At 37.7% G+C, this 65,880-nt stretch overlaps 4 protein-coding genes across 4 annotated transcripts; 1 reads left to right on the forward strand and 3 right to left on the reverse strand.

Annotated features, from left to right (window-relative positions):
- Window positions 1–35,434: 35,434 nt before the first annotated feature.
- Window positions 35,435–36,846, reverse strand: LOC108598079 (odorant receptor 67d). Its single transcript, XM_017984693.1, has 3 exons — window positions 36,056–36,846; window positions 35,812–36,001; window positions 35,435–35,761 (listed from the first exon to the last, which is right to left on the reverse strand). Exons 1-3 carry the CDS (start codon window positions 36,844–36,846, stop codon window positions 35,555–35,557), a joined length of 1,188 nt encoding a protein of 395 aa, XP_017840182.1. The 3' UTR covers window positions 35,435–35,554.
- Window positions 36,847–37,185: 339 nt separating this feature from the next.
- On the reverse strand, window positions 37,186–38,878 carry LOC108598080 (odorant receptor 67d-like). Its single transcript, XM_017984694.1, has 3 exons — window positions 38,115–38,878; window positions 37,449–37,638; window positions 37,186–37,392 (listed from the first exon to the last, which is right to left on the reverse strand). The coding sequence occupies exons 1-3, from the start codon at window positions 38,876–38,878 to the stop codon at window positions 37,186–37,188; spliced, it is 1,161 nt and encodes a 386-aa protein (XP_017840183.1).
- Window positions 38,879–38,988: 110 nt separating this feature from the next.
- LOC108598081 (odorant receptor 67d-like) lies at window positions 38,989–40,576 on the reverse strand. The gene is made up of 4 exons (XM_017984695.1): window positions 39,786–40,576; window positions 39,599–39,645; window positions 39,309–39,535; window positions 38,989–39,249 (listed from the first exon to the last, which is right to left on the reverse strand). Exons 1-4 carry the CDS (start codon window positions 40,574–40,576, stop codon window positions 39,043–39,045), a joined length of 1,272 nt encoding a protein of 423 aa, XP_017840184.1. The 3' UTR covers window positions 38,989–39,042.
- Window positions 40,577–46,564: 5,988 nt separating this feature from the next.
- Window positions 46,565–51,361, forward strand: LOC108598082. The gene is made up of 5 exons (XM_033293450.1): window positions 46,565–46,633; window positions 46,692–47,356; window positions 47,414–47,523; window positions 47,574–50,075; window positions 50,552–51,361. Exons 1-5 carry the CDS (start codon window positions 46,565–46,567, stop codon window positions 51,319–51,321), a joined length of 4,116 nt encoding a protein of 1,371 aa, XP_033149341.1. The 3' UTR covers window positions 51,322–51,361.
- The last annotated feature ends 14,519 nt before the right edge of the window (window positions 51,362–65,880 follow it).

Here is a 65,880-nt window from a genome sequence, read left to right on the forward strand (position 1 = left end):
AAAAATCCAAACAGCAACTACAAAAATTTATGTAAATTAGCTAACGATTTGCAATTAAAGTAACAGCTGCGCCTGGCGGCAATGAAAATGAAATGAAAATCATAGACAGACCCGCAGCCTCACTCAGGTAGTGCTCATAGCCAAAAGCTCATTTGCATAAGGATATGGGCATAAAAAACGAGAGTGTGTGGCGCATAAAAAGTGAAAGGGGTGACCCCTGACAAGCAGCTCATTAACATAAGAATTAAAAGCAAAAAAAAATCAGCACTGAGGCGAAATGCTGATGCTCTGGGCTGGGCTGGCAGCTGGCAGCCTGATGAGTTCAACGAACTGCCTGGTGCGTTGTCTCACTAACCCAAATTAAAATTATGTTAATGAACGTCGTGCGAGCGAGCGAATGAAAGAGAGAGAGAGCGAAAGAGAGAGAGTCGAGAGTCTCGTCTAAATCACGGCCAAGGACGCTTATTTCTTTTATTTCCTTTGCTGCCGCTGCTGCTGCTTAATGAGCGTCGGCAACGACTGCGACGTCGTTGTCCTGCTGCCTGAGCCTCTGCGCTGCTTTGCTCCTGTTACCGTTTGCCGCTCATTAATTTTGCCGTTTTCATTTTGATTCTTTTTTTGCGTTCATTTCCGCAACAAAATTTCTCCTCTTGTTTAATTTGCTCGTGCCGCCGCGTGTTTCATTTTTCATTCTGTACCGCGTGGTGACGTCACAACCAGCCGCTCTCAGCATTTCTCACTCTCAGCGCGAGCGAGCGAAACTCTCAGTATGACTTCGCATAATTAAGTTTTTAATTTATGCAATTATTTTGCCGGCTGCGAGTCGAGTCGAGTCGAGTCGAGTCCTTTTCGCTGCCGCTCTCGCTGCTCTCAAATGTAGGCCAGACAAAAGACCGGCTAACGGCATCTCATCCGCATCTCTTCTTGTTTTGGTTTTTAATTTTATCGCCATGTAAAGTTATTTGCGTGCGTTGATTCGTTGGCTGCGGTTGTGTTTCTATTTAATTGTTAATGAAATGGCTGCTAAAAATATTATTAAGTGTCTGAAAGCAAAGTTGAGCCAACTAATAGTTCAAGTTAAATATGTTAAACGAGTGTTGCAAATACAATTGCAAAATGACAATTATTTGAACAGTTATTGTTTATTGAAAAACACTTGATTTTTATTTAAATAAATATTTATGTTCATGTTTGTGTTTGTGTCGCAGTGCAATGGGAAAATTGTACGCACTTTAATTACTCTAACTTAGAGTTGCGCTTCGTTTGGCAGCCCAAATTAACATGATAAAAAAATAAATTCTCTTTTTCCAAATAAATATTGACCATTCAAAAATCTCTTTTCAAAATTAAAGTATGAAATGAAATAATTCTGCTTTTTCATGATAATTATGAAATAAATCAAATGATGATGATATGTAATATTGCTTAACAATTTTTGCTGTGCAAATTAATTTTCTCAAACATTCTCAGACTTCACATCAATATACTCGTAGATTACTACATCGACTAACATGATTGCCAAGTTTGCAAAAATTGATTTGATGAACTCTTCATTAGCGATATTAAAAATAATATTCTCAAATTATGTTGCTTGAATATGGCAATGAATTATTTGAAATAGTTATTCCAACTTAACAAAGAATATTTTATGTGATATTTAAGTAATTTCAATAAAGTTTTTCGACAAATCACTAAGAACACAAATAATATATATCCTGCTCAAGTAATCTGCACAGAAATATCTTGACATTTTCTTAATAATAAAAGATGACTAAATTTAAAATTTCTAAACTGCGTTAATACTTTATGTGAAATATTTCAATTCACATATTTAATAAATATTCTTTGCAGTCAAAAATATATAAAAATATATTTAAAAATTTTTGTATGCACTTGATGTAAAAACAAAATCTTGAAACTGCCTTAAGTCAACACATTTTTTCATTCAACACATTTTATTTTGAATAACTTTAATGAATTTAAAATAAAGTTAGAAGCACAGCAAAACTTATTTTTATTTTCACTTGTAATTAATTATATTTATTTGAGTGTTAACTCACCTGATTAAAATCACATAATTTTTAAAAAGTTTTCAAGTCTAAAATATTGCACATACAGCTTCAATCTTTTGTACATAGCACTTGATTTTGCTTGATTTTGTTTAGTTAATCGCACACAACCGCACGGATACGCGTCGCGTTAAGCAATGAATTTGAATTTGACTCCAAAATATGCTTTGGCGCTCAGCTCGTCGTCGCTTCGGCTGAGCTTGTGAGTTGAGAGACGCGTTTCGCTTTCTTATCAAACAGACGCGCGAGATTTTGGAATTTGGCGTCGCGTGTGCGGGCAGCGCTGCCAAAGCGAAGACGCAGACTTCGATACAAAAGTGGCCAAGCCAAGGCAATGAATGTCTTGAGAGAGTCTGAGGCATAGAACGCACCAGACGGGCGCAAGGCCCAACTGCTACTGCTACCCACAAAATGTTTTAGAGCCGTCGCTGCTGCTGCTGCTGTTGCTGCCACTGGAATTGCTGCCACCCCCGTTGTGTTGAGTCGTCAAGTGTCGGCCATGAAGTTCAAGTTATGCGCCGGCGCACTTGCTGCTGCTCTCTCTCGCTCTGTCTCGCTCTCTGACTCAGTTTGGGCGTGCTGCAACCCCCGCAGTGTAAATTTCTCCGCCGTCGTCGCTGCTGCTGCGGCAATAACAAAACTGCAGCACGCTTCCAGGCGCTGGCGCTTGGAAAACGCAACGAACCCACCACAAATACATTTGGCTGGCGACTAGTCGTTGTTGGGCAGCGCTTTAAAGCGCAGCAGCGCAGACTTTAACTGCGGGCCCATCAATAGTTGAGGCTGCTGCTGCTGCTGCTGCTGCTGCTTTAGCTTGGGCGTCTTATCAGGAGCTGCCAGGCCACGCATTTTGTCATTTTTTGGTTTTGCGCACGCAACAAAGGCAAACATGCCTCAGCCTCAGTCAGTTGTAGAGCAGGGGGGGGGTGGGGAGTCGGCTGGGGTATGAGACGGCGCTAAACTGAGCAGCTGAAGTAGAAATGCTTATACGCTGGGGATTTGAGCTTTACAAGCGTAACAAAATATGTAAAAAGAAATAAAGAAAAGCCCTGCCAAGCACACACACACACACACAGCAGCTATATGTGTGTGTGTCTGTCTGTGTGTGTGTTAGCGTATCTATGAAGTTCCTTCCGTTTGCCGCAGACATTTGCGCCAAGTGCTTGTTGGCTGCCGTTGACGAATGATAGATGGATTATGATTTTGTTTGGCGTAAATTGAATTTCGCTCTCGCTCTGCCGCTTCTTCTTTTTATTGTGCTCAAGCCAAGCGGCTGTCCAACAAATATTTAGACAACATGCATATTTAAAAAGGAAACTAAATTTACAAGCTGTCAAACGTCAAGTTAACGACGTACGATGCAAAACAAAAAGAGTTGCAGCTACTCAATATTTCATATAGAGCAGTTAAGGATACATTCAAATGTTCAATGCAGCAAAAGTTTCAAACAAACCTAAGACTTAACTCTTATGTATATTAAATCACAATAAATATTGTTATAAAATATTTGAAAACAATTTTAACTATGAAATTTATTTGCATTATTTTCATAATTTCGAATAATGCGATAAAGCAAAATAAATGCATATTAAAAATTTATATCTTTTAAATTACTTTGCAACCTTTATATAGAAAAGTTGAATATGGCATTAAATATTGTTTATAGTCTTCAATATGTCAATTTTTTATATTTTCATTATATATCTATGTTCATGATTTTATATTTCATAGTTATCATTTAAGACTTGAAGCTTCCATAAATATTTTAAATAATTTCTGTACTAAATTTTCTAGACGTAATTTCGTTCAAAAATATTATTTTATTTTTCATATCGAAAGAGTTTGATTTTTCAATATATTTTGTAAACCTATTCTTCAACTCCTTGCTTGCCATAAACTTTTATGCTGTTGCTGCCAAATATTTGCATAAAATATTTCATATAGTGTTTTAAATCTGATTTATATGTAAATATTTGCCATATATTATTAGAAAGTTTAAATTCATGCCGCTTTATATAAAGATGAGTGAAATCCTTAATATATATTAATTCATATTTCTTCTAGAAAAGTTGTTTGTCTTCCAATACTTAATTTTAATATTTTTTTAATATCATATGAAGAGTTTAGTTCATTATATATATTTTAAATATTGATAGACTATATTTATTTAGCAAAATATTTTTAATATTCTCCACATTTTACTTTCGATTGATCTTCATATGATATTTTAATATTTGCAAACTTTATAGAAATGTTGAATCTTCATTAAATCTTAAAACATAAATATAAACTATATATTTTTATATTTTTTTATAGAAGTTGTGTGTTATATATATTAATATTGTTATATTTCATTATGGAAAAGTTTATATCGTTTATATATTTTTAAATATTTTATTTGCATATTTTTGTAACATTTTAGTGAATGGATATTTATTTTTGTAAATATTTTCAGCTTTTATAATTTTATATATTTTGTTTAATTTTCAGTAGAAGAGCTGACATCTTCATAAAATATTTTTTTAATATGGCTTAATCTGATATAGAAGAGTTTAAATCTTTAATGGCAACTTCAATATATACATTTAAATATAATATTTCATAAATTTATATGCTACACGTCAATTTATATATTTATATAAATAACACATATATGCATTGACTTGTCGTTTATTTAAATTTATGCATTTAATTTTAATTTTTATGTTGTTTGATTCTTAGTGCCTTAAACAGCTTAGAGCGACTGCCTGCCACAATTTGTTGTATGCGCTACGCTTTATGAGCCACTCGAGCGTTGCTTTTGTGTTGCATGCAACATACTTTTATGGATCAGCTGCAGCAGCAGCAGCGAATGCAAAGCTAGCCAAGGGGTAGGACTTAACTTTGAGTTTTGATTTGCCCAACGAACATTTGTGCAGCCAAAGCTTTTGTTATAACACACACACACACACATACACATACATATGCAGCAAGAATTTATAACTAGCAGCAAATTTTTATGGTACATAGTTCTCATACTTTTGCTTACAATTCGCATGCGTCATAACTCAATAAGCAGCCAACAACAACAACAACAACTCGACAGCCAACTATAAGCTAACTGTAATCCTAATGAAACTACAACACACACACATGTGTGTCTGTGTGTGTGTGTGGCTCTACCCTGGCAACATTTGCATGCAACAATTTGGCAGCAGAGCAAAGAAAAAAAAATATATAATACCAAATGCGAATAAAATGAAAAGGAACTAAGAACTTGAGGCAACTGAGAAGCTGCTGCCTGCTCATCAGAGTTTCAAGTTGCACACACACACACACACACACACACTCGTGCATATGTGAGGCAGGCAGCCTTTCAGCTTGTTGCCTGTAGTGGAATTTATTATAAGATCCTTTTTACTTTTGCTGCTGCTGCTGCTGCTGCTTTAGCAAAAGACTCGACTTGTTGTTGCTTTTGCATTAAAAAGGCATTTACAGTTATTTGGCTTACAACATATTTTTATTATTATTACTGCATAGTTAGCTAACGTTGCTGACCAAGTAGTTGAACTTTGGCATTTCAATAAGTCCCAAATTCCAGTCTAATGAGCGTAAAGCTAATCAACAACACATAATGTGTGTGTGTGTGTGTAAATTGCGTTTTTAGTATCATTAATCTGCCACAGCCGACGTCAGCAGCAGGCAGCAACATCAATGACTTTGCCACAAAAGGGGGCACATTAATTTCCACCTAAGCAGCGATTTGCTAAACGCGATAGCTTTAGCTGAATGCAGCCCCAAACAACAAAATTTAAATACAGTAAAGCATAAAAAATAAATAATCGATTAGCTTGTAGTATATTACGCATACGCAGCGTTTAACACATTGAGGCAAGTCTGCAAACCTTTAAATTTTAGCTGCGTCTAGTTAATTGATTTATAATATTTAATAAGCATAAACTAGCAGCTTAAGCTGCAATTATTTTGTAGCTGCGCTTCAATCAATTTGGCACCACTGTGTCTACGCCTACTCATCAGCATAACTCGTCATGCATAACTTCGTGGACTGACTGACTGACTGACTGACTTGAGCTGTCATTAGTAAGACACGCCTTTAATACATGGAAAGCTGGCACGCCATTTTGCCCAAGTTTATGGCAAATGGCTTAACAGGAAATTAAGCAAAAACAGCAGGCAGCTGAACAGACGGACGGACAGACAGCTGATCTGTATCTAAATCTAAATGTATATCTAAGTTGTGCGCATCTTAAAGGGAAATTAGCTGCGAAAATGCTTAACGAATGCTAAATCAAAATGTGCGCACACACACACACACACTAGCGTAGACTGCTGTAATGTTTATTGTAATTCGGCAAGTATTTGTGGAATATGAATTGCGAGTATTTGCATAAATGAAATGTGTATGTAAATGGCAACTCGTAATGCCAATCAATCACCCCAAAAAGCGAACACACACACACACACACACACACATGCATGTGTGAGTTTGAGCTCCTCCCACAGTTGCACACACAAAACCAATAAACTAAATTCGCTTGAAAAAAAATATTGGACAAGCAAAAAAAAAAAAAGCAGAAATCGTCAACAACAACAGCAGCGCATATGTGAGTTTAGCAGCGTGTGTGTGTGTGTGTGTGTGTGTGTATGGGGCGTATGCCAACCCTTATCCTTGGCAGGATATTACATGCTTCAACAATGTTGTAGCATTCCCAATAACAGCAACAACAACAACAACAACAACAACAACAGCAACGGAGCTCTCAAGCATTCCTGCCGAAAATGAAATTCTGTTTTGCATTTTATGTCGACGTCGACTTCGAAGCATAAAGCAGCGCTGCTTGGACAAGAGAGCGGGCAAAGCAGCAGCAGCAGCAGCCGAAAAACATCAGCAGAACTTGTAGAAAGAACGACCGACAAAAAGAAGCAGCGCAAAGAAAAAAATGAAATCTAAACAAAATGCGTTCGAGCGTGTGTGTTCAATTACAATGTGTGTGTGATTGCTGGCGACGCAAGAGGGCAGCAGCGACGCTGGTGGTGTGTACGCCCACACACACACTGACATAAAAATTTACAATGCGAAATAAGCGAGCGTAACGCTTTTTGTTGAACTTCGAGCTAAAAACTGAGCGCTGAGGCCATCCTTATGCAAATAGCAGCAGCAGCAGCCAGGGCTGCGCACATAAAAATAAAATAATAACAATACAATATTTTTTGATGACAGCCGACGCCAACACAACGACGACCCAACGGCCAGCTACACTTAAAAAAAAAGACAGCACATAAAAGAAAGGTTTAATCGACGCGCATTCGGGGGGGGGCGTGGCACTTTAAAATGTGTTTTTATTTTTTTTGCTGCTTATGGGCGCCATCATGATGCGTCATCAATTTGAGTTTTTTATGTCGCCAGCTATAAACAGCTAAAAGTAAAACGTGGCTCAGATTTGTTTAAAGCGTATCCGATCAAGCCAACGCGCTTTAGGCTTCATTTGAGGCACATGCAACTCAAACTCGTCTAAATAATTATTTTTGCATACGAAATGTTGAACAAACAACTCAAAGGATATAGCAGCAGCCTTGACAGAGGAAATGAAAATAAATAACTGAACACAAAAATCACATTTGAATAACAATCAGAAAAAAAATACACAGAACGTACAATAAAAATACACACACATAGGTATAACACAAAGAATTCATAATAAGCGTCATTGTCATGCGAGAAATGAATAAAAATCAAACGACAACGACAACGACAACGACAAGAGGCAGCAACGACAACGAAGCTTGTTGTGTAAAAAAAAAAATTGAAAAGGGCTGCAAGTAGTTTGAAGTGGAGCTCTACAGGATGCGTGCCGCATATGTGAAAAGGAGTCGCAGTCGCCTGCGTGGGCTGCATGAATTTTTTAATGCCAGCCAACTAGCAATTGCTGCTCTCTCTCTCTCTCTTTTATTGAAATATTTTTGCAGCTTGCGCTACGCTTTAGTTCAAGCCCAGGATATGCTGCTTGACAAATTGTTGCTGCCTCTTCATTTAATTTTCATCAGCTGCTGCTGCTGCTGCTGCTGTCATAATTGATTTTGTTAAACGTGCCACACAGCGCAACAAGTGGCAAGCAAAAAGAAACTTTCGCTCGCTGCGGAAAGTAAAAACAAATTAAGCTGCAAATAAATGAGCTGGCGACGGCGGCAAAATAATTGGGGGAATACCCACAAGCTGTGCCAGACACTTTGACATAATTTCTCAGCCAGCCAGCCAGACGACAACAACAAGGACTGCGCCCACACACACAAGGACACACAGCCAACCATAACCAGCCCCAACAAAGTTTTAATTAATTGCGCTCAGCTCGACACACACAAAGACACACACACACACACACACACAGTGTGTGCGGCAAATGAAAATGAGCCAAAGTTAAGCAGCACACAAAATTTTCATTTCATTTTCACGTACGCGACGTTAGCGTTGTGAAAATTTTCAAGCCAGCGGCTGCTTTGGGTGGGTGGTTGAAAAAAAAAGCTGCGGTGTAAATTTTTGGCTGCATGCAACTTGTTGTTGTTTGTCTTGAGAATTGCTAAATATGTCAGAGCGCAGCAATTTGCTCAAGTAGCTGATAAATTAGCAATTCAATTTAAGTCCAAAGCTGCGTATTTTAAATAGAAGATGAAAACTAGACATATGTACCTCTGATCTAGATTTAAAATCAGGCAAAGTTTAAAGTTTAATCGCTAAATTAAGCAGTGACTACAAGATGGAACAAATTTTAAATAACGAACTATTTGTTTTACCTTTTATTCAATTGAAGCCGATTTATATTATATACAGCATTTAGCATTGTCTTAAGACTTGTACAATGTTTTTGAATTCCCGTAAAGAAATATTGCTATTTTATTGAAATTTTTTATTAATGATTCCTATAAAGTCTGTTCTGGAATCTATTCTTTCTATGCGACATGACCTAATGATAGCTTAGTAATATTTAATAAAATTGTTCTACAGTATTGGCCACATTTTTATCAAAATATTTTACACTTATAGCAATTAAATTATTCTGCAAATAAAAATATTTTATTATATGATATATGGTAAAAATGCCAGCATATACTTGAATTCGTTTACCTAGCAGTAATCATTTAAAAACAATGACATTTCACATATTTAATAATGCACAATTAGACATAATAATTAAAATTGGTACACGTTGTTCTTGTGTTTTTAATGTGTTAATAATTACAGCAAGAGAAGTGAAGTGAAGAGTTAAACATGCAAAGTCAAGTCGATCACGCCACCTGTTGCTGGTTTAGTCAAAGATCAACTGCCGTTATTTTGGGAGTTAGCCCTTGCTATGTAGCTCGCGCGGCTCTCTCTTCTCACTTTTTTTCGTTCATTCAGCTGCCGATGCTTAGCTTTCGTGGGTATGCGTGAGTTTCGGCTCAGTTAGGCTTGAAGCTGAAGCTGTTTATCTCGTTTTGTGTGATCGTGTCAGACTTCCTTTCCTTCTTCATGCTGCACTGGCTCATGCAAATGTGAACTCCATAACAAATCTTTTGATTGCGCAAAGCAAGTAACTGTGAATTGGATTTTTCAGCGTGCGTATAGTAAATGCCTCTTTCATTCTCTCGCTGACTTCTTACTCACTTATACTAATAAGTATAAATATGCCAGCACTTGACTTGAACATTGGCAAATCTAAATGTACAAGAGCCGATCGAAAAATAAAAATCATTAATAAGCATATTAGAGCTTCGTATTATTTTTTAAATATTAGCTTATATAAAAGGCATTTTATTTTGCATTCAAATAATATATTTGAATGATATTAATAATTACAATATCATCACCCCACATAGTTTTTGTTCTACACCTTTGAGCTTAGCCCTGCATGTGCTCGCGCTCTCTTTTTTCTTCGTTCGCAAGGGCAGCGACGCCCACGTAGCATCGTAGTATGTGTGAGCTTCGGCCCTAGCTAGGGTGAGCGCTTAGCGGCGCGGCTGAGTTCAGTAGCTAATTAGAGCTGAAGCTGTTCACACGTGATCTCGCTGACTGTCGAGATTTTCTTCTTCTTCTTTATTCTACTACGCTGCAAATGCACAATTCAAGCAAATGCTTATCATATTTTAAATCCTCTATTGATTTTCAACTTTATATATTTTATTATTAAATGGGATATAATAATGCCTCTCTTACTATTTTCATATTCAAACATTATTATTGATTTAAAATTGAAAATATTTCACTTGCGTGTTATGTATTTATTACAACTAATTACAAAAAATTATTTAATTGATTAGAAACAAAAACAAATTTGTATTATAGCTCAACAAATTGTTTAAGCAAAGGAAGCGCCAGAGGCCAGCAGCAATTTAAAAGCAAACTGATTGAAAGCTACGTCAGCCATATGCAGATAACGCAGGTCGGTTGCATATGCAAAACACTATCGAACCAACTGTCTGTCCAACCGTCTGTCGTATCTATTTGCGTGCTACCCACATCAGCAATTTAAGCATGAAATGTGCTCTGAAATTTCTGCTTGCTGTTTATGAAACTCTAATTAAGTAGAGAGAACCACAGACACTCAAGCCAAAGAGAGAGAGAGAGAGAGAGAGAGAGAGACGGAGCGATTCGGTTACCAGCATACTGAACTGGGAACCCTTGTGTGTACATTGTGTTAACCCTAAACCAACAAACATATCCTCAGCTCTTCTATCCATTGTTTTCTATTGTCTGTTTGCCCATCCGAAGGCGATTTATTGCCGATTTGTGCCGAAAATCGAAAGTGGTTTGTGCGCATTTAGATTTCAAACATCAAAGGGGTAAGAGGAGCGAAATTTGTTGCATGGCATTATTATAAATTTGCCTTTTAATTTACGTTACGCCGATTTTAAACAATACCCTTGGTATTAGAAATCAAAATCAAAAACTATGAATATTCATAATGTTTGATCTCTCCCTACCCCTAGCTACGCTCTTTTCAAACTGACAATTGTTAATGGGCGAGCATATGTTCAGCTCAGCAAGGGTTATCTTATCTATTCTATTCCAAAAAAATAGAAAAATGTAAAATTGTTGATTTATGTGCGTTGCGTTTGAATTTTATGCCTTGAATACAACATTTACATGCTGTTAACTTTGCTTTTGTTATGCTCTCAATAAAATATAAAAGGGTTTTTAAATATTTGCAAAGTTTGATTTTTTTCGCTGCGGTTGTGTTGACTAGAGACAAGCTGAGGGATCTGAATTTCATTACTGTGAAATTTCGAATACGATATTCCATTTATTGGGCGTTAAAATTGAAGTGGAGGTAGATATATGAGCTGCTTCTTATTAGAAAAAATACCCAATTATATTTGTAAATCTTAGAATTAGCTTAGCTATAATTTTTATAATTGAAAAATTAAACATTTTCATAAATTTGTGTAATTTAATAGAACTCAACTTCAATTATTATGGTATAAAAAAAATAAATAAAAATCTAAAAACGAATTTTTTCTTTCTCTCTTTTTCTTTTTTATATATTTTTTTATTTTATTAAATTTTTTTAAATTTTAAATTTTAATAGAACTCAACTTGAATTATTATGGTATAAAAAATATTTAAAATAAATAAAAATCTGAAAAGGAACCTTTTCTTACTCTCTTTTTTTTAGATATATATTTTTAATTATTAATTCTGATATTTTAAGCTGCTCTTCAATGAAAATTAATTAATTTTCAATAAATTTTATAAAGCTCAGCCATTGAACATTATTCGTGAGCAATAAAATATATAAATCAAGCATTATGCATTATAAAACTCAACTGTAAATTACGATTTCCATTATTGTATATTGCTGCAATATATTAATATTATTTTATTTATCTTTATCTATCGATTTATTTTTTATAGCTGCGCTATTGACTCGCAAACATTTGTAGCAAATTAAAACGATTTGCTTAGAAATTCGCAAGGCAACAACAAAATGTAAATTGCGTCAGCTTAAGTTACTAAAACTATTGCCGCAGTCGACGTATAAAACGCCTGCTCATCAATCAAATGTCAGTCGAGTTGGCCAAAAACGCACGCAAATTTGTCAGCTGATAAGCCGGCGAGCGCGCCACGCTGTGGCTCAAATGGCAAAAGGAGCGCTAGAGACGCAATTGGCCTTTAAAATTCGCTGTGCCTACGATTGATGTGGACTTTACGTGAGCTGCCAAAAGAGAGAAGCCGAAGGGGTGCCCCTAACCCCTAACCCCTGTTGGTGCCGCCTTGGCAACATTATTTATGCGTCTGCGTAAACGCCTCGATGAGGTGACACGGAAGCTGCCTGGCAGTTGGGCAACCCCTTTGGCCTGTCATAGACTGTTGCATAAATTACAATTTATGGCGATTTGCATGGCTTGACTTGGGCTTGGGCTTTGAGCTCAACGCAGCTGCCAAATCCTTAGTTCAGTTTGTGCGTGAGGCTCGGCGAGTGTTGGTCGCTACGCATGCGTAAACTTTACGGTCAAGTGGCATGTGTGTGTGTGTGTGTGGCAAGTCTTGGAGTCGAGTGGGGCGTGCACTTCAAGTCAAGTTAATAATATGAAAGAAATCACTTTGCGCGCCTTTGTGCATTGTTAAAAGTTTCTTAAGCTGCGCCTCAAACAAACGGGCGAGGCTCGAGTCTAGCATTTGACGTTGCATATGTTGCATGCCGCACTCGTATGTGGCAAGCAAAGTTGTTTACGTTAGCGCTCAGCGCTCGCCACCCCCCCCCACTAACAAACTTTGCTGTTTGCAAAAAGTTTTTCCAGCTCTTTGCTGCTCTCCGTTTTTTTCTCTTGGATTTCTTTGTTGGCCAAGCTGCAGCCGCTGCGTAAAACTTTTCACTTTGACTCCACTTTATTGTATTTCTAATACTTTTGCCTTGCCAAACTTAGCATGTGAACAATGTAAGCGGCCAACACCAACAGCAAAAGCAACTAACCAGCTCCAACTCCTGTGTAAGCAGCTATGAAAATGTGGCCTGACTATTGCTGGAGTGGGTGGCGCTGAGCTGCACAAATTGTAGACAATTGAAAATTTTTACATTTTATGACGCGCTGCGCAATTTGTGGCAGAGTTTTGAAGCTTTTTATGCTTAACTTGCTTACATTTCGGCAGCCAAAGCGAAAGACTTTGGCAAATTGGCAAGCAGCAGCGAGAGAAAGTGAGGAAAGCACAGCTAGCTGAGCTGTAAATAATATTATATTATTTTTAAATATTATTGAACTTGTTTTTTCATATATACGATGTAGCTATTTAGTATATAAGTAAATTCTAAGACTAGTAACTTATTTGCAGAATTTTTTAAAGTGTTAGCTAACACTACTTGGGTGGCCTAAGGTCAAGTGGGTGGTGTCTTTTCAGACGTATGTGGTTGGTTAGCCTATTCAGTCTCTACTGGTATTTCAGCATATGCCTCTTAGCTACTTTGGTTATGCTTAGTACTCTAAGGACCTTGTGGAACCCCTGATTTTTCACTAGTTTATTAAATTAGTATGGATTAGATTGTTGCTCTGACCATAAAATTTAATTCTATAAATAAAAAAAAAATAAAAAAAATTATGGATTAGTATGGATTAGTTCATTTACTAATGCTCAATACACTGCGCGAGCTTTTTCATATCAAAGTTATCTTAGAGTTGCTTAAACTTATAGAGTTTAGATACTACTATATGATTTATTAAATTATAAAACAAATTAAAATGAATTTCTTTTAAATTAATAGATATAAATGCGATATGGAAAAACAGTTATAAGAGCTAAATAACAGTTATAAAATAAAATAAATAGCTACATTTAATTAAAAAAATTACTATAAGCAGCTAAACACGAAATTAAAATTAGCTCAAATTCTTTTCATTGTCTATAAACAATATAATCCTTAAATTGAGAATAAATATTAGTAAATAAAACAATGATATTTATTTAATTATTGTAATATTTTGTTTTATTAAACTTAGAGAAGCTACAATAGTAATCCAATCACTGATAGCTTTTTCAGTTTAAAAACTACTAGATCTAGCTATAAAATAGCTAAAATGTTAACAGTGGCTGTAAGAACTATTTCTACTTATATAATTAACAAACTATGAAAAGTAATTAAATGTAGCTACAAAAATGTGCAACGAATTTCAATAGCGTAATCTAAATTATTAGCAGCTAAATATTTTATTCAATGCTTATATAAATATTATTCTAATTAAATTAATTAAATTTTTAAGCCACAATTAATCAGCTTGAAATATTAGCTTAGGTTATTGCAATTATTTTGTAAACAATGCATTGAGCTAAAAAAACTGACATAACATCAAATTGACAATTGTTAAAATCAAATTAAATTTTATATTGATTTTTGTTTATTTTATACGAATTACGCTGTTGTATGCACATTTTAAAAATATAACAAATTTAATGATTTTTATATTGCAAATAAAATTCAAATAAAATGCACAAAGGCTAAGAATTTAAATTAAATTAAATTTAAAAAATATACCAAATTTAACAGATTTGTTTATTTGGCATTTGAATGCAAATAAAATTTAAATAAAATGCTCAAAGGCTAACATATTTAAATTAAATAAAATGTCAAAGTAAAGCTGCTGAGCTTAAGTCCAGCAATAAAAGCTCTAAAAATGAAAACCCCTTTTTTGCTACAAATTTACTTGCAAACAAATTGAATTGTTTGCAAATAAAATTAACTTCAATTACCAAAAAGCCATTAAAAGAATTCAGCAGTCGATTTGAAAAACAAAAGAGCAACAGCCAAATAGAAATAGAAACAGTTGAAGGCGCAGCTTGAAGCGGGGGCAACATTTTTTTTTTTTTTTTGGTTTGTTGTTGGGTTTGACTGTTTGACGCGGTGTCGCGTCAAATGAAATGTGATGAATTGTGTAATTTGGACTGAGAAATGGCATTTGCATGCGAGGCATGCCAAAGTGAGCGAAATTTGTTTGGTCGCTGGCACTAAAAGCGCAAAAAAAGAAGAAGAGAAGAGAAAAAATAAAAATGTTGAAAATGGCAGCAACTGGCAACTGACAGTTGAAGATGGCAAAAGCTGTGGCACTCACATCTCATTAATTTGTGATTGATACGCGAAGCTACACATACGCGCGCTATGTGTGTGTGTGTGTGTGTGTGTTTGTGCGTAAAGCGTCACAAATGAAATTGAAGTGTGTTTGTGATCCCATTACAAATACCTAAGACTACCCCAGACCCAAGCCAAGAGTGTAACGCATTTGATGGATTTGCATGCGTTGTGACACACAAGTCACTAAAATATCTTATAACACACACGCACACATATGTATGACAGCCATTTTTATTTCAGGCCGCATAAACAAACACACACAGAGACACACACACACAAGCATCATCAGTTGTCTTTCATTTATTTTTTCAACTTCGATTTTTGCTCAACGCGCCGCTACTTTTATTTTTTTGCAAATTGACACCCTCAACACACACACACACGCACACACACACAAGCAGCAGAGCTTGTTAGCTGCTCTTGTTGTTGTTGTTGTTGTTGTTGTCATGTCTATCTGGCTGTCAAGCTGTGGCCGCGACAGCAGCAGCAGCTTCATCAATGTTGCTTGCCTCGCATGCCGGAAGCGTGAAAATCTACAGCGCTAAAGGGAAAAGTTCACAAATGGAAAATTACGGGTGCACACGTGCACACACGCACAGTCAATCCACCCACCCTTACCACCCACCACCAGCTCACTGACTCGTCTGTTCGTTTGTCATTTCAGGTTGTTTTATTCAATTTCGAGGCAAGCGAAATTTTTCGCAAAATAAAAAAAAAAAAGAAACTCTTTGAAAATACAACGCGCAAAATGTCATGTGATATGTCACACATGTAGCTACCACCACCCACCCAGCACCCCGCCCACTTTGCTTTATCGGCTGCCATATTAATGTACTGGAAATTTGCCATTTTCTTTGGCAGCAGCCAAAAGCTTTTCATTTAGTTTGGCAGTCGCTTTAATCTTATTTACAATAAAGAGCATGCGAAATAAAAACCCATTAGGCATAAATATCAGTTACTATATAACTCACATTAACTTCGATGGCAGCAGCAGCGTCCTTAAGCCATTCACTGTCGCTGATGCGTATCCTTTGCTGATTCTAATCACAAACATTGCCAAAAGTCAACCAGCCAGCAAAAAGGCAACCAGCAAATGAAAACTGTGACATTCTCAATGCTGCAAACGCCGCTGCACTTCACTGACTTTTCTTTGCTCTCTCTCTTGCCACACAATCAACGAATCGAACGGATCGTTGGGGTCAGAGGTCCTGGCTCGCCTTAACAATTGCTCTATGCGCCTTTTTGTGAGTTTTTCCTTTTGCTGCTGCTGCAGCGTGCGTCGAATCTTTTGAAAACTGTTTTCTTTGTTGGTGAGTCAGTGGGAGTTGCACGTAAATTGATTGCGGCATGTGCAGATTGATGGACAGACAAAGTTAATTTCTGTATATTGAATGCAGTGCGGCTAACATAAGCTGATTAAAGCTGCTGACAATCTAACAATCAATTAAGTGGCATATAATTGGCCTAAAAAATCAATTCAATAAAACTAATGCAAGCTAAAAATATGCAACATTTATTTTTTATTTTAAATTTGGCAATTAGCTAAGATTTATAACATTTTTATGATTTAAGTTGCAGCTTTAGTTGATTTAATCTGTTACAGTTTAATTGCTTAGCGATGCTGAAAATATAACAAACACTTAAAATAACATTTATAATTATCTATATATATTTAAAATTATTTTTCCATGGCTTATGCGGAGCTTTAGCTTAGAGTAGCTTATTGACTTGTCGATTGGTTAAATTAGAAAAGTTGCTAAGACCAATCAGACACTTGTTCTTGATGTCGTAAATAGCTTAAATTAATTTTGTAACAATTTTAAAAAAATATTTTAATTATTTTATTGGCCTCAAAACCTTTTGTCAATTATAATTTTATGAGTTTACTGACAAAAACTTAAACATTTCTTTGGACTAATTGCACAATTATAAATTTCAGCTCAAATTTATTGCTTTTTTATCGATATTTATATATTATTTATTTAATGTCAACTATAGTCGAAAATGATTACAACAAATATTTAAAAATCAAGCAAATAGCTATTTTTTTTTAATGATTTATATTTTATTTATTTAATGCCAACTATGCATAGTCGAAAATGATTGCAAAAAATATTTCAAATTCAAATTAAAAATCAAATAGTTATTTTTTTATTGATTTATATAATATTTTATTTATTTAATGTCAACTATGCATAGTCGAAAATTATTACAAAAATTATTTCAAATTCAAATTAAAAAAAGCAAATAGCTATTTTTTTTTTATATATTTATAAAATATTTTATTTATTTAATGTCAACTATAAATAATATAAAATGATTACAAAAAATATTTAAAATTCAAATTAAAAGAAAAGCAAATAGTTTTTTAGTCGAAAATGATTACAAAAATTATTTCAACTTAAGTTTAAAAGCTTTTAAAAATTAAGTTATTTGTTTGCTTTAAATTTGTTTATCAGTTAATCATATACGCACTATATTCAATATTATATGTCTATATTCTTTATTGTTGGCCAGCAATAAATGTGTCAAAGCTATTTTTAATTTGTTTTACAACAAAATGAATTTGCATATGCCCACATGTTGAACAATGTCCAAGTCCTAGCCAACAAAATATTCTCAACCCACACGTTTATGCTTTTAATTTATTTTGGCCATTTTAATGCCGCTTTCGATTTCATTTGCGTTGCACTTCAATGAGCGAACGTGGGCGGCAATGAGTGCGCCAAAAAACTGTTGCATTTAAATGGGGGCAACAACAACAGTAAAAACAACAACAACAGTTGCCGGCAGTGGAGCAACATGATGCGAAAATGAGCCAAGTTCGTTGCGAACGTAGTTAGTGAGCTTGGGAGCATCGGTCGACGTTGGCGCTGGCGTCGACGCTTGTTTCATTTCATTTATTTCAGACTAGCAGCAACAGCTGCTGTTGCCGCTGCTGCTGGCTTTGATAATTTCGTGCAGCCATTAAAAATTTACTTTGCAACCCACTCGTTGGTGCTGCTGCCGTCGGCTGCCGCTGCCGCTGCTGCTGTTGTCCTTGCCGTTTTAGTTTGTTTTGGCGCAAGCCACAAGAGAGCGCCGCCAGTCGGGCCCAACGCCAAATGAATGGGGAATGAATGAAACGAAAATGAATAAATGATAATGAGAGCATTCGCAGCTGATGAGCAGGCAGCGAGACTGAGACTGAGACTGAGGGTGGATGCTGCTGCTGCTGCCGACGCTGCGCTCATTTTCATTTTCGTTGATGAGATAATGGCTGTGTCTCTGTTTTTACTTTGGCTGCTGCTGCTGCTGATGATGAAGTTGTTGTTGTTTTTGTTGGCAGCAGCGCTAACGAGTGAATTATTTTAAATGTGGGTTTCAAGGTCAAGGTGACGCCGCAGCCGCCGCCGCAGCCGCAGCATTTATTGTTTTGCATTCCGCTTTGCGCTGCGCATTCATTAAGCGGCGCACATTTGTTGATTAGGAAGTTGAATAAACTGGCAGCGTCAGTGCTTCTTCTTCTTATTATTGTTGACAAATAGCGCGGAATTTTTATAATTGATTTAAGCTGCGTTTTGTTGTGACAGACAAAAGCTGAAAGCTTCGTTGCCTGCTTCAAGGCGCAGGCAGCAGCAGCAGCAAATTGAACATTTTATAACAATTTTATATAAAATGCAAAAAACTGCGAACGCGCTGGCAAAACGACTGTCAGGCAGTCTGTCTGTCTAACTGTCCGTTGGTACGTCTGTCTGGCATTGTTGGCAGTGCCGAACGAACGACAACGACGCACATCAAAATATGCAAATTGGAATTTCAAAAATACAGCAATATTGTTCAAACGATGTTGCTGCCTCATGCTAAAGCTACAGAGGGCTACGCTACCCCAAACTCTGTATCGCTTACTCGCTTTGCGCTATTGCTGCCTCGCTTGCACACACACACACACACATGTAAGTTAACCCGATTTTGGGCGCTTGCGAATTTTTCGTATATATCGTTGTACGCCCCTGCAGCGCTAACGTCGCTTCGCTGCTGCAGTCAACGCAGCGCTCACAGCAGCGACGTCGGCAGACTGAGACTGAGACCCACCATTATTTGCCTTTAGCTCTTTGCACGCTGTTTCGTCGTAGTAAAAATATTTGCAGGGGAAAGCTGCAACGTCCAGTGCGCACACGTCCTGTTCATTCTGCTTCTCTCTCTCTTTCTCTCGTTCTCGCTCTCACTTGCACTCAGCGCACTACGCATCTATCGCTCTCGCTTTGCTGCTATTTTCGTAGCGTGAGCGCCGCCACCACCACCATCATTGCGCTGTTCCATTCCATGCCGTTTCACTTGCAGTGTAATTGCTACGCTTTGGCATTTGGCACATGAAAATTAACGCTACGCCCCGCACTCGGCACGTAATGAATGAAAATGAAAATGAGAAACAAAGACTAACGAAAATTACCCAAAATGAAGTTTCAACAACAACAACAACAACAACAGCCAGAGTTGAAGCGCAACAGGAGCGAGCAGCAAGCAAAAATTTAATGACAATGACGCAAGCGTTGCGTTGGCGTCGGCGTCGCTGTCAGCAATTAAGCAACAGTTAAATTAAACGGGTTTCTAGTTCAAGGACACGAGTCAACAACAACAACAACAACAAGGACGTGCCGGCAGTTTGTCTGCCGAACTCTGTTGTGGGCGGGCGTAACTGAATTTTGTGCTTTGGCTGCTTTTTTGTTGTGCGGCGTTTTAATTGTGAAGCTGAGACAGCTAGAGAGAGATAGCAATAGACTGTGTGTGTGCTAGCAATTGAGCTTGTGTCTTGTTTGTTCCATAATATTATTGAAATTGAATTTGCATAATGTGTGCATTGGTTGCTTAGATAGATTATATAGCAATATACAGCGCTGTAGATTATTTCGCTTGTTTTTCTTTAATTAAAGCAGCAACTGCGTCTGACTACAAAATGCGATTTAATGTTAACTAGACACAAAAAAAAAAACCAATTTAAATTGCTTCAGGCTATCAAAAACAAATAATGTTAATATAAGTTGAGCTAAATTTAGCTTAAAATATTGAAGAATAGAAGTTGATAGATAGACAGACAGGCAGATAGATAGAGAGATAGATAGATAGATTGATATATAGATTGATAGTTAGAAGTAATCAATACCAAATCGAATAAAAGAAGAACTAAAGACAAATAGAACGAATAAATTGCAAATATAGCTCATATTAACATTAAATATAATATGTTAATTAAAATATAATAATAAAAACATTGGAGTAGCTAAGAATTTGTTAAACTAACAAAGCTTTCAATAACAAAGTGTATCAAATTTAGCATAGAAAATAGTTAAGTAGCGTAAAAAATGCACATTAAATAAACAATTTATTGTTGTACTTCATAATAGTATTATAATAAATATTTTAAAACAGTTTGTAGCTAATAATTTTTTTATATAAATACAAAAATTAAAGATTTGATTAGTAATTTATTTCTCTATAACGTAAATGATTATACATAATAAATATTTAAAAACAGTACGTAGCTAATAATATGTAAATACATAAATTAAAGCTATTTGATTAGTAATTTGTTTTAAAAAAATTATCTTAACTAAATGTTTATTAAAATGTATAATATATATTATAATAAATATTTAATAACAGTTTATAGCTATGATATAATAAATATTTAAAAACAGTTTGTAGCTAATCATTTTTATATGTAAATACAAAAATTAAAGATTTTCATTACTAAGAATTTCTATAATAAATATTTCTAATAAGTTCGTACAAAAATTAAAGGTGTAATTAGTAATTTATTTAAAAAAAAAACCTAAAATAAATATTAAAATGTATGATAAATATTTAATAACAGTTTGTAGCTAAAATTTGTTTTATATGAATACGAAATTTTAAGGTGTGATTAGTAATTTATTTCAAAAAAATAAACTTAAGTAAATATCTAATAAAATGTATGATTTATGCATAATACTTAAGTCATAACTATTATTTTCATAGCACACATTACATATAATAATATAAAATATATAACTGGCAATTAGTTGCGTCCAGCAACTGTCAACATTAGTTGCTCACTCGCTGCTGCTCTCGCGCTGCCTCCAACTCTCTCATTTTGCCAGCGACTCTCTGTTTGGCAGTGTGGCAAAGCCGGCAACACGTGCTTGAGCGCTCATTTTCATTTGCGCGCTTTTCATTTTCATTCATTTCACCCACAGGCGCACAGGCGGCGGCTGCTGCTGCTGCGACTCGCTAATGACGACGCAGCGCAGTTAGCAGCAGCAGCAGCAGCAGCAGCGGGAACAGCTGATGATGTTGTCGTTCATTCATTTTCTTTTGCTTATTTTAATTTTTACGCGACTTTGTTTTTGTGCGCGTGCTTTATTTTTATCGGCGCTTTCGCGTGCTCAGCAGCTGTTCATTAAAAAGTGAAGCAAATTAAAAGAGTTGCAGCGCCTAGAGTTAGGCAATGGCAAAGCTTGTGCCTAATTGTGCGCATAAGAATTATCGATTGTTAGCAACGACCAAAAAAAAGCAAAAAGCAACAAAGCGAGGACACACAAAGGACACACAAACGGCTTGAGAGAGGGAGAGAGCGAGTCACAGCAACATAAATATATGCAGGATATATGTAAATTTGTACAAGTATTTTATGTTGCCTGTACAGTCTACATTTATATATAGAGCTACATACATATATTTTTATGAGATAAAATAGAAAATGTTGTTATCAGGCAGCAGCGGCGAAAGGATATAAAGCACATGCGAGTGTGTGTGTGTGTGTAGCACTTGAAATGGCAATGGCAGCTACCCTCGCATACACACACACACACACACACACACACGTACGTACAGTTAACGTTGCCAGTGCCAACGGAAAATGTCTTTGGGTTGAGTGCTTTTCCGGCGAAAATGTAATTTTCTCATGGCAGTCGCGCTGGCTGCTGCTGCTGCTGCTGCTGCTTGTCGAACGTTGCACGATTGAAGTGTCGGTCTGTTGCCTTAGCTTAGGCGAAGAGAAAACTTAAAGAACGACGCCCCTTGCCAACTTCCTGTCTTGCCAGCGCCTTGCAAATTGCTTGCGCTCTTCTGTGTGTGTGTTTGTTTGTTTGTGTGTGTGTGTGCGTATGTGGCATTGTCGTGGCTGCTGCTGCTGTCTTTGTCATTATCCTTTTGCCTGTATTTGCGACGTGTCAAAGCAACAACGCCACACTTGTCTGTCTGTCTGTCTCTCTGTCTGTCTCACTCGCGCTCTCTCGCTCTGGCGCTGTATGCAGTAGCATCCATCAATTTGATGGATAAATATATGCAAATTGTGTATTAGCTGTCCTTGTTGTTGTTATCCTTTAGTACATTTGGGGTGGCCTGGGTGGGGGGTTATGAATTCAGCGCTATTTTGGCCTGGCCGTAAATCATTTGCACATAACCAAAAATACCAAAACGCTCGTCGCACTACTTAATTGAATTAGAAATCTAAATTCACACGCCTCACCCTTCAACGCATGCAAATTCCTTTGCTCAGGGTTGCGCACAAGATTTGATTTATTTTCTTCTAGCGCTTACAAAGGATCGAGCCAGCGAGCGATCAAATGTCGCTGCTGTCATTGTTGCCTCATTTGCATTTGCATTTGAATGCGTCACACAGGACACACCAGGACACGTCAAACTGTGAAAATTAATATTTATGCTCGCTACGGTTTTTTAGGCTGCGCAAAATTTATGCAAATTTATTTGTTATTATTTTTTTTTGCCAACCGCCCATAGCACAAAAGAAGTTGTAACAGTTTCTAGCGTGTAAGGTGTGAAAGGATTTTCTTTTGTTTAATTAGCAGACAATGCCATGGGCCATAGGGTTGGCTGCACTGCAAAAAATTGGCAGGCATATAATTTGAAAACTTGTGCGTTGGTTTTTAGTATTTTATGAAAAGGTTTGATAATTATTTAATTTAAAATCTCAAATAAAAATATTATAATATAAATTAAAAATGGGAAAACTTGATAAATGGGAAAAGAAACTTAAAAATGTGAATTTAATCAATTAAATTATGCAATGTTAAATTTTAAAAATTATGTTTGATAAAATTTAAATTGCAATTTAATATTCATGCGTAGGTAAAAATATAATAAAATAGACTAATAAATCTTGATAAATGGGAAAAGAAACTTAAAAATGTGAATTTAATCAATTAAATTATGCAATGTTAAATTTTAAAAATTATGTTTGATATTTATTTAATTTAAAATTTCAATTTAATATTCATGCGTAGGTAAAAATATAATAAATATAAAATATAAAACAAATTGTAAATTTTAATTCAATTAAATTTATGCAATGTTAAATATTATTGACGAATTTAAATTAGAATAAAAATATTTAGCGACTTTAAGCTCTTTGAATTAATCTCTTTGAATTATGCAGAAATAAAAATATTATATACTTACTCATTTATAAGTTACACCAATAGCAATAAAACGTAAGTGTAGTAAAAATTTATATTGAATTTAAATAATAATAAAATACATAATTAATTTACAATACAATTGCTTTAGTACCTAAATTATTTTTCATACTGTAGCTGATACAAATTTCCAGCATTTATATCAAATTCAAAGCAGCGCAGCCAACAAAGCTGAGCAAGCAAACAACTGGCGCCATCTATGCCACAGCCTGTGAAGCTGCTATGTTCAAGCAGTTCACAAGGATGCTGTGGCAAGCAAGCAAGCAGTGCAGGGCAGTAAAAATAGATTAAAAATTCAGATAATTGCTTATAAATGTTGTAAGCTGCATAATAAATTGCGAATATTTCATGATAAATGCGCGTGCAGCTGCCAACGCGTAACCAACATAAATAACTGATAAAACAAGTAACTGCTGTAATTATTAATTACAATTTTGAATTGGAAAAACGAAATTAAATTCAATAATGCGACAACAAGATGCCGGCAATACGAACTGAAATATTTTTGCAGCGAAACTGGAAATTATTAAAAAGCAATTAATAAACGAAGGGAGAGGGGAACAAGTTGAGCAAATGCCTATGCATAATTATGGGATGCGCAGCTCGCTACAGCTGAATTATGTTGTAAATGCCGCGCATGCTGAGAGCCCAGAGACCAACTGGCCAAGTTAGCAATGGGCTGAGCTGTAATTGCAATCGGCCAAGCAGCTGCTGCTACCGAACAAGTTGCAAAATTAAATGGTGGGGGGGGGAGAGCTGTTTGACTGACTTCGATTTGATGATTGGCTCGTTAATTTGTGTTAACGATCGGCCCAAAAACCAACAAGCCAAGACCAAGACCAAGACCAAGACGCTTCAATGTGCTTAAGCCGTAAAGCCCAAACGGGGCACGAATCGATCAGCAAATTATCTACTCTTTTAAATAAACATTTCGGGGTGCAAACAGCAGGACAGCCAAAGGATAATCGACAGTGTAAACATGCAGCAAGTTGCGTGCCACAAGTGTACAACATGAAACTCTTCAATCAGCCGCTGCTGGCGTTAGGATTCGCACTGCCCGCAAGTTTCGCCGCTTCTACACTCAAACAAATTAAATATAATTATGGCGCTGCTTCGACCTAAAATGCAATGCACATTCATCATTCGCAGAGTGCAGAGCGAAAAAGTAAAAGTCATGACTGCAAACTGGTTCTAAACGCTGTTGGCAGCTGCAGTTCGCTGCATTTACAGCCTCTCTCAGCTTTATATCGTGTCAGCCACAAATTACAGCTAGCGCCAAAAAATTAACATTAAGCGCGCATAAATTCAACTGCGTCCATATACTTAATAGCCCACGTAATTGCCGCTAGTATATGTTCTAATTATAATGTGGCACGCCAGCCCGAAAACTTATTAAATACTAAAAAATATCAACTCAAACTCAAAAGGCAGCGTTATGTCTTTATAAAGCGACACAGCGTAAAATCAAACTGCACTGCAAGAAATTTAATCCACAGAAAGTTTTCATTGCACACAAAGTTTAAGGCAATATAATAAATAAATCGTTTTCATAGCATATAATAAATTATTTCGTATAGTAAAATTTGGCTGCTTTTAATTGTCTGAAATTAATTTCAGTAGCTGCTACACAAATCTTCAGAGTTTTAAGCAGTTAGCTTTAGTCAGTTAAATTTTATTATGCTGCTGTTAGTAAAAAATGTCTTAAGATCTTGAGCTTGCCTCTAAACGTGAAATTTGCATCAAGTCAGATCATCTCAAAGTTAATTTTGGATTTGTTTGTGGGTTTTAAAATTCTGTTCCAACTTAGGTATATTTAGTATTTAAATTTTATCGCAAGCTCTTAAACTTTTCACTATTAACTATTTCTAAGTCGAGCTCTGTCATGTTCTAGGCTTATTAATTAATATATAATATTTTAAATGATAGAATTATTGGGTTTTTCCAAACGCTTTTTGGTTGCTATTAATTGATTTCCTTCTGTGATTTCAATTCTGTGGCAACTTTTATACATTTATTATTTAAATTATATCGCAATCTCTTACACTTTGCACTATAATCTATATCTAAATCGTCCGAATACTCTGGGCGTATTAATTAAATATTATATATGCTAATTTAAATTATAATAATATAGTACCAAAGCTGATGTGCGATTTGCTTTTTTCCAACTCTTGTTTATTGATTTACTTCTTGTCATATGCTCAATATGCAATTAGCTTATATTAAACATATTATTAATATTTATAAATTCAAGCACATTTATCAAGCTAACTAAATAAATTATTGAAAGTATATCATTAACTATATATTATAAATATTTTTGACATCAAGAATACTTATTAGCATTAACATTGCGCTAACTCAATAAATTATTTAAAAAATATATAATTATCTTCTATTAAATATATTATTAATATTTATAAAATCAAGCTAACTAAATAAATTATTTAAAGCAGTAGCATTAACATTGCGCTAACTTAATAAATTTAAAAAAAAAATGCTCATATTATTTTTTTTGCCGTGTGTGCTGTTAACTGGGCCAAAGCACTTGGCTATTAACTACAACTAATAATAGTTGTAGTAGCACTAGCCCTTTCCCTTTCCCTTTCCCTTGCGCTCTCTGTGGCTGCGGCTGCGGCTCAGGTTATTATAATTATTTTTAAATATGCATATTGCAGTCGCTCGCTGTGCGACACTTTGCATGATTTTCAGCTTGAATGCATTGGCAGACGACTCAAGCACGCTGGGGACAAACGATCTGTTAATAAACACCTTCCACACACACACACATACACAGAGAGAGCGCGTTGCATGCAACGCAAACTGCTGCTGCTGCTGCAACCCTCAGCAAGCAAAGAAAATGAAACGACTGCCCACATACTTCACATGTGTATGCATTATTTTAATGACAGTGCCCCGACTGCTGCTGCTGCTTGCTGCTGCTTGTGACGCACGCCTCAGACATTAAGTACAACAAGCAGCGGCAGCGGCAGCAATGCGAAGGACAACAAGAGACTGAAAGGCGCACTTGTGTTAATTGCAAGGCGACATTCACCGCCAACAGTGGGATGGGCAACTTCAAAAAAATAAAAACAAAAAATTGTTTGTAAATTGCGCTTACGAAACGCAACGAAACAAGCGGCAATGTCACTGATCGCAGCAACTTGCACTTCACTTTAAGTTTAGGCTACAATTTTTGTATTTTTGGCAGCCCGCATTATATTTTGTGGCTTATTATTGGGGCTATGTAGGCCAAGCGACACACATGCAAATTATAATGCAGCCAATGCCTGTTTATTTTGGCTTTAATGAGTTTGTAGTTGTGCGTAATAACGCAGCAGGCCAAATTACAGTTTGAGTGTCACTGCTGCTGCTCAACGCCAGGCGGCGCTGCTTAAACTAGATATTTATTGATTTTAGGGGTTGCTGCCAGTTGATTGGAAGATCAATAGTTATTGGCTGAGCGTATAGCAAGCGCAAAAGCAAATATAATACTCTACGCCTTGAGCGAGAGGCTGAGCGACATACAGAGCGACAGATTGAGCGACATACTAAGCGACAGAGTAAGCGACAGACTGAGCGACAGACTGAGCGACAGACTGAGTAGAAAGACTGAGCGACATACTGAGCGACAGACTGAGCGAAAGACTCAGCGAATGACTGAGCGACAGACTGAGCGAATGACTGAGCGACAGACTGAGCGACTGACTAAGCGAAAGACTGAGCGACAGACTGAGCGACAGACTAAGCGACAGACTGAGCGACAGACTGAGCAATAGACTGAGCAACAGACGGAGCGACAGACTGAGCGGCAGACTGAGCGACAGACTGAGCGACAGACTGAGCTACAGACTGAGCGACAGACTGAGCGACAGACTGAGCGACTGACTAAGCGAAAGACTGAGCGACAGACTGAGCGACAGACTAAGCGACAGACTGAGCGATATGCTTGCTGCTTGCTGAGCGACAAGGCTGAGCGACAAGACTGAGCGACAGGACTTGAACTGCTTTAAGTCTAAACTTTAAAACTGCCGAACTTGACTCTCTCTCTCTCTCTCTCTATATCTCTCCTAGCTGAGCGACAAGGCTGAGCGACAAGACTTGAGCTGCTTTAAGTCTAAATTTTCAAACTACCGACTGAGCGAAAGACTCAGCGAATGACTGAGCGACAGACTGAGCGAATGACTGAGCGACAGACTGAGCGACTGACTAAGCGAAAGACTGAGCGACAGACTGAGCGACAGACTAAGCGACAGACTGAGCGACAGACTGAGCAATAGACTGAGCAACAGACGGAGCGACAGACTGAGCGACAGACTGAGCGACACACTGAGCGACAGACTGAGCGACATACTGAGCGACAGACTGAGCGACAGACTGAGCAATAGACTGGCTAGAGACTGAGCAAATGACTGAGCGAAAGACGAGCGACAGACTGAGCGACAGACTGAGCGACAGACTGAACGACACACTGAGCGACAGACTGAGCGGCAGACTGAGCAATAGACTGGGCTAGAGACTGAGCGACAGACTAAGCTACAGACTGACAACAGACTGAGCGAATGACTGAGCGACAGTCAGCCCGACAGTCAGTTCGACAAACCCTTTCTTTGCTTAGTGCCCGTATCAAACACACGGCAAACAATTTAATTTTTTTTTTGTGCTCATCCCTTGCCGCATTTTCTGTCAAATCGTCATGATTTGTTGAAAAAAAAAAACTTATTTGCATAGGAATATAATTTAGCATTAAACGAGCACAACGACAGGCACAAAAAAAGGATTTTATAGCAAGATTTCCTTATTTTTTTTTTTTGTGGCATATCCTCTATCTGTTTGTTTGAGATTAATGTGCCATGCATCTGTCGGTTTGTGCTTTTTTGAATAGTTTTCTATGCTGTCAGCTCGTTTTCAGTTTTGCAGGCAAATTAGCAGGCATCGAATTTCAGCTCAGCTCGGGTTTTGTTTTGGAGTTTGGCAAACGTAGCTTAACTGTCTGTAGCAACGGCAAGCAGCGTCGCTTAAGCTGCATTTAAAATATTTATTACAACTTAAATTAGCTTCTAATTACGGCGAACGCCTTCGACTTTGCAGCTTACCTGTGTCTGTGTCTATTTCGTGTCTCAGATCTTCATCTTCTTCTTTCTTTGTGGTTACACAAACATGCACAACATGCGGCATTTACATAAGAAATTAGCTTGTAAAATTAATCCGCAATAAGCTCGCCGCGCTCACAGCAGTCGACCAGCCCCAAAATTAGCGTATTAAAAAGCAATTAGCATTTAAATATTGGGCCGCCGCCTCAGACTGCAGACAAAAGGCGTTGCCCAGTCTCTTCTTGCCAACTAAAAACAAAGAAGAAGAAGAAAAAAAGCAGCAGCAGCATATGCGCGGCATTAAGTGTAGCCCTGGTGCGTTGAAAGTTGAGCTTTGGAAATTAAATTTCCGTTTAGTTGGTATTTAAAATGAAATTTGCTAGCAGGCGCGAGAGCTAAAATCAAATATGGCCAAATCAGCAAATGTTGTTTGGGCCGATAAACAAACGCGTTCGGAAGCCATTAAAAATTATCATTTTGCGCATATTGATTAGGCAGCGCTATATATATAGATTTATATATATATATACAACAGTAAACATTAAGAGGCCTCAGGACATGGCTGACTGCACAGCAAGAAAAAGTTGAGCAAATGCAAGCAATTCAAAAGATTCAAGCTATGCCAAAAAATAAACTGCAGCTTAAATTAAATTAAAACAAAATAGAGTTCAGCTTAAGTTCAATAAAATATATGCAAAATTTTTGGCTATTTAATGTTTTTTTTATATATTTGTAGCTAGAGTAAAGCTTGAGCTCAAATCAAAAGCAGACTCCATATAAGTTTAATAAAGTAGCAACAATATTTAATTTTATAATTATATTTATATTATTTTTATGCTGTAGATTCATTCTAATAATTTCAAAATTATTTGCAATTAAAATTTTATTTATAAAGAGCGTAAAATAAATATTTTTAAAATTAATTGCTATTCAAATTATATTTATAAATTTTTATGCTATAGAGTCAATGCAATATTTTCAAAATAATTGGCTATTAAAAATATGTTTATAAAAAAAGTAATATATTCAAATTATATTTATAAATGTTTTTGTTCTAGAATTTATATATTTTTTTTAAATGAAAGCATTCACATCAATAATTTGCTATACAAAAATTTATTAGTATAAACTTAACTATTAAAAACCTTTTGGTTAGTTAATCAAATCGCTTAAAAAACATAAATTTGTATAATGACGCACTATTAAAATTATATTTCTAAATTTTTATGTTATGCAAGTTACTGCAATAATATTTAAAATTATTTGCTATTAAAATTATATTTATTTCTTTGGAGTTTTTTCACATATTTTTGCTATTAAAATTATATTTATTTCTCTAGAGTTTTTTCACATATTTTTTTGCTGTGTGCTTGTGAGTTGCTGCCCCCCGCCTCAACGCCTTGCCCTGTGCCGCTGAGACAACGCGCACGAGGCGCATTAGATTAGGCCAAAGTCTGGCTGGGCTCACTGGGTGGTTGGGTGGGTGGGTGGATGAACCGGAGTGTGTGTGTGTGCCTGTTATAGAAAACAAATATCGATTCCATCCCTTAAGCTTACACCCACAGCTACCCTCAATGGCTGCCAAACAAAGGAAATGAAAAAAACGAAAAAAAAAGTTACCCACCCACAGATTTGCACAGCACACGGCGCTGACAACGCCAGACGACGACGACGACGCTGACGACGACTCTGAGCTCTGGCACTGACTCTGACTCTGACTCTGACTGTGCTGGACTGGGGGGAGTGGTGGGTGGTGTTGTATGCTCTTCAGCGCTTGCTCAGCCGAGCAGCGAGAGCAACCATTAAAATTTCGAAAATCCATCATTGGAAAAATGGTCGAAAAAAAATGTGTGTGTGTGTGTGTGTGCAGCACTTGCGAGGCCATGTTTTTTATATTTCTTTTATATTAAACATTGCTGATTTTTTTTTTTTGGCAAAGTTTTAGCGCAACGGGCGGCAATGCTCGAGACTTTTTTTTTGCATGCTTTTTGCTTTTTTATTTTGTTTTTAAGGGGACAACTACAAACATTTCATATTTAATTTTTCAATATTCATAAATTTTTTGGCTGCAGCACTGATTTGATTTTCTAATTTTGTGCCGCAGCAACCAAAACGAATTTGAATTTCATATTTGTGTGTGTGTGTGTTTGTGTGTAGCCATGTAAACATAAATCCAATCAAATAAACGAAATTAAGTGTACGTTGATTGCAGGCAAATCTCTTTTTCAGCCTGAATTGCTGACAATCAGCTCGAAGACTCTAAATCGAATCAGCGCCCAGAGCCAGAGCTAGACACTCGCTTTGGCATTGATTTCTGCAAACGCAGCAGCAGCTACAGCTACAGCCTTTTTTTTTATAATATTTAAATTTCGTTGTGAGACAGCAAAAGCAAAAAATATGCCACACACACAAATTTGCATTAGGCACCTGTAATTTCCAGGCAGGAGCAGCGTTACAGCCGCCAAGGCAACGTCAGGATTTTGATTGTTATTTGTGGGGACAGTAAAAGCCAAGGCTACAGCTCTAAAGCTAAAGCTAAGGCTAAGCTAAAAGTTGAGGCCAAAACGTTTGTGGCCGGCACAGGCTCGAAGCCCACAGGACACTGCGGCTGCGGCTTTTATTATAATGCGCCTCCCATAACTTTACAGCACACACAGGTGGAAAAGAGATAGCGCGAGCTGAAGCCAACGCAAAGATTGAAATGTGGAATATTTTTTAAAAACCAATTTCGTTGTGCTGCCATTTGGGGAGCAGTGGGTGGGTGGGTGGTTGGTTGGTTGCTGCCCATAAAAGAAATTGTTTTGCTGCTGTATTTATTATGAATTTCATTTTGAACAATAAATGCTTAGCGTTATTTACTTAAGCATGTGACTAAAAATAACAAACAAGCAACAAAGTTTAAAAATCTAAGTAATTGATCTGCAGTAAATTAAATATCTTAGCATTTTTTATACAATTTGCTTATTTACTACTTAGAAATTAAAGCGTTAAATTTTTTATATTTTTCTTTGACTTTGCTATGGCCGCATAAATTTTACTAAAGTATTAGCTGCTTTAAATTTTATTTTAAGCGCAAATTTATTATTGGTTTACTCATTTAACATCAAAATAAATATTATTTAAATTATTTAAGCTAAAATTCGATATGCTAAGCTTCATTTATAACATTCATTTGAAAATAAAAATTATTTAAATTATTTAAGATTAAATTCATTATTTTTCACTGAAGTATTAGCTGCATGAAATTTTATTTTAAGCACAATAAATATTATTTAAATTATTTAAAATTAAATTAATTATTTTTTATTGAAGTATTAGCTGCCTTACATTTTAAGCGCAATTTTTTTAATGGTTTACTCATTTAACATTTATATTTTGAGCTGCATTTATAAACTAAATTAATTATTCATATGAAAATAAATATTTTTTTAAAATTTTTATTATAAAATTCATTATTTTTACTAAAGTATTAGCTGCTTTAGATTTTATTTTAAGCACAAATTTATTATTTAATTTAAAAATAAATTTCATTTAAATTATTTAAGCTAAAATTTGATATGTTTAGCTGCATTTATAAGTTAAATTAAACATACATTTGAAAATAATTATTTTTTAATTTATTTAAGCTTTTTTTTCTGCTGCACTTATAACTTAAATTAATTATTTTTATTTGAAATGAATGCTGACAGCTTTGACAGGAGTGAAAGCAAAGGCCTTTGAATCCTTTTGCTGTCATAAGCACTTCATAAATAAATTGGCACACTTTTGGCAAAAAGGTAGAGACTCGACCCTCTTGTGCTCAACAAAAGAAAGTGCTTAGTGAAAGTGAAAATTGCAAAATAGCCGCAAAAAGGGCAAACACAACAAAAGGAATTAGCAAACATGACAATGTAAATGACACAAAAGAGACAAAACACAGGGGCGACCCTCGATATGCGATTTTGTGGACTTAATTGATTTGACATTTGACGCTGGCAATTTGGCAAAAACTGCAATCAAATCGATTAGCAATTGGCAAACAAAAGCGAGGGTTGAAAGAAAGTTGGGCAAGGGCAAGGGCAAGGGGAAAACTAACGAGAGCAAATTGTAAGGGCGTTTGGCAAAATATTTGCGGCAACAACTTGTTGCAGTTTAGTTTTTATTAATTTATAATCAAAAATATAAATAGCTGCGCAGCTGCAGCTGCTTTTGATATGTTTGCGATGTTCTCACGCATCCCAAGGCGTTTACATTATGCATGAGGCCAAACCCTTGCTACGTGACAGGAAGCCAATGTCCTGTTGTGTTTGTCACTCATATGCAAATTAGCAGACTGTGCACTAATTAGAATAATAATTAATAAACGCAGCCTCTCAAGTAGCTGCACACGTCGTAAAAAGTAAAAGTGCTTGCAACCCTTTCTCAAGCATAAATTAGTTGCAAAGCCAAAGGCCTAAGCCAAGCCAAACCAATTAAATTACCAACCAACAGCAAATGTTGCGTACTTAAACACGTCGACGTGTTGTGAAAATGAAAAGCAGCCAAGGCTGTAACCAAATATGATTTCAATTTCCAAGCGCAACATTTTTAGGGTTAATCGTTAATATTCAATTTGAATTTGCATATGATTTCTATTTAATTTACGAGTACAAAAAAAACAACAAAAATAGCGTAGGGTGTACAATTTTTTTTTAGTAATTCAGTTTTTTTTCTTTCTAGCTCTGGCTGCTGTCTGGGGCAGCTGTTGTTGCATGACTGGCAAAGTTTAGCGGCATTTTTGTAGCCATTTCTTTGATTTTGTTTTCTACACAACCTTTCAACATGCACAACTTCCTGCATAGACAGCAACAACAACAACAACAAGCAGCATCCGCATCCTGTTCAGCTGCTGCGTATGCAAATTTTCAAACTGAACACATTTTCAACCTTTTTTTTCGTCAACTTTTTGGGTCGCTTCCATTTGATGGGCAACTGAAGCATTTTGTTGTAACTGACACTTGAAGGGCTGTTTGATGCTCAACTGATAAACACAACAAGCCAAGCCAAACAGGATTTTAATGTAAAAACTCCATTAGCAGCATTAGCACTAAACATGCGCGCGTTCCTTAAAACTTTTGTCGCGTGTTTTGATGATTTAGTGAAATATAAGCTTGATTTATGATGCAGCCCAAACAGCCGCAGAAACAAGTTGCTCTCGTTAGGCAAATGTCGTCTAGTACATTAAAAAATAAACACACAAAGTGCTGCAAAAACACAATATATATATATATATATATATATAAAAAAGCGTACACTTCAGCAACAGCAAGCGGCTGCTGCTGCAAATTGATTTGAGTCATCTCAGGGTGGCTGAATTTCGTTTTTTCCAAGGCGTACACATGTGACTTGCAAGAATTTGTTGAGCTTAAGAAAAATCTAGCAGCTGGCAGTAAAAATGCTAAATATATTTCATATATATTTTATAAATATTTAAAAAATTTGTTAAATCATTTATTTGCTTTTAAGCCAAATGCATGGGCTATAAATATTGAGTGCTAAATAAAAATATTTTAATAAATTGCGCCAGCATTATATAATAAATATATTTAAAAAAAATAAATAAATATTAAAAAATTAAAAAGATTTACATACATAGCACTAAAAAATATTTTAATAATTAGCGCCCGCATAAAATGCTAAAAATATTTAAACAATTAAATAAATAATAAAAAAAAATTAGACAAGCTCATACTTTTAAGATTTACATTAATTAAAGCATTAATAAAAAAATAAATTTAAGCAGCTTAAAATAATAAATAAATTCAAAAAATTTAATTTAAAATTTATTTATTTATTTTTTAATTTAATAGAATTAAATTCAATTGGTATAGCCAGAGCAACAAACGCCTTCAGGCTGATTTTTAATTAAGAATAAAAATGATATATATATAATTGATATCTGCCTTAGCTAAGCTCATTCTTATAAGATTTACATACATTAAAGCTTTTAACTGTAACTGGAATTTTATACATCAAAATATACAAAAGAAACTTTAAATTTAGTTGCATAATTTATATAAATTTATAACAATTATAGTCTGTTCAAAGCGCAGCAATTAAGCTCAAACAAATATTTTTTATTATAAAATAAAATTCATTGCAATTTAGCTAGTTACGCTGCTTATTTTGAAGCTGTACTGTAAGTTTGGCAAGTAGCAAACTATAGAATGTTAGACTATGGCCAAATCTATGTAAACTTAGATATATTGACTCAGTTGTGCACATAGCTTAGCTTTAGTTTTAACAGTTCAGCGTTTTGGCCGCAAATATGCTTGGCTATGTCTACAGCGCTGCTTATTGTAGAGTGTGTGTGTGTTACTGGGGCGGGGGCTGGCGGCTGTCTATGATGAATAACGGTGCTTAGGCGCCGGACATTTGATTAATGATGCGTTTACCGCCCCCCAGTGCCAGAGGCTGTGGGCACAGCATGCGCCCGCGCACAATTTTCAACGCCATTTTTTGTAAGCCGCGCATTAAAATTGAGCAAAAAGCAAGTGAAAAAAAGGAAAAACACTATTTCTCACAATTTTGTGAGTGTGTGTGTGTGTGTGTGTGTGCTTTCTTTTTATGCGTGGACATAACTTTATTTTATTAGCACTACGTGGCAATCTGCTGGATTTGCGCGGCATTAAAAGACAATTTTTACAACTTAGCAGCGATGATTTTTCCTTTATTTTGTGCATTTTTCATTTCTACTATTTTGCCAGTGTACGTTTTGTTTTATGTCAAGCCATAAAGCACAAGCGCCTGGGTGCTGTTGTTTATTAAATTCTTGCGGGTGCAAGTTCATTAGATAAAAAGCGAAAAATTCATTAAGCGCACGCAGCTCACTCCCGCATTAGCAGCATGACCAGACTATAGACAGCTTTGGTCAACTGCAGCCCAGTGCCAACAGTAAGCGGCAACATGCTGCCCACAGTGAGACTCGAAGTGTTTTGCGCCTTGCGCAGCATCAGCAGTATAAAGCGCTGCTCCATCACCGGCAGCTTGTACCAGTGGCATTGGGTATAGATGACATCGGCGCATTCGATATTCTAAAATAAAAAAGTTGCAAAGTGTATGAGTTAATAAATGGAAAACTTACAGCTTTATCCACCATAGTGCCCAGTCCGCAGTACATATAGAGATTCATAAAGGAGAAGAGCAGCAGTATGGGCGCAGCAGGCCAAACGCCTATGAGCATGCAATACATGGTAGCCAAAATGCTAACAGCACTGCAGCCAACCATAGCGACAATAATCCAAAAGCAAATCAGCTGCATGCGCGTCAACATGCTGAGCATGGCAAACACTTTAGTTTTATAGTTTATGCCAACTGCAACTACTCACTTGAGATACTCCATATGCCAACGCACTATATCGCGCATAGCAGCAACGACCTCAGCTCGACTAGCACCTGCATCCAGCTGCGCATTCAAATCCAACAACTTGCAGCCCAGCACATTCTTTATCATCGATACATTGCCTATGAAAATGACCACATACATGTCGCTGCCAAAGTTGCCAAAGCCGCCAAAGCAAATGCTGCAGGCTTGAATGCAGCTAAGCACCAAATAGCCATGACTGGAGTAAGGATCGACGCCAGGCAGCAGAAACTGCATCATGAATATGCGCTGCTTGTATATCAAGTAGTAGACCAGCGGAAAGCCAATCAGGCATATGACTACAGCAATATACGTATACATAATAACGCGTATAAATGTCCTGGTCACCTCAATGCTCTGCTGCAGCGCCTGCACATAGTGCGGCTCACGCTGCTCGTACTGCTTGTAGGTTTCATGCAGAAAACTCTGCGATATGCGCAACGTCTCCGGATAGTTGATGAAGCATATTAACTTGACTGTGCCCTGCACGGCGGGACCAACAAAGCAAATCACTTGCAGTATCACCGTATAGCCGCCCTCATTCGACACGCCTCTGTACATCGTATAAATGGTGCAAATAAAAAAGTTGCATATAAATGTAAACAGTATATAGGTAACCAGATTCAAGCGATAGTTCGGATCGGTGACATCGGCGCCGCATATACGCGCAGATATACGCAGTATATATATAATACGGCAATAGTCCGCCAGGCAGCTTTTGTCCGACTCGGGCACAGGCTTCAGACCCAGCACCATTTGGATTCAGTTAATTACGAGCAACTGAAATGAAGGCCAAACTGTAGGCGCTTATATAGCTTAACGGTTTGACAACTTAATAGAGCAATTGGCAATTTAAATGCGCTGATTTAAAATGCATTGCATATTTACAAGCGCGCCCAACTAGCGCATACACTTTGTTCAAACTTTTTGGCATAAGCAGTGCGTTCATTATACGAGGTGGGTTTTTAGTAAGTGTAACCCCAAGGTGGAATCTCGGAACTTGTTCCGCCCTATTAGTATCTTTTTCATGATTTTCCCCCTCTTGCAAAACAAAAAAAAAAACTATATTAACTTTTTATTGCTATAATCTATGCTTCACTCACGCATCATCAACATAACCACACTATAAACAGTTTTGGTCAACTGCAGCGCTGTATTTACAGTTAGCGGCGCCATGCTGCCAATACTAAGACTTGCTGTATTTTGAGCCTTGCGCAGCATCAGCAAAATAAAACGTTGCTCCACTACAGGCAGATCATACCAACGACACTCGGTATATATAATATTAGCGCAGTCGCTATTCTGTAAAATAAACGTTAAATTAAAACATATATTGAACTATTCTTTGTACTGCCTACAGCCGAGTCCACCATAGTGCCAAGTCCGCAGTACAAATAGAGATTCATAAAGGAGAAGATCAGCAGAAATGGCGCTGCGGGCCAAATTCCTTTCATATGACAGTAAAGCGTTGCCAGTATGCTCACCGCATTGCAGCCGACCATGGCTATAATGATCCAGAAGCACATTTTCTGCATACGAACCAACATGCTATGGATTGAAAGCAATTTAAGTTAAATATTTCGTTCTTTTAAGCTTTAAACAGAGCATTCATAGTCGAATTTGTGGATGAACTATTCGTCGGAAAAGAATCTAACATTGCCATTAACATTATTCTCTATCAAAATGTCCAACACGATATAAGAATTATACCCAGTGGTGTTATTTCCGCTTTTTTCCCGTCAGATTTGGGTTTTTTGAAGCGGGAATTCTGGCTTTTTTAGAAAATGAAAGCAGCAATCTGCCCTTGATTGATTAAAAAAAAAGGTTGCGTTGCTGACTTCACTTTCTCTCCAATTTTCCAACTTATTTACCCTTCTCGGACTTTGCTTTTTTAACCCTTGCTTCCAGCCAGAAATCGCTTTTTTCCTGATCATCATCACTGATTCTACCACCAACGATCAAAATTTCGTCGAACCGAATTAGTTGTGCCAACAAACTCGACTTTGTATAGCCTGTTAACTCACTTGAGATACTCCAAGTGCCAGCGCACAATGTCCTGCATAGCATAACGTATGTCAGCAGGACTTGCGCCTTGCTCCAGTTGCTTATTCACATCGTTTAGCGTGCAGCGCAGAATATTGTTCACCAGCGAGACGTTCCCAATAAAGATGAGTATAAACATATCGCTGGCAAAGTTGCCAAAGGCGCCCAGGCAAAGGCAATAGGCGTGCAGACAGGTGAGCAAAAAGAAGCCATGACTGGAGTATGGGTCTAGGCCGGGCACCACAAACTGCATTATCAATATCTTCTGCTTGTGCTTGATGTAATAGAACAGTGGAAATAAGATCAGCGACGTCGAAACCATAACGTACATCCAAGCAATAGCTTTGATTATCTTGCGGGTTATGTCAAGACTGCGCTGCAGCACCGCAGGATACTCGCGCTCATACTGCTTATAGGTTTCATGCAGGAAATTGTGCGATACACGAATCGTCTCTGGATAGTTGATGAAGCAGATCAACTTGACTGTGCCCTGCAATGCAGCGCCGACAAAGCAAATCACCTGCAAAATGACTGTAAAGTCCCCAGAGCTCTTATAACCCACGTACATCGAATAGAACGTGCAGAGATAAAAGTTGCTTAGCAGTATTATAATAATGTAGGTAACCCAATTGAGTTTATAGTTGGGATCTAAGACATCCGCACCCACAACACGCGTACAAAGTCTAATTATATAGATAATGCGACTATAGCCTGCTAGGCAGCTCTGCTGCTCGGCTGAAACCATCACTTTGATTTATTGCGGTCACTGTAAAAATGTCAACTGAACAATTGACAACTGTACGCGACAATTTATACCTAGGAAAATTTATTCTTTGCACTAATTACTTGGGGGAGTTAAAAGGAACAGGACAGTTGTATGTAGGGGAAATTAATAAATTATGCATCACTTCACTCTCGCATGAGCACCATTACCAAACTGTAGACAGTCTTGGTCAACTGCAGCGCTGTATTCACAGTCAGCGGCATCATGCTGCCAATATTGAGACTTGACGTATTCTGCGCCTTGCGCAGCATCAGCAAAATAAAGCGCTGCTCCACTACAGGCAGATCGTACCAGCGGCACTCGGTATAGATAACGTCCACGCAGTCTTCGTTCTGTGAAGTAAACAGATATGAGAAGCATATAAAGCTGAGCTATTGTTTGTATTTCCTACAGCTGTATCCACCATGGTGCCAAGTCCGCAATACAAATAGAGATTCATAAAGGAAAAGATGAGCAGAAATGAAGCTGCGGGCCAAATGCCATTCAGATGACAGTACATGGTTGCCAATATGCTCATTGCATTGCAGCCGACCATGGCTATAATAATCCAAAAGCAAATCAGCTGCATGCGATCCAACATGCTGGAAATAGAAAACGAATTTGTTAGTTCACAACAGTCTGGCAACACTTAGCATATTTGAGGCTAGTTCTAGCATATTTGAAAATGGAAAAGTTTTTTACTTTTACTGTTCGTAATGTCATGAATTTTGACTTCATATTTCAACTGTCTTCACATGAGTTTGGACGCAAATTTTGAATCTAGCCTATTCTAGCTTAGTTTTTTCCACAATCTGGCAACACTGCTGCACATATTGCAGACTAACATCAGACAAATTCAACTGTGTCTAGCTTTGCTTTAACTGCTTACTTGAGATACTCCATGTGCCAACGCACAATGTCCTGCATAGCATAACGAACTTCAGCAGGCTCAGCGCCTTGTTCGAGTCGCACATTGAGATCGTTCAGCTTGCAGCGCAGAATATTCTTCACCAGCGAGACATTCCCTATAAAGATGAGGATATACATATCGCTGGAAAAGTTGCCAAATGCGCCCAGGCAGAGGCAAGAGGCATGCAGACATGTAAGCAAAAAGAAGCCATGATTCGAGTACGGATCGAGGCCTGGCACCAGAAACTGCATTATCAATATCTTCTTCTTCTGAACGATGTAGTAGACCAGCGGAAAGAAGATCAGCGATATGGCAATCATAATGTACATGCAGGCAATAGCTTTGATTATCATGCGCGTCATGTCCAGACTTCGCTGCAGCACCACCGTGTACTGTCCCTCGAACTTCTCGTACTTCTTGTAGGTTTCATGCAGAAATATCTGCGACACACGCAACGTATCCGGATAGTTGATGAAGCAGATCAACTTGACGGTGGCCTGCACTCCAGCGCCGACAAAGCAAATCACCTGCAAAATGACTGTAAAGTCCCCAGAGCTCTTATAACCCACGTACATCGAATAGAACGTGCAGAGAAAAAAGTTCGTAAGCAGTGATATAATGATGTAGGTAACCCAAGTGAGTCTATAGTTGGGATCTATGACATCCGCGCCCACAATGCGCGTGCAAACTCTTATCATATAGATAATACGACTATAGCCTGCCAGGCAGCTTTTATCCTCCGCAGGCACGGACTTCAGACCAAGCACCATCACTCTTCGATTTATTGCTGGCTTTGAAAAAAATGTCAACTGAACAATTGTCAACTGTACTTGCAGTTTTTATAGCAGGCAGCACTAATTGCTTGGGGAGGTCATAGGTTAGACAGCTGGACAGCTGCGTGTCAAGTAAATGTCACTAAAAGTGCAAGTTGTTAATAGTTATGTAAAAAGAAATAAGTGCAATTTATATGATTTGTTAACGAATTTGACTTAATTTAGTTTTAAAAATATAAAAGTCGCAAATTTGATTTAAGAAAATTTATTGATGGTAATGTTGGGTCTGTCCCAATCTATAAGTTTATCAAATCTAAAAACAAAAACATAATTTTACATAATTTTTAAATTTAATTTCGTCGACTGTCCATAGTCATTAAATAAATAAATAAATAAAATAAATATTGTATAAATATTTAATCTTGCAGCAAAGCCAACGCGCTTTAAATGCAAATTTGCCAGCTCTGAGAAATGTAAATAATTAGTCTACTTACTAGAAATAGTTATAAAAGCTTTAATTACTCCATTAGTTAGTCCTTATTATAGAATCTTTCATTACTTTATTACAATAACTTAAATACTTAAATCTAAAAATATATTGAGCGACAATAAATAATTAAATAAAATGTCAAGTAATTGTGTAAAGTTAACACTTTTTTTTTTTGATAAATATATAAAATTATTTATTACAAAAAAGCTTGCAACTTAATCTAGTTATATATCAAAAGTTAACAAAAGTTGAACATGTGAACATTTATTATACACATGATCATTCCGATTAATCATTCTAGTAACTCATCTTATTAACATAAAAGCTTCAGGCCAAGTCCCACATTATGTTTGCCTTGCCTACAACTGATCATTTAACAATTACAAGAGCGTATCCTTTTCTGCTTGCTCTATGATAATATTGACAAGTTAATTATGGCAATTGCAATTAGCCAAGTCTTAATTGCTGCTTAAGTGGCCCACAAGCAACTCTCTATATAGTCTTAAACTTAGGCCAGGCCCATTTAATAACGTTAAGCTCTTAGCTAATTTATGGGCAAGTATTTTAATGTCAGAAGTTAAAGCGCCAGCAACTGCTTTATGCATGAGCACATCTAACACCCCCACAAAAGAGAGCTACACGCAATTGATTTAATATACAATTTTTTAATAAAAACTCTGCCAGCCTAAACAAAAATAAAATGACGCAAGCAGGCTAGAGCAAGGCACCAAACCCGGAATTTAAATGCGCTGCGCTATAGAATAAAAGCAAGCATCAACATTTAAATTCGCATCAACATTCTAAACGCAGCAAATTGTTGAGCAACAAATAAATTTAAATATTTTTATTAATTTAAATAAGGATGTACAGTTAAATCATTATGTTTCTGCGAATTAATGTGGTAGCAACTTTCATTTGCTTTGTTATAAACAGTTAACAAAGCTTATGCATTAGTCTTGCCATACCTCCAGTCTTGACACTAAAATATTTTATTACCTATTACAGTGCACCTCTCTCGATGCGTGATGGTAACTTTCTTCTGTCAGTTTATACCGAAAATACAACAAGAAGCACTCAAAATTTTTATATGCATTTTGCGCTGGGGCGCAGGACACGATGCAAAAGAAGATGTAAAGGCCTTAAAGCTCAGCGCCAAACTAATAAGGTCTTCAACACAGTTCAACGCAGCACAACAACAACAACAACAAGCAAGCCGCTTAACGAACTATGCAATGGATCAACTGGAATAACGCGAAAATGGCAACAAACTACACAACTACAAACCAAAAATTTTTCCGGGGGCTTGGGAAAGGCACAAAATGGTTTACTTTTATTCTATAAAACGGGCACTCTTTAAGTGGGCTAATTAGATTTTTCTTTTTTTCATTTTCTTTACTTGCATTTAACTTGAATTTCGCTTTGAAGTTTTGACATTTCATAAAGCAGATTTCGCTTTTCCACCCAAAAAAAAGCAAAAAAAAAAAAACGCGGCACGCACGCAATGTAGAATTTTATTTATATGAAATACAACGCAACAAAAAAAAAAATGTACATTTTTTTGCGTGTTTTTTTCTATCGAAAATCTAAGCAAACAAAAGTAAAAGCAACGTTGAAAATTTCAGTTTCAGTCACCCCTGCGGAAGGTGTGGCCTGAGCTACCCAAAAAAAAAAAAAAAATGCAAAAAAGAGAAAAAAAACGACCCTCAGCGGCTTTAGGCCTGCGACAACCCTCGCGCGCTTTTGAGCAAAGCAGCGACGCTCACATGAGCATGAGCATGAGCCCAATGCGGCGCATACTTAATATGAAAGACCAAGACGACGTTTGGCTTAAAGTAGCCAAGGTAACGTGCTCGAGCAGCTGAATCATAAGTCGAGCGTAGGCCTCACAAAATTACAGGCTCGTTAGTTCTCAGGTGCGCAGCTGACGTCGACAGCAGCAGCAGCGCCGCTTTCCTTGTCAGACACACACACACGCTCAGAGTTTTGGTGGTGGTTTGAAGTTTGAGGTGTCTTACGCTAATTTCCAGTCGCACACAGCGACTTTCCAGTGGAAAGTGCGTAAGTGAGTTGCTGCTGGCCGACAGGCGGCGCCACCAGCTGCGTGTTTGTCATGCCTGCTAATTGCTGCACAACTGTAACGGTTTGTTTATCTCTAATTATATTTTAATTTGCACAGGCAGCTCGCAGTGTATTTTGCCTGTTGCCCCAAAGTGTTTGCACTTCACGCGGCGCAGAAATTTTAATTGCAGCGCGTCCGCGTCCTTGCCGCCAGGCACGGCACGTAGCCGCCCCCCAAGCATCAATGGGCCACTAATTATGCCGGCCGCGAGAATTTATGTCAAATCTTTGCTGGCCAGGTAATTACTTTGTGGACTCAAGGAAATTGAGCGTGTGCACAAATTTGGAATTTTAAACAGCGTCGAGAGCGTCGAGCGACAATTGGTGGCTTTAAGTTTTGCAGGTAATTTCCCGCAGCAAGAAACTCAAACAGCCAAAATTTTATATTCAAGGCAGTCACGTACGGGGCAGCTCATTTCCTGGCCACGAGGTGTCAGTGGAGGCAGAGGCGGCGACGTGCTGCGTATGCTCAATGTGCTGGCAATCAAAGAAGCGCCCAAACTTTAAACGTTGCTTAATTGTTAAACAGCCGCAGGATATATGCGAGCCTGGACTTGAGCCACACACAATTAAACACACACACAGGCAGGCAGCGCACAAGTAAAAACAAAGTAAGACAGCCAAGCGCTGCAGGCAGAACGCGCAGCATGTTAATTAATTTGCCAGGACATCCGTGACGCGGCTGGACGAACAAAAAGTGTGCTCTGTTTATTTTATGCCGTTGCGCTTAAGTGGTAAGCGCCATTAACAACTGCCTGTCGTTTGGCCAGCCAAATAATGGCGTTAGATCATCGTCGCCACCCCCCGCAGCAACTGCAGGACACACGGCATGCCGTTATTTGAGCGCTGAAAGCTTTCAGCGTAAATTGTGCAAAATTAAGAAATGCTCACACACACACACAGAGAGCTACACACACACACACAGTCTGAACTTTGTCATATTTCCTGGCGTTGTCCTCTGCTGCCTGTCGCTGTTGTTTTATGAGCGCCATTTGGTCTGCTTGTTGTAGTTGCCATTGTTAATGTCCTGGCAACCACAAATGGCGACCAATCTAAACACCCACGCAGCACATTGCCGTCTTTTCTTTTTCTTATGCTTATGCTTGTTTCCTTTGCGTTTTACGACTTCGCCATTGATGTTGTTGTTTTTCTTTAATTTAGTCCCTGGGCAAGTGGCTAGCCCGAGCCTTGTGGGCGCGCTTACAATAATTAGATGTAACGGATATTGTAATTGGTGTTAAATTGCGTTAGAGGCCGTGTTAATGCTTGTTGTTTATGTTGCCAAGGGGCGTAGTGGGGCGGGTGGCGCAACTTACACTTGGCACTTTTTATTTGACAGGCAATTTGACTTTAATTCTTATTGAAAAATGAATTTAATTAGCAAGCAATGTGTGTTTATTTATATTATTAAGTTTATATTAAGTGCTCACAATTTTTATATAATTTTATATTTTTATATAAATTGACTTTTATGCATAACAAAAAACAAGCATTATGCAATTTAATTAGCAAGCAATGTGTGTTTATATTTGTTAATTGCATTTGTTCATTTATTAAAGTTATTAAAATGCAAATATCCAGAAGCTTTGGCTGCAGTTCATAACAATTAGTCGAAGCTGCAGGCAGCTGTTGATTTAATTCACTACAAAATGTAATAAAATTTAAGCTGTTTATATATTCTGCATACAGCTCAGTTATAATATTTGTGGCAAATTTAGGTGAATTTATTCGATAATTAATTGAAGCCAAAGTCAGCTTGCTCTGAATAACATTATTATTATTATTGTAGTAAAATTTAAGCTGTTTATATATACTGAATCCTAGCTACAGCTCCGTTATATGATATATATATTATATATGTATTTTTCAACATAATTATATTCTATAAACTTTGATACAAGCCAATAAGATTTAATTAAAGCCAAAGGCATCTGTTGCTCTGAATCACATTAATTGTTTATTAGAACTTAAGCTCTTAAAATATATTTTCTTTATAATTATTTGCAGCTCCACTGCCTGCAATTTAAACTACTTAACGCGTTGAAACGTAAGCGCAAACTAAGTGAAAGCAGAAACAGAAACTCACACAGCTTCGCTTCACTACTGTCTTACCTGAGAAATCTCACAGGACTCACGCTACAGCACTCAACAGCAACAGCAACAGCAATTAGCATGACAATGTTGGGTACAAGCAGGAAAAAGCACAATGCCGAGTTCCGTTTAGCACATAAAAGGCTTGAGCCTTTGTGACAGGATATGATTGAGTTTGAGTTTGAGTTGAGAGCGAAATTTGCATAGCTATAAACCCAAAACCCGAGACTCTAAAAGCGCAATGCGTGTGAACGAAACTACAGCGCACGAATTCCCATATTAAATTTAAATATTTATTTATATGCGGCAAAGTTAACATAAATCCCAGCGCCCTAAACTCTAATCAAATTAGCCCAGTGAGAGTTAAGCCCTCACTATTCAACGCAATGTTGTTTGTTAATGTTTGAATTTGATTGTGTCTGCCACAAAAGACAATGAGATAGAAACCGAAATGCAAAAACCTAAGCATATATTGCATGCAAATTGCATATGCTGGGCTTGGGCGAAAAATGTTTTGTGCACAGAGCTTTGCAATTTTCATTTGAATTTGCACATTTGCATTTTGCATGTTGCGCGCGTGTGGCGCGTTGCATGAATCATTCAATGGCTGCTGCTGCTGCTGCTGATGATTCAAGTATCGATTTGCATTGATTTGCATTTCAATTGCACTTTTTCGACACTTTACAATGGATTATACTGTCTCGCTATTGTTGCTATTTATTTATGCGGCTGCATTACAGTTTCAAGTGATGCGTTCTCAATTGTTGTTTTAATGAGAGTTTGTTGTTTCTAATTGCCGCGCGCGCCCTTGAGTCTTTGACACATGCCACACACAGTCATGTTTTCAATTATGAATTCAAGCTGTTTGCCTTACAAACGCCACATTGCCTGACATTCGCTTTAATGCACACACATTTTTCACAATTTTCACATTTTTTTTTTGCGCACACTGACGCAATATTTCATTGTCATAAATCAAGGCAAAATTATAAAACAATATGCAGCCCAGCACAAAACTCGTGGCTGCGGGTTACAACTTATAGCAACTGTTTTGTTTTTTTATGCTCGTTTGCACATATTGCAACAATAACAAGAAAAAAATGTTATAAGGGCAGCAAATCCGTTGAATATTTTGTATGCAAATTAATTTTTTTCGTTTGCCTTTGTGTTTTTTATGCCTGTATGGCATTTTCCCAACTATGTTGTTATCGATAGACGCGCTTTGTTTAGTGTTGCAAGTTTGCTTGTTGAAGTGTCAAATTTTGAAGCTAAAAGTTTTCTTCACTATGCCCAAGCGTAAGCGTGTTACGCGTAAAAAGCAAACAGCAGCTAAAGGCAGCCAAAAAACTGAAGCAGTAAGTGCTTGTTAATTTAATTAAATTACAGCATACATTTGTTTTAATTGAAAAGCAGCTAAAGCACAGCGAGCCCACCAATGAGAGCGATGAGCTGCCATTGCCCATTAGTTTTTCATTCGAGTCCATGGCAACGCCGCCGTTGCCAAGTCTTGCTCAAGATGTTGAGTTAAATACACCAAAGCATGAACTTACCTTTGACTTTAAGCTGGAAAATGTTGCAGCAGCTAATGAGCCAAAACATGAAGTAGAAGCATTGGATGAACTTGATGAAATACTGCAGCTTATAACAACAACAACTGAGGAGCAGCAGCAAGCAACAAGTGCAATTGATATTAAAGATGATGTTATAGACGCAGTTATAGCTGATGTTATGCAAATTGTTAGTCCAGCGAATTCAAGCGAAGAGCTGGCAGCGCTCATAGAAGAGCCACAAGCAACAGAACTTAACGCTCAGAACTTATATGCATCAAGTACAGAAACTGATATATCCAACTCGGACTCGGATGCTGAGCATTTCAGCATTAGCGATGCCTACCCATTGCCACCGTTAAAAGTATACTGTGCTACTGCAGCAAAATCCTGGGCTCACGAAATGGCACAGGACTCGGAGCCAGAGCTAGGCAACAACTATTCGCCCGTGAGCATTAGAAATCATGATGACAGCTCAACAGACTCGGAACCGTCAGCCAGCTGCAAAAAAGCCAAACAAGCTCAACTAGGGTAAATTGTATTGTTTCTATATTTAGCTAGTTGATTGAGCTGCATTTTATATTGCAGCAGCAAATCGGTAAATACATTGATGGCTCAACAACAGCCGCTGGCATTCATAGCAAGTGCCATGCAGGGCTTTGATGCAGCAATGCAGTCCACAGTGCATGCCACCAAAGGTATTTATAACAAGCAGAGCTGCAATCGGCTTTACATATTTCATTTATAGCCAGCACAGATGAGAGCGCCAGCAGCAGCAGAAGCAGCAGCAGCAGCAGCAGCAATGAAACTGACAACGTTGGCACGCCAAAGCAAAAGGCGACAGCTGAAACAAAAGCAACAAGCTCACCAAAAGTGGAAACAGTGCCACTCGAAACTAACGCGCAAACTAATACAAATGCCAAGGATAGCGAAAGCGATGATTCGAATTGGCAGCGTCAATGCAGCTCAAAGCCTGCGCCTAGAGCAAACCAAGCTGGACGTGATTTCTACGAGGATGTTGGCTCCAGCGATGATGAATGGCTGCGCAGCGATGACAACATCAAGGAGCTGCGCAGCACGCATTTGCTGGATGATTATGAAAAGGTTTTCGAGCAGCTGCGCCAGCTTATTGAACAGCTGCCCAATCGCTTTAAGTACGAGGCGCATGGTCTTATGTTTCCGCTGCTGGCGCTTGTCTATTTGAAGCTCATAGCTGTGGGCAGATATCGCAAGGGCAAAACATTTGTCGAAAGCGCAATGCGTTATATGGGCAACGCCTATAGTGGGCGTGTCGATAAGCTGCTGAGCATGCAAACGCTCGATGACATACCCAAGCAGGCGCGCAAGCTGCTGGTGGCCAGTGAGGAGCGCATTGTGGTTAAGCTCTACGAGGACTGCTTAAGCATATTGGTAATACATATGCGCACTTGGCCCAAACGCTTGCAAACTGTATGGCTAAAGCACTTTGAGCTGCAGCTAGCGCCGCAGCCCGCCGCGCCTTGTCAGCTGCCAACTGTGGGCAGCACGCTGCTGGAGAAAGTCTTCTGGGGCACCACAGAGACTGCGGCCGAAGTTAGTGTTAGCAGTCCGCAGGCTAGAAAACGCAAACGCGCGCGCAAGCTGAAGCCATCGCCGACGCGTCAGACTAATATGCCCAGCGGCAATCGTCTGTATACGCCGCTGCTGCGACGCTGGGAGCTGGAGCGGCAGAAGGAAGACGAGGAGCGCCGTGTGCCGCTCAATCGCGAGCAGCTGCCTTCGGTTTATCTGTACACAGCCAGTGCCAGCAGCATGGAAACTGTTGTCTGCGCCAGCTTCTCCAACAAGTGCAGCATTCTGTGCCTCGGCACTGTCGCCTCGGCCATACACATTTATTCGCTAACAGCCTGCAAGCTGCTGCAGCTTAAGCCAGCGAGTTGTCTCAAGCACTTGGAGCCGGGCTTCAGCGGCATCGACGACAATATGATGGATGCCAGCAGCCGCAAGCTGCGACGCACTCTCTATGGCCATCAGGCTGCTGTTTATGGCTGCGTCTTTGCGCCCAACGATCGCTTTTTGTTATCCTGCTCGCAGGATCGCACTGTGCGTTGCTGGTGTTTGCTCTCCTGGAGCTGTATCGTCATTTATCCGGGACATGCCTCCGCCATTTATGGCATTGTCTATGCGCCGCTGGGCTATTACTTTGCCACAGTCTCCGATGATCGCACAGCACGCGTCTGGGCGCAGGACAATAAGAAGTCGCTTTGCATATTGGTGGGTCATCTGGCTGAAGTTATCTGCTGCAAGTTTCATCCCAACAGACACTACTTGGCTACAGGCTCTGCGGATTGCACGGTGCGACTTTGGGACATTATTAAGGCTATACAAGTGCGCATTTTTAGCGGCCATCGAGATGCTGTCAATGCTTTGGCCTTCTCCGGCTGTGGCCGCTATTTAGTCTCTGGCGGCGATGATCATTTTGTGCTGGTGCATGACTTGGAGAAACAGGCGCTAGTGCGTGCCTTGGCGCATCATACGGGCAGCATCAATTGCATTGAATTTGCACAGGATAATAAAATATTCTTGGTCGGCGGACAGGACTGTCTGCTGTCGCTTTGGGACTTTGAGCGCCTCACAAGCGAATATAAGCCAGATCAGCTGAAGACTGAAACTGAAACGCAATGCAGTGACGATATATTGATTAATTCTTATGCCAGCAAGGCTACACCTTTCTATGCGCTGCGCGTCACAGCCCGAAATTTGGTTATGGGAGTTTGTGTGCGCTCAGCCAATGAGGAAAGCGAGCAGTCTAAGCAGCAAGCTGAAGCGGCAGTCAAGTATGGCGAATGGCTAGAATTTTTGGATATACTAATACTTAAAGCTTGCTGTCCCAAGATGAGCAAAAGTGACAGCGAGCAGCAAACCGAATTTGAGTCTCATGAGCTGATGAAATTAGCTGAAGACACATGTGAAGATAAAACAGAATCTAAAATGGGTGACGAGCTCAAACTAGATGACACTGAAGACAGTCATCAAATGCAGCAACACAAAGAAAAAGATGAGATAAATAAACAGAAGGAAAAAAAGCAACCTTTAGGAGAAGATGCTCCAACAGTATTAGATTCATCTAGAATTGCAATTGAAATGAAAGAATTTATGGATGAGCTTGGGGACCAAGAAAACTCAGATGAAGGGGAGGAAGAAGAAGATAGTGATGAGCTAAATGTCCACCAAAACGAAGATATAAAGGAGCAATTCGAATCAGAAGAAAGTATGACAGAAGCAGAAGAAGAAAGAAATATAGTAAAATAGTAAAACTTGGTTTAATTTGTGAGTGGATAAATTTAAGCCAACAAAAGCACAGAAATGAACAACATTTATGGCATGCGTCCGATAACTAGGTGTATGAAAACAAGGAAAGATAGGCACGATAAGGAAATTATGATCTATAGTAAATGTTCTGACACTGAGATGCCAACAAAACGAAGGATTACAGGAAGCAATTCGATTCCGAAAGAAAGTATGACGAAACAGAAAGAAGAAAACAAATGAAACTGGATGAACCAAACAAAGGCCAAAAATGAATGGGAGGAAAGAAGAAGAATATGTGATGAACGGAGTACTTATTCATAAGAGTCCAATTTTCATCAACATATGTATTTATCTAAGCACAAAATCCATTTTAAATTATGTATGTTCTTAACTTGTTAAACATTATGGGAGAAGAGCAATTCGAATCAGAAGAAAGTATGACAGAAGCAGAAGAAGAAACAAATGAACTGGATGACCAACAAAGCCAAAATGAATGGGAGGAAGAAGAAGAATATGCTGATGAACTGGATGGCCAACAAACAGAAGATATAGAAGAGCAATTCGAATCAGAAGAAAGTATGACAGAAGCAGAAGAAGAAACAAATGAACTGGATGACCAACAAAGCCAAAATGAATGGGAGGAAGAAGAAGAATATGCTGATGAACTGGATGGCCAACAAACAGAAGATATAGAAGAGCAATTCGAATCAGAAGAAAGTATGACAGAAGTAGAAGAAGAAATATATGAATTGGATGACCAACAAAGTCAAAATGAGTGGGAAGAAGAAGAAGACTATGTTGATGAACTGGATGGCCAACAAAACGAAGATATAAAGGAGCAATTCGAGTCAGAAGATAGTATGACAGAAGCAGAAGAAGAATCAGATGAACTGGATGAGCAACAACACCAAAATGAAGGGGAGGACGAGGATTTCGAGTCAGAAGAAAGTATGACAGATGCAGAAGATGAAAAGAATGAACTGAATACCCAACAAAACCATGATGAAGAGGACCAATTTAAGTCAGAAGAACCTAATAATAGGGTTGGTGAGGGGCAACAGAATTCTGAAATGTTATCAAACAAAATTGAACAAGAGATAAAAGAAAAAATAGAAAAGTCAAACCGCTTAGAAAACAAGATAAAGATGAAATTGATGAGCAGGCCCCAAAAGACGACACAAGCAATGAAGAAGAAGCAGCTATAGAGTAATACTTAATCTACTATATCTTTGACTGATTTCCAAGCCTCTAAAGTAAATCCCAAATAAATGTTCATCTGCAATATTTATATGCAAATTGTTATTATAGAGAGACAGAGTAGTGGGCAACGTGCACATAAATATTGCTTTAGCTTAGCTCAGATAACTCCAACTCCATTACCAAGGCACTAAGCAAGGACACTGAGCGCAACAATTTGACAGTTTTTGAAAACTGGTCAGGCCACGTGCAACGCCCACCATTTGGTCTTTGCCACAAAAGGGCGTGCAAAATTTATAGACGCACGCATTAAAGGCCGCCCAGGCATGCTCAACTTACTGCGTCGCAAGCGAGCACTCGACCGCCTTATCCCCGCCCCTCAGCACCGCAAGCGTCCAGCTACTCCCCTGTGAAAAACGACAGGACAATATATTTACGCAACTTCTTATGCTGTTTTCTGTTGTTGGTGGTTGTTGTTGTTGTTATTTCGTTGTTGGACTTTAGTTGGAAATACATAAAAACGTAAAAAATGTGAAAATAAAAAAAGCAACTCAAGTGCTGTCGCTGGGCATGGCTCTTGGCGCTGTGCTTGTCATACTTGACGTTGTTGTTGCTACTGCTGGGCGAGCATCTTGTGCCTCGTTTGTAGCAGTTATCTTTTTGGTCCTGCTGAGCTGGTCGCGCGAAATGAAATTGTTTACTCCACTGTCATATGCACGTGAGTCGCCCAGCACCCTCGTTGATAAAAAAAAGTAAGAAAATATATATATATAGCAAAGGAATATTCAACGTAATAATTCTTTTCCGCTCGGATAAGGTGCGACGGATTTGCGGCAATACACGGAACAGCTCGAAGGGCTGGCTGGCTGGCGCTTTTGGGTTCTGTAATTGTGCGCAATTTTCAAGGGAACATCTTCTGTTCAGCATTTTTTACTTGCAGTTTCCTTAGCAACGCGCTCAATGTTTGCTGACTGGCAATTCTAATGTGTCGCGCTCTCACGCTCTTTCGCTCTCTCTCTCTTTGCAACCAATTGTATGCGCTTAGTCGTCGCCATATTTGTTACACACACGCACACACACGCCGACTCATATGTGTGCCACCACCATCGCCCACATGAGCAATTGTTTTATCGCTCAGCCCCTAAGCTGCAACATTATTCATAAGGCTTATTAAGAGACAGCGCGTAAAACTGTCGCACCATGAAAAAATAAACAGCACAGTCCATTTAACCGATTCCAAGGGTCTACACAAAAAAAAAAAAAAAGAAATGAGAAAATAAAAGCAAAACCAGCGCACAAAATAAATATTTGTTTTAAAAACAATGTGCTGTCGTTTATGTTGCTATTTTTTCCATTTTATTTCTTTGCTTTTTTTGTGTGAGGCACTGAGCTTGTTGCTGCTGCTGCTGCTGCTGCTGCTGATGATGAGCAAACAACTTGAAGCGCAAGCATTTTAATTTACAACTGTCGCAGGCTGTACTTTTCAGCTCCAGCTCCCGTGGCGCAATGTCCTGCACTTGACAGCCCCAGCCCCAGCCACGGCCGCTGCTATATAGCAGACCTCCCCCTAAGTTGAAGACACAAAACTTAACTGACCCTCGCACTCATTAAACTTAAACCTCGTATTAGCAGACCATAAATATAGTACGCGGTACTTAAATATGATAAATGCGCGTATAGTATTACATTTGGATTTAGGGCAGTGCCAAAGACAATAAATTTCCTTACACACACATACACATACAGTTAATTACACACATGCTGTGCATGCAAGTTGCTGAAGAACTCAAACAACAAAAGCCGAACTTTAAAAAATATTTATGTATATATTCTGGCAAGTTAGTGGGAAGTGCTGTTAAGCGCTGTGTAGCGCATAAACTGCAACCTGTAATTACGAGAGCGGAGCACATGCAACAAGCTCCAGGGACCACGACTACGACCACCAACCAGCCAGTCAGCCAGCCTGCCTACCACGATGCGACGTTTGCCAAATTTACACAAATTTTTTATGAAATTGCTTTACGCTGACTGGAGCGACTACTGGACTTGAACCGGCAGTTTGGTCAACGTTCTTTTTATTAATACACTTTTTATGGCAGTTAGGGTATATATCTGATTGTATCGCAGATTGTGCGTGTAGATATTGATTAGCTTGGAAATTAATCTACAGCGTCAAATTGTTGAACATAAAATATCTGTCATCTGTTAAATTATCTTAAGGATTATTAATCAAAATACAATTGGGCAAAAATTACGAGAAATATTTAAGCATAACATTTTTATGTTTATTTTTTATTATCTTCAAAAACTAATTAACAATAATTAAGATTTTTAAGCCATTGAGTGACTTTTTATTTAATGTTTCTTGTATAAATGCAAACAAATAATTATTTGTATTATACAATATTGATAACTAGATTTAATTCATATAAAGCAAATGTCTCTGAGTGAAAGGATCCTTGGTTTAGTTGCAAAGTCTGGATTAGCGTTTGAGTTGAGTTATTTTTTCAATCCTTTCAATATTATAATTAGATTGCCTGCCAAAGACCATCTATATTGAGTTAAATATAATATTAATTAAAAGAAAGGCTTTCAAACGACTTAATAGCTTATTTAAGATTCAATATTCGATGGAAAAAGTCATAATAAAAATATGTTAAGTAGTAATTATGAACTGTTGCCACCCTCTTTGCTTAATTACATCCTGGCTACTCCCATGCATAATAAAGTTCTATTGAGCAATCTTACAAAAGCTTAAATGTAAATTCAAATCTTCATAAATCGACATAAAAATATTTAAGCGTATGCCGTTTTCCATGCTTTCACTTCACGTTACGTTTATTTTTATGAAGATTGCGCCCAAAAATACAAGAAGGCCAAAACGTGTTTGCTGCTTCAGCCACTGCCACTGCCACGGCCCAGAGTGGACACAGTGGCGAGTCAATTATTATGGGCAGCGATGCACTGCAATTATGTCGTCCAATTAATATCAACACAGCGGGCGGCCGTTGCACACACACACATACACACACACACACAGCCACACAGACACATCACTGGTATTTGCATTTTATGCATAAGCTATTTACTAAATTTATTGTCTCTGCTGGCATTTCAATGAGTTGAGCTGCGGACCACCCGTTGCACTAAAGTTTTAGGCGTCTAAATGCTAAACAGAGCAGCAGCAGTCAACATCAATCAAGCTGTCAATATGACAATATATGCACTGGAGTGCAGTTTGCAAGGTGTCTGCATAATTGCAAGCCGAAACTTCAAAAATTTATTATAATTTCCACACTTCAGTTCAAAAGCTGCAGTGCCAGACTCTTTGTGGCAAGTTGTGGTGGCAAGCTGTAAGTCAGTGTCATTATGTTGATAGACATGGCAGTAGCAGCTGCTGCTGTTGCAACGTGACATGCCGCTGGCTTGGAGCTGCTGCCCTTTAATTAACAATTAAGTTGCAATTTTTATTACAAACTTTTGCGTCGGGATTAAAACCGACTGGCAACCGCAGAGCAGAGTTCGCGCACTCTTTTTATTAAATTACGCATTCAGCTCGTTTCTCACACGTGCATAAATATTAAATGTCTGTTGGCCATTGGCGATTGTGGCAGGTCCAGGCAGCTTGTGCAGCTGCAACTGATATGAGTGCGGCTCGCTTATCTAACCAGACCGTAGTGGTTCTTGTGGTTGCCGCTTAACGCACAAACTAGCTTTAATTGAATTTGCTTTAAGCCACGTTATAACGTTGCTGCTGCTGCTGCCTGTAAGCCATTTCATTTTATTAACATGTTAAGGGCCACATTGTAATTCAGGCAGCCAACCGCTGGTTGCATTGTCAAGCAAGCTGATGGATTACAAGCAAATTGCCAGCTACGCGCATCGTAAATTTTGATGCAATTTTAATGAAATTAATGAGCTGCAACAGCGACAAACAATGCAACAAACCCTTTTGCTGTCGATGCGACTGCGATAACAGAATTTGGCAGCAACTCCCAAAGGTGCTGAAAGTAACTGCCAAAATTTTGGGCAACCTTTCCCCAAAACAAAACAGCGTCGCATTCACTTTAGTTGCCTGTTCTTGTTGTTGAGTTAATTAGACTTTTTGCTCGGCAATTTGAAAATGCATTTTACATTAACTTAATTATTTTCCATTACAGCTAAGCTTGGACATGTGAATGCAACACAACAACAACAACAGCAACGTGTTGTTTTATTTTTTTTTTGTATAAAATTGTTTATGGCGCTGCCACACGCACACATGTGCTACGAGCTAGGCCCAGGCTTAGATAGCAACAGCTGATAAGCTTATATTGTATGTCTAGTTTGATATTTGTTTGTGGCATGCAACAAGCCCAAGCCCAAGCCCAAGCCGCTTGTGTTTCCAAGGAAAGCCGCATCGCTACGTATAATTAGCAAATCGCACATCAAATATGCAGTTCATAGATAAAACCTACATTATTTTGCAGGCCAAGATATATGAGCGCCTAGCATGGCAAAAGCAACAGCAAAAAAAAAACAATTAGCACATTGTATAGTTTGCCATAAATTGAATTTTCATACATATGCAAAGGAACTCAACTCGTTAAAGCTTCACCTGTTACTATCAGTCTGACGCTACCTCTGTCTCGGCTGTGTGGCAACAACAACAAAATCGATACGTTGCGTAGACGTCGCTTAACTCAGGCGTAGATAGCCTGACGACATGGCAGGGCGCACAGGAAGCTGTAGCTGCAGTTGCAGACTGCGACCCGACCCGACATTATAATGCCAGACGCGACATCAGTATGGCAGCCACCGACCCCACACAGCAGCAGCAGCAGCAGCAGCAACAGCAACACATGCAGATATACAGCAAGCTGAGGATTGAGCTTGAGGCAGCAGCAGAGAGCAGCTAAAACGAACTGCTGACTGGCAACGTTAAAACCTGTAAATCTTCATAGAGTTTGTTGCGTACAGCGCCCAACGACACTAAACAAAAGAGAGTCCTTTCAATTGTTAAGGCAATTTGCACTCAGCATAAGGCAATCCATTTAATTTATATAAATTAATACCGATTTGATTGGTTAACTGCTCTCAAAATTTTGTTATATTTATACTGTCTTTTAAAAAATAATTATTTGTTAACTTATTTTATAAGCATTAAGCTTTTATAAATAAAAATAATTTAACTTACCCTTACACTTTGACAATTTCTCTTTAGAACTCAACTAATTTTTTTATTTCTTTATTTTCAGCATAGTTAACATTATGGGGTAAGTGCTTACAAATTATTTTTAACAAATGAGTAAAATTAAATGATATGATATGAGTATATCCAATCCACTTTATAATATTAGATTCTATTATTCAAATTTTACTTTAATTTTTAAAAGCTGCCATTAAATAAGTAAGCCAAGTTACCTTTAAAATGGTCATGAGCCAACATTTACTCATTAGAGTGCTTTGGTTAGTCTGCGTCTTTATTAAAAACTCGTTAATAATTTATACTTTTCACAATAAAATATGAACAATAAGGCATCAGTTGCTCTGGCTATATTATTGTAATAGAGAATTAATGCTAAGTTACAATTAAAAATAAATAAATTAACAATAACCACAAAATAATATTGGATCCAATTGGATTCAGTTTTATTCTCTACTATGCTTAGTAACAAATGCTTGGGTATGATTACTTTTTTAATTTTTTATTTTTCATAATAAACATGCCTTTATTAATTTTTTTTATGCACATTTTGCCAACAACTGTCTTTAAAGAAAAGTCTTATAAACAATTAAAATTTGAAATATTTAATATAGAAATGAATGCTGCTTAGACCAACTTATCAGTTGCTACCTTAAGTTTATACAACTACCAACTAAATCGCATCAAAGCTTCGTCTCAATTGCTACTTTAAGCTTATCCAACTACCAACTAAAGCGTATCAAGACTTCGTCTTTAGCTTTATCTCTGACTTTGAGCTACAGACAACATAGTTGCTAGACGATGAGGGTTTATTTCATGCTTACTTTGGCGTTCTTTGCCAGCCCCCATAGCTAAGCGTAGTATATCCACCACCAACAGGCAACACACACACACACACACACATACGCATTTCTTTGCTTGCTACTTTTGCACATTCTTTTCAATTTGAGCGGCAAGGCTGAGCTCGTTTGGGTTGGCTGACTGCTTGGGCTGGGGCAAAAGGCATTTTCTTTAGCAAAACTTTTGCAATTTTCTATTTAAAGCAATACACATATACACACATGCTGACTAAGGTGGTGTTGGTGGTGGTGTTGTTGTTGTTGTTGTTGTTTTTGCTTTGGTGGTTGTGTTTGTTTTTCACATAAAATGCTAAAATTTTCTTTATGTGTTTGGCGCATGGCTTTTGTTGTTAACTTTTGTAGCGTGCAGTGGGACTGAGTGAGCAAGTTGGGCTTTTTGGCTTTTTCCATTGCGTAGCTATTTTGCAGTTATTCAAGCGAATGTATTTACAAGCAGCACCGCCATGTTTTGCTTCAATCTAACCTCAAAAACATGCTACGCATTTTGGCAAATTGCGTGGCCGTAGCACAAGAACTTTTTGCCTTTGAGTAGCGCCACTCAAGCGTTGCATAGTTCTTGGCGTTCTATGTGGTTTATGCTTTTAACACAAATTGCCAAAACGGTCAAGTAAGCCAGTCAGCCAAGTCTGCTGCATAGGCTTAAAGCCTTAAAGCCAAGCTAGAGCAACGTGTGTGTCTAATCAGGCAGCAGCTTTGAAGCTCATTCATGCCTCACTGATGAAATGTGTTAACACTTGAGCAGCAGCAGCAGCGGCAGCGGCATACGCAGTCTTTAAGCCATTGACTTTAACAAAAATAGAAAGAGAGCGCGAGAGTTATAAAAAATAACTGTTCATTGGCAAAAGCTCATATTAGAATGCATTACCCCATGCACATTCACCTGTGTCCAATGTTATTTTATCAGCTGCTGCTGCTGCGTGCAAAAAAAAAAAGGAAAAAACGGCAGCCAGTGCCATCAGCATTTGGAGCAGGCGACTCTAGCTGGACAACGACATGGTCGAGCTGCCGCATGGTCTAATGTGTTTGCTCAAAGCCATTTTCTATTTTTATGTGCGCACAAACTGTAAAAAAGGCAAGAGAGTGCAAGAGAGACAGAGAGAGAGAGAGACAGCGTGTGGACTGTGTTATAAAAAGGCAGTTTCGCAACGCTTTGGCGAATGGACGAGCCGCAGCACTGGCCATGGCAACGACCAAGTTAACTGCATTTTAACGCGCATTTCAATTTGGAACGGATATAATTTATAGACGACTGACTGGCGTTCGTTCGCTTATGTGTCCCAAGCAAATGTTTGTTTGTGTGTGTGTGCGCCTCAAAATTGAACCTTGCTCGCTTCACTGCTCCAAACCCCCAACCCAAACCACCCACCCACAATCTACAGCGTAGCCACCTCATATTTATCTAGATTTTGTGCTGCCAACATTGCAGTTAATGTGCGAAAATTTAATAATAAAGTCTTAAAGAGTTTAAGTTGTTAGTTGCTGCTGCTGCTGCTGGCAAATGCAATTTGCGCTTAACAGTGAGGAGCAGCAACAAATTCAACAACATGGCTTAGCTCACTTCGCACTGTATACAAAGCATTGGCGGAATATTGGAATATCATAGGCAGTAATCAATTGACACTGTATGCAATACCAATCATCAATACATTCACCAATAGGCACCTTATATGCAAAGCATTGGTGAAATTTGTCTGGGGACTAATCAATTAAGACCGTATGCATTACCAATCACCAATAAAATAAAAAACTTAGAACATAGAACACAGAACACATTATCTAAGCTGTAATTATTCATTATCTAACGTTGGTGAATTCATTTCATTGGTGGAATTCACCAACAAAATCTACAATTGATGCCAGCCGTACAACTGGGTAAAGTCTTGAGGACATAACGGCATTGGTGAATTCACATCATGATTTTTCTTGCTAGAACCACCAATAAAATCACCAATATATCAGCAGCTTACATGCCATACAGAACATTGATGTAATTTGAATGGAGACAATGACAATAGGCAGTAAACAATTGACACCAATCATTAATAAATTTACCAACAGGTGACAACAATAAGCTGGAATTCAAGTATTTGAATGAAATAACGTAGCATTATCTAAGCTTGTTGAATTCACTTCACGAATTTCATTGATGAAATCAACAATAAACTCACCAATTGACTAAAATCGTACTGCTGTATAAAGTCTTAAGAAACTGAAGCTGTTAGTTGCTGCTGCTGCTACTAAAATTTAATGCAATTTTCTATAAAGATTAAAATTCACCAGCAGCGTTTAACTTGTATACAAAACGTTGGTGAAATTTATGTTGTGAATGTCTTAGGCAGAAATCAATTCACCATATTTGCTAACTAAAATTCTAATCTGTAACTTAAATGATTGCTGAAATTTCAACAATACACCAACAATATCACCAATTGCTAGCTAAACTCTTAAAGCGCTCAAATTGTTAGTTGCTGGCTGCAATTTGCTGCTTAAATTTAACTTCAATATGCATTTATTTATGTATTTCGTCTATGGACTGCAAGTGACTGTGCTGACTGACATTTCACCACCCCAGCCCACCCACACTGCCGCCCTTTTATTTCTTGCTCTTGTTGCTGTCGCGCATTTTTCCACTTTTCCAAATGTCTGCGTGTTTAAATTGAACAATAACCCTAAGTTGTTGTCGTCGAAATAATATTTTGTGTACGCTCCACTGCTGATTTCTCATACAAATAAATTTGCCTGGTTGTCTGCATGTCTCTGGTGCTCTCGCTCTCGCTTACGCTGGCGCTATCTCGCTCTGGCCTTAGCTGGCAGCACTGAACAGTGAAAATCGCAAAGCAATCAAATAAAATTTGAATAAAAGATTTTTGTCTGTCGTTGATTTGCAAAATGTACAACAACAACAACGAGAATAAATACAACAATTTGATAAATAAGATACGGCAGGGCGGTAACTTGCGCTTCCAGGGTTGCATTTTATTTAGAGTTTGAGTAGCTTGTATGAAAAGTTTTGTGTTAAGTTGAAGCCTACAGGCAAAAGAAAATTAAATAAACATGGCGTATGATTAAAACTTCAAAGAGCGCAGCAACTTGCGCTGACTTTAACTAAATTTAACTAAGCGCTAGACTGACCCTGAACCTGAGACACTTGGCTGCGGCCTTGACCGCTATGCAAATTAAGCAACAAAAAAAAACAAAACTCATTATATCATAAAAAAAACAAACCACGACACGCAGCCTAATTTCATTTCATACTAAATTACGCAGCCAACAAAAGTTCAAAGTGACGTCACACAGACAACAAAATGCGGAAGCAGCTTAAACCTAATTAGCTACCCAACATTTTGTGGCAGCAGACACGCCCCCCACGCCCGCCCACGCACAGTGTCACGCAGCAAGGACATAGCAAATAATTAAGAAGCAGCAGAAGCTGCGTGGGGGGGGGGGGGGGGGCCAAGCAGCGTGGCCTGACCTCATTACCAAAGTGTTGACCGCAAAATGTGGCAGCAGCCAGCAACGTTTTGTGCATTTGATTAGCGCGTCGCGCGCGCTTTATGTGGGTCACAGTGGAGAGGTCAGAGGTCAGCAGCAGGCGTTTCGTATTTTGTAATTAACACTTGCGCGCGCTCTGGCTGCGAAACTCTCTCGCGTTAGTTCTCACTCTCTCTCTCTCTCTCTCTCTTAAGCTGTTGCTCTCTCTCTCTCACTCAGTCACAATTGACTGTCACTTGTAGCAGGCGCACAGCAGCTTGCAGGCAAAAACTTTTTAATTAACTTTTGGCGGCTTCTCTTAGCCCAGAGAGTCAGCCAGCCGGCATTTTGCGGCTTTTGACTGTTGCTAGCACAAAAGTTTTTGTCGCCCAGTCGCTCTCTGGTGTCCTTGCCCCAGTGCACTCAAAAGTTGTAGGTGTGAATTGGCAACGAGTCGGCAGCCAAAAGTTCACTAGGCAAGCAGCAATTGAGGTACAAAGTCAGAGGCCAACACCAGAGCCAGAGCCAGAGCCAAAGCCAGAGAGTGTGAAATTAACAAATGCAAAGCGAGTAAAAAGGGGGGGGGGGGGGGGGAGTGGCAAAAGCACACAGGAAACCAATGTGAGTACGTGAGTTCTTAATAGAGAGCCTGTAGAATTTTTTAATAATGGTCGACTAGCAAATTTCAAGGAGCAGCAGAAATACGAACATTTTGGCTTTAAATGTTTAATTTAATTTTATTTAATTTTATGTCGACTATGTATAGTCAAAGCAGAAGAAATACACACATTATTAAAATTATGTATGTTTTAATTATATATTAAAAAAATTAATGAATAACAAAATGCACAAATTTGATTAAAATGCTGCAGCTCCAAAATCTACAACATTTTCAAATAAGAAAAGTTTCATTAGGCAATGTTTAATGCTCGCTTTGAATTAAGTTATTGTATTTTAAATAAAAATGTCAGTACATTGAGTTGAATTAATAGAGGCCTGTATAATTATTTTATTTCATTTAATTTAATGTCGACTATCATTTTTGCTTTAATTAAATAACTCAAAACTGATTAAAATCGCTGCTGCTGTAAAAAACTTTACAACATTTTCAATTAAGAAAATTTTTATTCAGCAATGTTTAATGCTCGCTTTGAATTAAGTTATTGTATTTTAAACAAAAATGTGAGTACAGTGAGTTGAATTAATAGTGGCCTGTATAATTATTTTATTTTATTTAATTTAATGTCGACTATGAATAGTCAAAAGCAAAAGAAATACAAACATTTTTATCTGCTGTATAAATTGTTTAATTTAATTTTATTTAATTAAGAAATACAAAAATTATTAAAATAACGTATGCTGTAATTAAATATTTAAAAAATTAATGAATAACAAAATCCACAAATTTAATTAAAATCGCTGCAGCTTTAAAAACTTTACATAATTTTCGAAAGGAAAAGTTTCATTTGGCAATGTTTAATGCTCGCTTTGAATTAAGTTATTGTATTTTAAATAAAATATAAGTAATTAAGAAATATTGCTACAAATACTTATCAATATTAATTAGCTTAAAAACTATATTAATTTTAGTAGCATTAATATGCTTAGAATTTGCCGCATATTCAAATTTTGCTATAGCCTTTTAACAATTTTATTTCACACATACAAATGGACGCAGCTTAATTTATATATTGCAAATATATACACTATATAGTATAATTAAAGTCTTCTATAATTCACTCCAAAGGGTTCGTCTGGGCTGTAACTGACAGGAATTGTTAATTACTAAGCTCGCATGTCTAACAGGCTCGTCACTTTAATTATCGCTTTAGCCCCACATTGAGCTTAATGCCAAACTGACAAGCTGACAATGCAAATTAGCACTTATGCCATTGATTATTGCCAATTGGCAATCAATTAAAGCGCTCAAAGCAAACAATAAAGAGCTGCTATCAATTGCCAAATGGTAGCAACCCAAGAGGGGTGAAGACTGCGTGGCAAAAAGGACATGCGCTGCGACTGTTGTGCTGCACACTTGACTTGCAAGCCGAACAAAGGATTTGCAGTTGCAGTTGCAATTAAATGTCACAGCAGTTTCATCTGCCTGCCCCAGCTATTGAACCTCTATTGGTAAAACAAGCCAAAGGTTTTGCCAGTCAGTCAACCCTTGCTATGTTTTTTTTTGTTGCTGCTGCTTCGTCCTGCATTTGATGCGTGCATTTGCATAATTTGCATATAATTCACTGTCAAACATTTAAACAAAAAAACAACAACAACAAAGTTATGGAAACCGCTTTTGTTGTTTAGCTCTTTTTTTTTTTATAAACTGTATGCAAATTTAGCTGCAGCGTGTGAAAATTTCATACCACTGTCAAGTCAAGACAGCTGCTGCATTTGATAGACTCAACTCCTTGCCCCCTTCCCGCCCTTCGCTTGCTTGTTCTATAAGTTTTTGATGCGCGTTGCATTGACAGCGTTGGGCAAAAGTTTGCGCACAAAACTTTGCTTAAGCTTAAAACAATAAAAAACTGTGCGGCCACTTGACTGCAGCAGGCAAATCTATAACTCAACTTATAAGTTATATAGCCAAGAACAAGCGGCAAGGCTGCAGTTAGAAAAAGCGAACGAAGTGCAGCATACACTTTGCTAAGTTAGAAATGTATTAGTAATAATAATCTAAATTAAAACAAACCGCACTGCAAATTAAAAGTAAACAGGCAAAATGAATTAGTTAAAAAATTAAATATTTAAGCTGCTACAGTTAAAATATTAAAATTTAAATGCATATTTTAAATTTAAATCATAGTTCATAGTTGATATTAAGCGCATTTAACTTTCAATTGAACTTTTCTTTTTTTTAGCTGCCTATTTATAATACATTTATTTAAGCTATGAAGGCTTTAAGCAAATCGTTGATCCACGAAAAATAATTGTAATAAACTAAATAATAAATTATGGCTAAAAATTCCAGTTCAATACTCTATAACGTCAGTGTTAAGTTAATCGATGGCGTCTTCTTCAGTTGGGCGAGTATTTATTGCTTAGAATAACTTTGAAGCAAACGAACCGAACATTTTTAAAATAATAAATAAAAAGAACTATTAAAGAAATGCTAATTTGAAAATTGTAATAATAACAATGCATTTTTTAAGAAGTAACTTCTTTATCTTTAAATTAAATGCTTTAAATTAAATGCTGCCAAAGATAATGTAATATATTTATATATAATGTAATATCTCGATGCCTTAATTATTATATTTTATTTTGTATATATAAATAATTATGTGCTGCTTAGCAGTTAATTTAGATTAAATCCTTGTAAGTGAAATATTTTGAACATTTACTTAACAAATAATATATATAATAACTTTCAATTGCTTGCCAAAATTTGAATACAACTTTAGCACTAATTTGTTAACTAAACTGCATTAAATTTGCATAAGCAACTAAAATAAAAAAGTCTTCACATGTTTTTGCAGCTGTTGCGCGCGTCTGCGCAACTTCAGCATACCCCATTTAATTGACAAAGTGTTTGCAAACAAAGTTTGACATTTGGTTACGCTGATTTGGCGCCACAAAATGAACTGCAAAGAGAGTTAGAAAACTAAAAGTCAAGTGTATCAATTGACAAGCGTAACACAATGCGCTGAGTTTATTGCTTGATCGCACTAAAAAGGGAAATACAGTTGAAAGGCGATTGAAGGAAAGTTGTTCAACATGTTGCAGGTTGCGCTCATTAGTTAATCTGCGACTTGCTATCTAAGCCAGCTAATTGGGCAAGCTTGTCAGCTCATTAAAGTGCCTGGCCAAATCAATTTCAGCAAAAAGTCAGCGACTGTTGCAATTAACACGCCATAAAGTGCACGAAATGTGGCAACTGCCAAACGGTAGCGCCTTGCAATTAGCCAAGTTAATTAAGTTGCGGAGAAACAAAAGAATGTGCATAATGAGCGAATTTGCATAATAAAAAGCAAATTAAATGTGTTTAAAGTTTAAAACATGTGGCAAGTTCCAATATAAATGCAGCACATAAATAAAACAAAGCATGTTGTTTGCCAAAAAACAAGCCACAATGGCGAGTGTAAGTTGTCAGTTGGCAGACACTGTGGCCAACGCTTTAGGGAGTGCAGCTTGCCAAAAAAAAAATGAACAGCAATGTGACTAGGGCGTATGATTAATAGCGGCGCCGCTATGCTGCATTTAATGTTTTGTGGGCGTGGCATGCGCATGCTAATTAAAATTGATGAAATAACATTAGTCGCAAGTCTAATGTACAGTTGAGCTTAAGCTGCTTGCGTGCTTAACTTGAGTTGACAGCTAACTATGGCTAAAGCTTTTGTAATTGTATCTTATGGCTCACTTGGTAATTGTAGCTCGACTTGGCGCATTTCAATAATAAAAAAAACCGCACTAATGAAGCCCATTGAAAATGCAAGCAGCAGCAGCTTCCGATTGACAGCAGCCCCCAGCCCCCAACCCCTAACCACACTTAGAGCTTGGCGTCAATTTTAATGGGCTTGCTATATTAATGACATTTTCATTGCTATATATATATACATATATATATATTTGTAGCTTGTCAGCATAATTATGCGCCTTGAAAATTTCATTCATTTTGTTTATTTGCTGCAATTGCAGTTTTCATTTTTGTTGCACCTCTTACATATGCATGAAAATTCAAGCAGATTATTTGCGTTGAGTGGGCGTGGCCCCTCATCAAGCGCAGTTGTTGTTGTTGCACGCTTGAACGCATTTCCACTTGGCAAACAAAAGTGGAAACAGCAGCAGCAAAAAAAAAAAGAAGCAAACACACCAAACCAACCAACCCAAGAGTCGTAGCAGCGGCAGCTAAATAAAGTTGCTTTTGTTGTTGCCACTGCCATTGTTGTTGTTGTTGTTTATACCTTGAAGTATTATTTTCCACATTTCTTTATTTTCATGTTGCCATAATTGCGTCGTCGGTTGCAATTCTTTCATCCAAGTGCGCCTCATCAGCGTCCAAACACAGTCTCTCACTCTAGCACACGCTCTATCTCGCTCGCACACACTTG

Source organism: Drosophila busckii, chromosome 3L (genome assembly GCF_011750605.1).
Source record: "Drosophila busckii strain San Diego stock center, stock number 13000-0081.31 chromosome 3L, ASM1175060v1, whole genome shotgun sequence".
Lineage (NCBI taxonomy): Eukaryota > Metazoa > Arthropoda > Insecta > Diptera > Drosophilidae > Drosophila > Drosophila busckii.

What these genes read in the sequence shown, in the direction of transcription:
- LOC108598079 (XM_017984693.1), bottom strand. Translation starts at nt 36,846, where the DNA reads ATGGTGCTGGGTCTGAAGCCTGTGCCCGAGTCGGACAAAAGCTGCCTG. An exon ending in TGGCATATGGAGTATCTCAA is followed by an intron (nt 36,002 to 36,055) that starts GTGAGTAGTTGC and finishes TGCCATGCTCAG; the next exon opens with CATGTTGACGCGCATGCAGC. An exon ending in GCACTATGGTGGATAAAGCT is followed by an intron (nt 35,762 to 35,811) that starts GTAAGTTTTCCA and finishes TTTTTATTTTAG; the next exon opens with AATATCGAATGCGCCGATGT.
- LOC108598080 (XM_017984694.1), bottom strand. Translation starts at nt 38,878, where the DNA reads ATGGTTTCAGCCGAGCAGCAGAGCTGCCTAGCAGGCTATAGTCGCATT. An exon ending in TGGCACTTGGAGTATCTCAA is followed by an intron (nt 37,639 to 38,114) that starts GTGAGTTAACAG and finishes TTCAATCCATAG; the next exon opens with CATGTTGGTTCGTATGCAGA. An exon ending in GCACTATGGTGGACTCGGCT is followed by an intron (nt 37,393 to 37,448) that starts GTAGGCAGTACA and finishes TTTATTTTACAG; the next exon opens with AATAGCGACTGCGCTAATAT.
- LOC108598081 (XM_017984695.1), bottom strand. Translation starts at nt 40,576, where the DNA reads ATGGTGCTTGGTCTGAAGTCCGTGCCTGCGGAGGATAAAAGCTGCCTG. An exon ending in TGGCACATGGAGTATCTCAA is followed by an intron (nt 39,646 to 39,785) that starts GTAAGCAGTTAA and finishes ACTCATGTGAAG; the next exon opens with ACAGTTGAAATATGAAGTCA. An exon ending in TGACATTACGAACAGTAAAA is followed by an intron (nt 39,536 to 39,598) that starts GTAAAAAACTTT and finishes AAGTGTTGCCAG; the next exon opens with ACTGTTGTGAACTAACAAAT.
- LOC108598082 (XM_033293450.1), top strand. Translation starts at nt 46,565, where the DNA reads ATGCCCAAGCGTAAGCGTGTTACGCGTAAAAAGCAAACAGCAGCTAAA. An exon ending in CACAGTGCATGCCACCAAAG is followed by an intron (nt 47,524 to 47,573) that starts GTATTTATAACA and finishes TTTCATTTATAG; the next exon opens with CCAGCACAGATGAGAGCGCC. An exon ending in GCAATTCGAATCAGAAGAAA is followed by an intron (nt 50,076 to 50,551) that starts GTATGACAGAAG and finishes AATCAGAAGAAA; the next exon opens with GTATGACAGAAGCAGAAGAA.